General features: G+C 43.3%; 3 protein-coding genes across 7 annotated transcripts in view; all 3 read left to right on the forward strand.

The window, feature by feature from the left end:
• Positions 1 to 787, forward strand: part of LOC149768471 (uncharacterized) — a 980-nt gene extending 193 nt beyond the window's left edge. Inside the window, exons 2-3 of the mRNA XM_089929345.1 lie at positions 21 to 99; positions 169 to 787. Coding sequence (XP_089785471.1) covers positions 21 to 99; positions 169 to 614 — 525 coding nt within the window. The 3' untranslated portion in view covers positions 615 to 787. The remainder of the gene's footprint in view (positions 1 to 20; positions 100 to 168) is intronic.
• Positions 788 to 5452: 4665 nt separating this feature from the next.
• Positions 5453 to 18222, forward strand: LOC103695782 (flap endonuclease 1). Of its 4 annotated transcripts, XR_602293.6 has the most exons (18): positions 5453 to 5597; positions 5697 to 5813; positions 6043 to 6101; positions 6235 to 6294; positions 6406 to 6459; positions 6556 to 6604; positions 6720 to 6767; positions 7977 to 8042; positions 8659 to 8709; positions 8789 to 8908; positions 8982 to 9066; positions 9941 to 10022; positions 12250 to 12358; positions 12446 to 12502; positions 12596 to 12642; positions 12722 to 12776; positions 17833 to 18024; positions 18109 to 18222. XR_602293.6 is itself a non-coding variant. In XM_008777194.6 (17 exons), the coding sequence occupies exons 1-17, from the start codon at positions 5586 to 5588 to the stop codon at positions 17902 to 17904; spliced, it is 1143 nt and encodes a 380-aa protein (XP_008775416.3). In that variant the 5' UTR covers positions 5453 to 5585; the 3' UTR covers positions 17905 to 18080. The 4 variants fall into 4 exon arrangements, 3 of the variants coding, with proteins under 3 accessions (XP_008775416.3, XP_008775415.3, XP_008775414.4); XM_008777194.6 differs by lacking the exon at positions 18109 to 18222 and having other exon boundaries at positions 17833 to 18080; XM_008777193.6 differs by lacking the exons at positions 17833 to 18024; positions 18109 to 18222 and adding an exon at positions 15012 to 15522.
• Positions 18223 to 43612: 25390 nt separating this feature from the next.
• Positions 43613 to 46301, forward strand: LOC103695783 (suppressor of disruption of TFIIS-like). Of its 2 annotated transcripts, XM_008777195.4 has the most exons (8): positions 43613 to 43747; positions 44218 to 44278; positions 44471 to 44536; positions 44773 to 44870; positions 44960 to 45085; positions 45301 to 45651; positions 45735 to 45800; positions 46030 to 46301. In XM_008777195.4, the coding sequence occupies exons 2-8, from the start codon at positions 44233 to 44235 to the stop codon at positions 46177 to 46179; spliced, it is 903 nt and encodes a 300-aa protein (XP_008775417.3). In that variant the 5' UTR covers positions 43613 to 43747; positions 44218 to 44232; the 3' UTR covers positions 46180 to 46301. The 2 variants fall into 2 exon arrangements, with proteins under 2 accessions (XP_008775417.3, XP_008775418.3); XM_008777196.6 differs by lacking the exon at positions 44218 to 44278 and having other exon boundaries at positions 43716 to 43747.
• The last annotated feature ends 20598 nt before the right edge of the window (positions 46302 to 66899 follow it).

Genomic DNA, 66899 nt, shown 5'->3' on the forward strand with positions numbered 1-66899 from the left:
TGGTTTTGCATGAAACCAAGGGCAAGAAGACGATCGTGTTAAAGGTCACCATGACGTGCAAGACAAGCTTCATGCTGAGGGCTGTCGGCAAGCTTGAAGGTAGGAGCTCTACGAGTTGGATTATATTTGCTTTACTCTCGTCCATTAAGCGAGCAGTACTTTTGGCAGGCATCGACGAGATGACGGTGGATATGGAGAAAGGCACGCTGACGGTGATCGGAACTGTCGACCCGGTGTGCATAGTGAAGGCGTTGAGGAAGATCAAGGTGGCCGTCAGCATCGAATCCGTTAACCCTTACAAGCCCCCGGCTCCCCCAAAACCCCCGGAGAAACCCAAAGAGAAACCTAAGCCCTGCCCGCCGCCGTGCCCACCGCCATGTCCGCCGCCCTGCCCGCCGCCGTGCCGGTCGGTGCCATGCTGCTGTGGCACGTGCCCACCACCATGCGCACCGCCATGTCCGCCGCCCTGGTGCCGGTCGGTGCCATGCCGCTGTGGCACGTGCCCACCACCATTCCCGCTGCCGTGCGGGTTGGTGCCATGCCGCTGTGGCACGTGCCTTTCCGGCTACCATTCCATGGGCTACGAAGACCCCAGTTGGTGCACCATCGTCTAAAACAGCAGTTCCCGATTGCTGTTTTGCTTTCTTTAATTTGCTCCTACACGAAAAGGAGAAGAAACCAGCTAGCTGTATCACTTCCTTTTGATTATTGGTTTGTTTAATATGTTTTTTGTTTCGGTACATGTGTGTTATTATATGTCTTCAAGAATCGCAGAATAGTTTCTTTCTCTCTCTCTCTCTCTCTCTCTAGCCATCATTAACTATAGAGAGAAAGACTGGCATATACTTCGCACAAAATATATATATCCTTCCGGCATTATTAACGTTTCGGGAAAGGAACATCACCAGGACGAGCACGGGCAGTGGTGCTTCAGGGAGAGAGAGCCAAACTTGCGAACAGAACGAAGGAGAAAAAACAAGTCCCTTCTAACGTCCCTTCCACTTGCTAACAGAACGAAGGAGAAAAAACAAGTCCTCCATGAAAGTCCCCTCGAGTGTCTGCCCACTTGTACATGATATCTATAATATGTGCATGTCATATTCATGATTAAAATAAGAAAGGAATGGGATGAGATTAAGTAAATTAGAGAAGCAAATATAAACCAAATATAGAAAGGAATATGATATATGATGGCGATATTGACAGACGTGTCACTACAGACGAACTTATCTTTTCCGACGCTTTTTAGAGTCTTTAGCGACGCTTATAAGTGTCGGCTAAAGATTCGGCAACGCTAATCAAAGCGTCGCAGAAGCGTCGGCGATACCGGAGTGGGAAAACTTTTTGCCGACGCTAGATGAAAGCGTCGGCAAAAACTGTGATTTGCCGACGCTTAAAAGCGCCGGCAAATATGAAAAAACCATCGTGGCACGCGGGTTATGTCTAGGCCGACGGTTTTTACCGACGCTTTAAAGCGTCGGAAAATGTAATTATTTAAAAAAAATAAAAATATCAAACTTTATAAATTTACATATACCATAAAACACACATTATACAATATGAACCAAACATTCAGATCATTCGAAATATTTATATTATCATATCTGATTAAATTTACATAAAAAGTTATGAATTACAATGTACTTTTACATATCAAACTCCATAAAAAATAATCTAAAAAGTATCAGGGACGGAAATTACAATGCCATTTTAGACGAACTCCCCGCAGAGGAATACCAAGATGCTTGTCCGGGCCGCCACTGCAACGAACGCCAAGAACTGCACTGACTTGAGCTTGCTGCCTTTGTTTGTAGAGAAGCTTGAAGATTGAAAGTAACAGTAGACTTGGCCGAATCACTCGCTGACCAGATTACATGCAATAAGACTGGATGGCTTTGAAGGCTTTAGCATCCTGCACTCTGGCTTTGGATATTAAAAAAGTAATCATCTGCTAACTATATGTGACTAGTAATTCACTAGCCAATTTGGAACAGTTTTTCTTTAAGAGTAATTCACAAGTATTGTTGCTCTAACAGACTCTGATATCCAGTCAATTTGGAATGAAGAAGCACCTTCTTTAAGCTTTAGGTCGTTCACTGTTTTATCCAAACAGCTACCTTATCAAAAAATTTTTTTTTACCTCATTCCTATTTTGGCGTCTCAGTGCTAGTTTCGTAGCTTGCAACTTCTAGGTGACCCTAACAGCTGGAGAACCAGAACTATTTCCCCTCCGTGCATCAAATCCTACATCCATGAAGCTTCATGTTCCGTCCAAATCTTCTCAAAATGAAATGGTGTTTGACCTTTTTGTCTTACGAATCTGCGAAAATTGACAATGGACAATGATCTGAATTGGCTCTTCGTAGATTCTTCAACATAGTTTCAGGGTAGATATAAGAAATTATCTTCTACAGGCTGCAGAGGAGCTGGGAAACCAAGATGGGAGACTCGCTAATTAGACAACTGAAATTCATGTCTAGTTTTAATAAATAAAATATTGTCTAGAAATTCATGTGGTAATTCAAATTTGATATATTTCTTGAGAACATATTCGTTTGTTGCCCATATTCATTTGGCCCTTCTTAAACTAGAAGACTGTTAAGTGTTTTTCCCTACCTAAGCAATGTGGTAGCCCAATGTGTTTATAAACATTATACTCTTGATGTTTGCATTGATATGTATAGCAGGGAAACAAAAGTTGCCAATTATTCAAATCTGACCTACCTAATCACAAACAATTACATTTAAACATGATACATCCATAAGGTGTTCATGGGGCATCCAGGAGTTTCCACCTACCCTGGTATCCTAGCATCAAGTTGATAACTTGCTTTAAGCTGAACAACTAGAATTTTAATGAATGTGAATATCCCTACATCCTTATCCACTGAAGATCTGACCCCCCTCCTGTACCTAATAGCCCACCAACATGAGAGAGAATATAAAAAGCCCTATGTTTCTTACCTTTCCCACAAACCAAACAGGAGTAGCTCTTCCTGTTGCAAATTAATTCTTTATTCGCTGAATCCTAGTGAATCTTGACATAATTTGAGAGGGTAACCTGTGCTAATTACAAGCAGATTCTACCTGACCAAGAAGCCAGACCGCTAAGTCAGCACAAATGACAACCTAAAGTATGCCATGCCAACCTAGATCCTTGTAAAACATCTCAAGTTGCCAGAGTATCATTATCACAACAATCACAGTGATGCTGGTCTCCAATACTGATAACACATTCACATGCTTGTTTCCAATTCAATCATACTCAGAAGCTGTTATCTCTTTCATGCTTAATATGCGCTACGTTAAGTTCAACAAATCATATAAAAGAAATTATACGGCCATCAATTCTTGCACAGATATCGTAAATTGACTAAATAGAAGTATATTCAAATGACATGTTAGACAAATTAAGAAAAACACGAAAATTCAATTAAACTTACATCTTGTAAGGATCGGCACCAGTGAAACCAGTAGGTTTTGGTATCGGAATCAACACCTGTGCACAAAATCAAAAGAAAAACAAACAAATAAAGAACAAATCAGGAGGGCGGAAAACCCTAGAACAAAACCAAAGATCTTACCTCCCGGTTTAGCAGAGGATACGTCCTAGGAGACACAATTATCGAGAAAACCGAGATAAATTAAAGGCCCTCTCCCCTTCTTCTTGCAGCCATTATTGGAACATCGACGAACAAATAAGAAATCGAGTATTCAGGAAAAAGACATCTTATTGTTTTTCAATCATGCAGAAATATGTGAATATCCAGATAGATTGAAGGAAAGCAGGAGGAAGAAGGGTACAAGGGGACCTGCTGCTGGTGTCGAGCGAGCTTGCGGCGTTGGGTCTTGAGGGAGAGGATGGCGCGATCCACGTCCGTGATCTTGGGTTTCTTCACAAATATATTCCCCATCTCTGCACCTCTCCAGATAAGCCCCAAACCCTAATCCTTGCTCTCCTGTCACAAAAAGAGAGGGGTAAGGGAAATCCAAGGAAGGAAGGAGAGAAGACGAGCTTCCTTTTACGGCTCCTCTCTTGTCTTTTTTTTTCTTTTGGCTTCGCTGCCCGCCGCTTCTCTCCCTCTCCGTCGGGGTTCCGAAAACGAAGTGGATCACGAACGGATCCAGATAAAACGAGGGTTTCAGTTCGAGTTTTTACCCCGTGGTACTAGCCCGCCTTGCTCATTGGCATGATGTCTCCCGGCCTGTAAGCGAGCGAGATCGAGAGTAGAGACGAGATCCAGAAGAAGAAGAGGCAACGAACTGGAAAAGCTCTTCGATCGCCGGCCATGGCCAAGACTCCGACCCGAGCTTTTGGGGGGAGGAAAAGAAGGGAGGAGGAGAGGAGGTCGCTCGGCGCCGGAGAGGAGGGTGAAGGACGGGACAAGGGTCGGCGTCGGAGACGAGGGAGGAGGAGGGGACAAGGGTCGGCTAGCTCTATTAGGCCTTGATCGATCGAGGATAGAGGAAGAAGGGGGGCGGCTGCGGGTTTCGATGAGATTTGGTTTTCAACGATGCGCATAAGCGTCAGTCTTATTCCAACTCTACGACGACGCTAATAAGCATCGTAATTGGCCGATGCTTCTTACAAGCGTCGGCTATTTTTGGCAGTAGTTCGGAAATTGTTCCAAGCGTCGGCAAAAAAATGTCGTTAAAACCCATATTTCCTGTAGTGTGTGATCAAACTAGTTCCAAAATTTCATAATATTCCCGCACTAGAAGACCAATTAAAGGAACGATCTCCACACAATCATAGCTAGAATACATCTAGATATATGAAATTTATTTACGGCACCAAACCTTTCCACAATTCAGCTTTAGAATGGAACCACTTCAATTCTTAGACTGGTCTTATCAAACAAACAATGCTTGCCTATACTACTCTCTCTCTCTCTCTCTCTCTCTCTCTCTCTGACGCGCAGGAGAGGGGAGGAATTCTACGTTTAAGACGGCAACGAGTCTTGTTTAAACATTGATTAATTTGATGTTTTGACCGAAGAAAAACATTTCCTTCTTTTTTAAAAAAAATCAAATTTGAGGTAGAATGAATCAAAGTACATGCATTTTCTATGTATGTATGTATTCGGCTACTTTCATTGATGAGATATTTCTAATCAGACCCAACTAAAAACAGAAAGCAGCATACTATAATATATTGCATGCTCAGGAAATATTATTAAACTAAATAGTTGATAAATTTCTTATTGCATGGAAAGCCATGTGGCGACTCCGAGCACAAGCGAGAAAGTGAGAAGGCAGGGGGAAAAGGCAAAGACGCTGGCTACGTCATAAAAATAGCTCGCATGGTTTTGATCGAAAGTTGATGGGCGCTGCACGTCCAGCCTATACTTTTGGGCCGGCCAAGCATAGTGGGCCAAGGCTCCACATCGATAGCAACCAAGGCGGGCTGAACCCGTCCCTCATCTATGGTGATCGGATCTCACTCCGGAGGCGGGAAAAGCGGGGAAGCCCTCGCTCCCTTCTTGTCCTTTGCGTTGGAGACCCCTCTTTCTTTTCTTGCTACGAAATCCCCCCCCCCCCCCCCCCCCCCCCCAAATCTCTCCTCCGCCGTACTCCCCGCCGCCATGGGCATAAAGGTTAGGACCGTCGATCCATCGACCCCTCCTTCGAGGCTCAATGCCTCCTCCTCTCGCTCTGATGGTCTCTCTCTCTCTCTCTCCGCCGCACTCTGCTAGGGTTTAACGAAGCTTCTCGCCGACAACGCCCCCAAGGCCATGACGGAGCAAAAGTTCGAGAGCTATTTCGGGAGGAAGATCGCCATCGACGCCAGCATGAGCATCTACCAGTTCCTCGTCCGTCAACAAGCCTCCTCCTTCTCTCTATCTGATCGGCAATCGAGTTCGCGGATTCAATTCTTTCTTCCCCTCCTTCTTCCCACATGTTTTTTTCAGAGTTTTGAGTCAAAATTTCTTTGATTTCGACACTAGAAAAGAGTTGTCCCTTCGCTATATGAGTTGTAGGGTTTTGGGTTTCCGAAAAGGTTTCGATTTTTATGCTCCGTAACCTTTATCTTCTTGTTAGATTGTTGTGGGAAGGACAGGAATGGAAACCCTTACCAATGACGCTGGTGAAGTTACGAGGTGATTTTTCTTTTTCTTTTTTTTTTTTAAAAAATCCATACTGAATTTTGGCTAGCAGTCTCTACTGCATGTCTCAATCTGTAGGACCTCTCTCTCTCTATCTCACGACACTTGATGTATTGGTACTTGGTAGTCACTTGCAAGGGATGTTCAACCGGACGATAAGATTGCTTGAGGCCGGAATAAAGCCTGTGTAACTTCCTCCCCTCTTTCTTGAAGACCATGCATATCTCACAATTCCAATGGTTAATTTTTGTTATTCATAAAGGTAATTTCTTGCTGAAACTTGTAAACTATATGGCAGGTATGTTTTTGATGGTCATCCACCAGATTTGAAGAAACAAGAGCTTGCAAAGAGGTATAATTTGAGAAGTTTCCTTTGGATGACTTTGAAATATTTAAGTACACTTCGAGGTTGCATGTGTAACATTCGGTAAGCTATTGCATTCTACAGGTTCTCAAAAAGGGAGGACGCCACCAAGGATTTGAGTATAGCAATAGAGGTAAGTGCTTGTCTCTTATTGACTACCGATTTAGAATGCTGTGCTCTACCCGTTTGATACCTTTCTTTGTCCTATGTCAAGCAATTTCCATTTTATCCTTTTTATCCCTTTGCAGGCTGGAGATAAGGAGGGTATTGAAAAGTTTAGCAAAAGGACTGTAAAGGTAGTTTTCAGCGTCCTGCATTTACATCCCACATTCTGTTTTTCAAAGAAGACAGATCATGCATACTATTGCCTTATCCACGAGTGACCCAAAGATTCAAAATTCTGGAAGTATGGAAATTTTCCTCTATCCAAAAATCTAGTTCTTCCCTTGAATTTGCTTTTTGACTTTTGAACATTGACACTCAACATGACAAATGCAGAATATTTTACCACAATGGCATGATGTTGTCTTGTTGAATGATGGAAATTACTGTGAAGACAAAGCATCAAGAATTATTTATTTTCATGATTGTATTGAATGTAACAATAAAAACCACTCTGCCATCAGAGGCAATGAAGCGGGATCATTTTATTCCCTAGTAGCAAGAGATGAGAATATTTCAGACAAAAGTTTCAAATACCGGTGGGACGGCAGGGCATCCCATCATCCTGAGTGTTGGTATGGAGCGCCGTCTCAAGTGTTGGAGAGGAACACGTCAGGAAATGGATTGGCATGGGACAAATATCCACCATTCTGAGTGTCGGGATGTATGGTGTCTCATTCCATGGAAGAATTGGGACGATGCTTGTCCCACAGTATTTAAAACCTTCATCTAGACTTGATGTTTGGTGCTATGATAGAACTGAGGCCAAAGTTACATGTTTAATTGTTTCCAGCTCAACTGTATCCAACCTTACAAAACATCGTTACAAGTGAGGGTCTTTAGCTTAGAACAGGCACTTAGATTGTCTGCTACATACAAGTTTGATTCATGATCTATGTGCAGCTTAGAGCTGCCGATTCTACTGAGTTTAAGTGTTGGTATTGGAAAAAGCTACCAACTTTGAGTACTTTCAACTTATGACATCTCAAACCACATTCAATGGTTCACATAGTGTATCTATTGGACTTGCCACTGTCGTTGATGCTTGCTTCATAGTCAAAGTGTGGCTGAATATTCAGATTCTTAAGAAAATGCATGCCCTTGCCTTGAAGTTTGGTCCAAAGTAATATGCCATTTCATCCTGTGACTTTTCTTGTATATTATAGTGTCTCTCTTTGTGGGCCATGTCGGTGAATCTCCAGTTTGATACTATAATACATGTATTGACTACATTTTGGTGCTCAAAACTCCTCACGGTTAATTTGGTACATATGGGATACTTTTTTCCCTAAAGTTTAAATGATAAATTTCTGGGTTTTCCTGAAATTGTTTGTTTCTGGCAGGTTACAAAGCAACACAATCAAGACTGTCAACGACTTCTAAGATTGATGGGTGTGCCTGTCATTGAGGTGATATCAGAACTTGATCCATTTTGTTTATTTTTATTGAACTTGTTCATTCATGTATTTATCACTCAAAGAGCTACTTCAACATATTTTAGAAGACTTGAAGTTGGCATGACCAGACAGTAAATGTACTTGTCTTTTTCATGTAAGACTCATTTGAACAAAATAACCACACTTATGAAAGTGAAATCCATCATACAAGGATGACAGTGCTCACCTGTTGACTTGTGGCATAAACAGTGCATGACGAAAGACGTATGCTGCTCTTAGGGCATGTTTTGATATTCATATAGAATTGGCCTGAAAATTCTATAGGATTAGGCTCAAAATTCTGTAGGATTCATGGATTGGGCCGTCTATTTAAGCATGGCCCTGTATCAACCAAATACCACCTAGCTCAAATCTCGTGGGAAGAAATAAAAGATCTTTATTAGTCTTTTTTTCCTTCCTGTAGCCCAAAGGCTAGGATCTAGGCTGGGTTTGGACAGGCTCTCAGAAAATAAAAGATAGATGGGCCAACAAGCCTGATTTCTATAGGATTTTCAGCTCGATCCTATAGGAATTTTCAAGCAAGCCCTTAATCTAGAAATTTTCTTGACTTGCTTACTACATTCTACAGGCACCTTCTGAAGCAGAAGCGCAGTGTGCATCACTTTGCAAAAGTGATAAGGCATGAAAACGGTTTGATGGCTAGTGGTTACTATTTCAATATTTATAGTTTTTATTGTCATGATTATTTTAACCTCTAGGTACATGCTGTGGCATCCGAGGATATGGATTCACTAACTTTTGGGGCACCAAGGTTTCTTCGCCACTTAATGGATCCAACCTCCAAAAAAATCCCTGTGATGGAATTTGAAGTCTCAAAGGTGCCTTATATTGTAGACAGTGTTATGCTTGTTACTTCATCTTGAACTCTCTGATCTCATGTTTAAGTTTCAGGTACTGAAGGAGCTAGAACTCACCATGGACCAATTCATCGACTTGTGCATTCTTTGTGGATGTGACTACTGTGATAGTATCAAAGGTATGATGGCTTTGAGAATATAAGTAATTATGTATAAATACTAACCACAACTTGCAGGACATGATATGTTCAAATATTTAATCTGCTGCTCCATCCTTCTCAGCTTAACACCTCTTTTGTTTTTCAAATGAAAAATGAAGTTTTAGTAACGAGAAATTTACAACCAGTTGCCAATCTGGTGCAACCCACCAACTTATTTTGCCAATATCCCTAATCTAGGCCAACTAGAAGGCAAGTGTAATCACCCAAAAACACTTGTGGGGTTGGGGGGATGGGTTGTGTTTCTAAAAGTTGTCATATAAATATAAATATAAATATAAATGAATACATAGAGATAAAGGGAAAAATGTTGGAAATAGAATAAATGTTAATAGTGTTTGCTACTCAAACTTCAGCTGGAAACACTGCTTTTATCCTACTGATAACAGACTGTTACCCTCCTAAGTGATTTTTATAACTCTTTTAGCATTCAGTTATCCTTAACACATCAATTTCCATTATATTTTCTATAAATGACATTAAGATTACTAATGACAAGTGAAGCTACTGGCTGAGTGTTGATTCTTGGTGTATGCATGTCATTTGTGTAGAGTCTGCATGCACATCCATTGTATTAACCACACTCTTTAATCTCTTTCTCTTAAGCAATATTTTAGAAAATATTGTATAGTCCCATCTGTTGCTCTCTACCTTGCAGAGGAATTGCTTGTTAAAGGTGATTGATTCATTGGACTGTGAACAACCTGTTTTTGTTCTGTTGCTGTAAACTTATTATTATCATCATGCATTTATTTTTTTTAATATATCTTTTCACTTCACTTTGCATGCCGCAGAAACTGTATTATAATGCTGTTAATGCATGCCTTTGAAATAGGTATTGGGGGACAAACAGCGTTGAAGCTTATCTCTAAGCATGGTTGCATAGAAAACATATTGGAGAACATAAACAAAGAAAGGTGCATCTATCAACATGGTTACATTTTTTTTCTTTTATGTCTGAGATATATTTGCCTAATTCTTTTCTTTTTATTTTTTTCTGGTAAAAGTTTCTTCCTTTTTTTGGTCTGGTTTGTATAGAATTGTTGAGTAGAAACATGATGGGCCGCCAAGTTAGATAAACACGAGTTTGTTCAAGAGGCAATTGTCGTTATGAGTTCTTATTATCAATGATTACACAAATATATGTGCTACATAAGCTAATTTTTGATCTAATGGAATATAACTTCAATATAAGACAGTTGTGATCCAGTGATTACGCTGCAAAAGCATTATTTATGCATGTTAAATGTATATCATATATGTGTGTGTGGTTGTGTTACGTATGTTACTGTAGATGTATAAAGTATCAGTCTTCTCAGGAGAATATTCTTCCTCTATTTACTTTTCAATATGATGATCACTTGGCCGATTTGCTGGTGGCTGCGCATCTGAAAAATCTATCAGAAGGTCATCACCAATGAACATGACCAGATATTTAGTTGTTCTTTTCTTTGGTCCATTTCACTTTTTGTCAAGTTGTGTTTCCCTTTTAAGAAACTGCTGCTTAAAACAAAGAAGGGTAATGATCCCCATTGACTGATGGCTATTGAAGAGAATCATAAATATCCACTCAAAGTGGATATTTTGCTAGGATAAATTGGCTTCTGCTTATGACAGGTTTAGAAGTCACAAAACTTGCATAGACAATGGCTCCTTGTAATTCTTTTGTGGTCACTCCATGGCAGATGCCTACACAACTTCACATCACGACATCTTATTGAAGCCTCCATAAGTTGCCTTGGGTCTTCATTATATATCAAGTTGCTTCATAAGCAAACTTTTCTGAATTTCTACTGGTCTTTTTTTTTATAAAATACTGTATGCTAGCAATATGCTATTCATGGGCAATGTGTTGTAAAATTTGTGAAGCAAAAAGTTCAGTGATTTTTCTTTAGTACCTCAATCGAATTACTTATAATCAATTTTATCAAATTATGCTCTTGAATTGATTGCTAATCAAGGTTTTACAAACCTATACCAGCCTGGTACTGGTTTCTGGCTGAACTGGCACAGTGCCGGGCTATCCCATACCAACACGATATGGGTTATGGGTCATCATACCAGTACAATACCAGCATAGCTAGGAATCATTTTTTTTTTTTTGCCTAGGTTGTTGATAATTCATTACATAAACGGTTGAAAATGCTATGTGGTTTTCTTGTTGACACCATGTGGAACCAAATATCAATGAAATTGTGCCCATGTATATGGAAAATCTTTTTATTCTTACCATCTTTGTAGGTGATTTTAGAATAATATTCAGTCATTTTAGTTGATGCTGGGAAGTGATGACCTTAAAAAAGAATCTGGCATCTGGTGGCTTCAATTAAAGATTTATCTGCCTAGGTTGATGATATTTCATTCGGCACACACTTCATAATGCTCTATGACATTGCAGATTGACTTGTATGGTTGAGGTTGAGAAGGATGAAATGTTTGGTGGCACATATCTACCTTGCAATAACTCTCCTTTTCAATCCTCGTGGAAAAAGAATTACCTTTTGTAAAATTGTCATTTTTCTATCTTGTATGTCATCTCTTGCCATTTCATATTTAGAAGGAAAACAATGTCCCGGAGCAAAATACTTTGTCATTTATAGAGTGGTCAGATGACCAGAATATCATTTGACCTTTTCCATTCTATGTGAATGAAGACAAGGGTTGTATTGCGCTTTCACTTCTTTATAAAGACTCCAATAAACCTTATTTTTATCAACAACTCTTTTATAAATACTCAAATATACCTTTTGTTTATTGATAACTCTTTGTCTGAAGAGTGGACAAATGGGTAGATAGAGTAGCTTAAAGTGTTTTTATACTCGTTGCTTGACAGAATGAAATTGGAAGGCTAGGTTTTATTTGTTCATGTAGCCTGTTTAAATTGCCTGGGGTACATGCCTGGCACAGTCTTTCTGTCAATGGATTGAGGTTGCTTTCTGTAGAATCTCTGCCCCACATGCAAAAAAATGTGCGAGTGCATATGTGCACCTGTTGATGGCTCATGTAACATGGATTTCGTATTCGTTGGCTTTGTTGTTTGAGTTTCTGAAAATGCAGGACTTCCATTAGTCGTGTAGTGACATTACAGAAATTCTGTGTCTCTTCTATGTTATCAGAATTTTGTTTAAGGCATTTGTTTTGCAGGTATCAAATACCTGAGGACTGGCCATATCAAGAAGCTCGGCGCCTGTTTAAAGAGCCTACTGTGTCTCAAGAATTTGCAGAGCTCAAATGGACTGCTCCAGATGAGGAGGTATCTAGTGATATCCAAGTTAGCTCGTACAATACCTATTAGTTTGACTTCAAACAGATAACAAGATGCTTTCTTTTCCTCTTTTAGGGCATTGTGGACTTTCTGGTGAAAGACAATGGTTTCAACCATGACCGAGTAATAAAGGTATTCATTCATGCCATAAAGCAGTATTTCCTGTGAGCCTATTTCCCTCAAAATCCTTGATACCGACCAGTTTTTTTTGTAAATATTCAATAGGCAATAGAAAAGATTAAAGCAGCAAAGAATAAATCCTCCCAAGGGCGGTAAGCATTATAATGTCATTATTTATTTTTTCCCCCTTTTTTTCCGAGATAGTCTATGACTCCATTTAGGATTTTGTAGATTGGAATCCTTTTTTAAGCCAGTTGTGAGTGCATCCATGCCTCTTAAACGGAAGGTATGTTTTACAAGCCTATTGCACCTTTCCTTATTTCTTTTTTGGGTTTTTTGCATGAATTCCCTCCTAAATATTGAATTTTGCATGAATACTCTTCCAAAATTGATATACCCACGTCAAATGCTTGTTTTGCTATTTTACCCCTTTTTTTATCCTTGATTTTGCATATGTGCCCATGTCATCTAACGTTGTTAAAAAATTAACGGTTTCAAATTAAAATGACTAAAATATCCTGAATGGGTAGATGTGCAAAAAGAAATATTTATAAGGTGATTGCGATGGGGCACAAAAAATTAATTTCAAAATTTTATTTTATTTTTAATTAAAATAAATGTGGTTTTTATTAATAGTGTTAAAAGAACCGTTATATTTGGGGCATTTGTACAAAAACAGTGTTTTATGAGGATACAAAAATAAATATAAATTTGAAGAGGGTATTCACGCAAATTTGAATTTTTAGAAGGGTATTCATGCAAAAAAACCCTTCTTTTTTTTTTTTCCTATCCTTTTGTCACCATAGCAAATGTGTTCGAGGATTTGCACCTTCTCTGCATTTAAAAGTTCTGCTGGGGTGATGTTTAAGTTTGACTTGGACATCTTTGAGACATCTGGAGCGTTAAAATTCATCAGAACTATTTGTCTTTGACCATTGATTTTGAATAGTATTACATTGAACACAAATAATTACGATTTACGAGGGCCTTTTGTGACTACTGTCTCATGCATCATGTCAAAATGTATGAGGGTCTTTGGATGCTTGATTCACAGCATACTTTTTTCTTTTGTCAGAACTAAGACATGGTTGTTACAAGCAGTAAATATTTATTTTTATTTTCCACTAACTAGAAAGGATTGTCACATTAACATAAAAAAAGAATTTTAGGCGACAGGCATTGTGAGCTATCTTTTTTAAGGGTTTATTTTGAAAAGCATTAATGTCAATGCTTCTACATATGGAAAGGAAAATGAAAAACTATGATTCAGATCAGATGGCTGTCGTGATATTCAAGTTTTCATTTACATGTTTGTTCACTTTTTATTTTTTAAATTTAATTTAATTTTAGTAGTTGAATCCATTGCATCACAGTCCTTCTGCTGGATTTCTAGTACCATTTATTATCTGCAATTTCTTAATCACATATTACACTTCTGCATACATATGCAGCACATACAAATAAGTAATCATTATGTGCATCAATGATCATAGAAAAAAATTACCAGAATGAATTAGCTTTCTGAGAATTTATGTGTATAACTTGTTTGTAAACTAACTTCCAATTTCATGACGTTTTAGTTATATATAACTTTTCCATTAATACATCTCTTTTGATGCTGACAATTAACTAAATTTTAAAAATATGATTACTCATGGAAGTTGTCATATCAGCTTTATATAAGAACCTCATGTTTCAACAATACAAGTATCAGGGTTAGTTCAAAATCTGTATGTATTGGTGTATGTACAGTGCTAAAGTTTAGCAGTTCTTAGTTTTTATAGGAGTCCAGCATAAAGTTTCGTCTTTCTCATCTCTTTTTTCTTCCAAGCTGGCCACACCTACACGTGATCTATTACTTGAACCAGTGCCGCGAGGAGTGGGCTATCATTCGGTTAGTTGTTCTGGGCCTTCCAGCCCACGACATGGAGTCATCTGAAAGTAAAACATCAGTTTAGGGGATTTATGGGTTACCTCATCCAATGCACTTATAATGACAGCTTTTGACTTGTTAATCTATGAATATTTCCCTAGGCAATAAGGTTTTTGAATTATCTGACACTGAAGTTTGGTTCACATGACATGACCAAGCCCATTTGTGGATTGATTCAGCTTCAGGTTTTTTGAAGAACCACCATTTTGGTTTAATTGCTCCCTCTTGAACATTCTCTCATATCTTTCTATCTGCATCTATGGCTTGTTTTTCTTCTGAAACCGACTGCATATAAAGAGAACCTAAGACTCCATCCGCTCTAATTTTTTCCCCCCATTATCACCTAAGTGCAATATCCTTCTTCATGTCTCTTTGCTTTCTTGTAAATAATGTTCATTAATTTGCAATAAATCTTTTCTTCTGAAGATAGCTTTAGCGCGAAAGGGGTACAAAACTGTGACTAAAGGTTCATAAATTTATAACAATTTTCAAACTAAATCAATAGTGTTACTTTTCTTGAGGTAGCATTTTCTTATTTTTACTAGCCTGAATATGTGGCCTTAGAAAAGTGCTTCGTTGGCTTACTAGGGCATGTCTTATATCAAGTTAAAGCTTCTTTTACAAATGAGTACGCAAGCTAGAACTGACCACTCCATGCTCTCCGTGGTACCTGGGTAACAGAAAAACAAATGCACACTTGGCGCTCCCAGACCAGCACTCAAGTGTAGGATGTTCACTCTGCAAGTCTGTATGAGCTCGCGCACCAATATTGGCAGATTAAAACAGCCAATTTCAGGGATGCAATTCAGAAATTGTGAGCTGATATCGGGCGACAAAATTCTAGTGATCCTTAGAAGTAACTGATGAATTGTTGGATCTTATATGTTAAGACTAAAATTTGTAAAGAACATCCTTGCATGGGAAATTCCTATAGCATCTTCTGCAGTACAAACATATGTAGCTAGTTGGATTATGTAATTATAATCTTTGTCACTCAAAGTGTGAGGGCTCGGTCCACTTGATTGGCCCAGTCTTTTGACCCAAACAAAATAAAAAGAAAAAAAAATACAGAGAGGGAACGATGTTCCCTGTTTGAGTAGGACCGATTTCGGCTCCTCTTCTACTCCATCGGAGGCTAGGAAACTCTAGCTTTTATGTTTATTTAAGGGACCTCACTCCTTCGAGCCTCACCATTAATTACTGAGTTCGCCACCGATTTTGAGGAGAAATTTGAGTTTATTACCGTGGGATATACTTAGGAATTTTGCCGTTGATCTAGCCGGAAGACCTCGTTGGAGGTAAGTTCTTGTTGTTGACCCCTCTCCTCTTTCTTTTGGTTGTGGGGCCATCGTCTTTTCCTTGAATCTGGTCGGTGAATTGGTATTTTGATTGCAGACAAGCCTTCCATGATTTAGTATTTTTCTTTCTTCCATTTTGGTCGGCCGTCGTCGGACGTGGCACACCGCTGGCACCGCATGGGTCGTCGACCGTTGTGGGTTGCTGGCCACAAGCGGCCGCCGCCGTCGAGCACCTCCCACCGCTTGAGAAGAAAAGAGAGAGCCTACAATTCTCTTTCTATTGTTTTCTCTCTCCTCTTTAGTTCCTCCCCTCTAAGGCCCTCCAAGATGGTGATCGCATCTTCTTCACTCTTTTCTCTTGCTTCGAAATTGCAGCTGCCAGTCATTGTGCTTGCCGGAAATTGAGGTCATCGACGCCTTCAGAGCTGAGGAAACACTCCGATCTTTCTACCCTTTTCTTCTTCGGACGACTAAGATTCATGGCAATCGGCCAAGAAATCGGCCGAAAACCGCTTTGGGAAAAGGATCCTCTATTTTGCTCTGTTTTTGCCTCTTCTCCTTTTTCCAAGCACCGCCGCCGTCGGCGTTTGTCATCGAGGCCGCTCCAGACTCCCAGCCACCGACAAGCGGGCTGGGATTCGAGAACGATCGAGCCAATAAACCTCCTTCTCGGCCCTCCATTTAAGTTGAATTTGGCCAGTCGGCTGCCGCCGCCAACCCCCTTGTCGGCTGTCATTTTGCCGGACCACCACGATCACAGCCACCAGCTGCCTCCCTTCTTCCTCTGTTTTGCCAAGAAAGAAGAAAAAAGAAGAAAAAAAGGAAAAAGAGGAGAGAAAACTATCCCTCATTTTTTTCTCTCTTTCTCTCTCATCTCCATCTTTTTCTTTCTAAAAGGACTCATGGATTTATGAACCGAATTCCATCGACTTGATCTACAAACTCGAGACCCCTGAAAAGAGGCTTTGATTTGTCTTGGTGTCCGGGCTGCCTAATGGATCGATCACCTTGGCCTTATTGAATATCCCTGAAACCTCCATTAATGAACCATGTTGATTGATCTTGGCCCTGAATGAGTCCAATTCATTAAGCGAGTTGTCTAGACCCGACCTACACGAAACTACCGTATGCTCGATCTAGTCTTCTCGAATTTTTTTATTAAAGTTATCGAATGGGAATTAATGGATGATGAATTTGGATTTTTATTTATTATATTTTGTTCAAGAGGAATTTGGAAGTTGAATGAAACGTTTAGCTTCATATTATCGTGGGTTGTACTTTCGGTAGCATAACCATGTCATGCTTCGGATCGGGATGTGACACGAAGGGGCTTCATTGATTGGTCTACTGAGAAGGTGGAGAATCACTTTATCAATTGTATTGAAACTTCATGGGTTTGAACTTTGGAGGAGAAAGAAAACATACCTTTTTTGGTATTGTTATATTTGGGCAAGTACTTCCTTCACATATGAAAAAAAATAAAAGAGCGGCATCCTCTTGAACTTATCGGTGCATACAGATCTTGAAGAATGAGCTGATTCTCATCCTTTTAGCTGATGCATGACATAATTGTCATCATAATCTTCTTTTTCTCGAGAAGATTTGATATATATTATGACTTTTATTACTAGTGCGTAAGGGGATCCATGCTTATTTTCTCTCTCTTTCTCTCTCACTCGCTTGATTGCTCTCTTGCTCTCGTGCAGGCATGTAAGAATTATTGTTCTTATTATTAAACTGCTAGGTTGGATTGGAAATACCAAAATTGATAACATGTAAATGAGACATGGAATTCTGTAATCAGGAATAAAGAAATTAGATGGGCAGGCTTCTTGTCGTGAAATATAGGCTTCACCTTGGTTCCATATACATGTGATTTGCTTTGCTTTTGACTAAATATTATTTTTGCTTTTCTAAGATGATATGACAGCTCTCTGTCTTTTCGTTATTTTTTTTTGGTACGCTCTATAATGTCTTCAGTTGTTTGAAAGAGCAATAGCGCAATCTGTTGCTAAATTAGCTGCTTCAATTACTTGTATATTGAAATGGGATTTTGCATTGCTTTTGCCAATCCTTTATAATATTCGCTCTTCTGATTTGTTAAATACCAGGAAACAGCAGAGAAGGTAGCAAAAGAAACAAGAAACAAGAAGTCTAAGGCTAGAGGCGGGAAGAAATGGTAGTTTGAAGTGCAGTCAAGATATGAAAGTAGAATAGCAAGTTCCACTGGGCAGATCAGAAACACTAGTACTTGCCTGTGTTTCTTGTTTTTCTGAGTATAGCATCGCAATCATCATGCGACCGTATGTATAATTTGGCACTCTTGCTGTTCATATTTAAAAATTTTTCCTGTTAGTACCGCACTGATGTTAGGATTTGCAAATTAGAAATTCCGACAACAATTGAGATACCTGCGTAGCTGTAGGGATGGAACGTCTCATTATTCAAGGGCACCATTTGCTAACCTTGCCCTTCTAGGGGTTTAGGGTATGAGCTGCACCTATCTTTTGAGTTCTCTGATCGTCGTACTTTACCCAGTAACTTTTGTACTCTTATCATCTTCCTTCTATTGCCACTAATCAATATAATTTGTTAGGTAATATCTTGAATCACCATAGTTTTGCGCCTCTGGAGTAGTTCTGAGAAGCGAAAATGTTGCCTTTGCCGGAAGCTGCCCAACAACTGAAACACTAGCAGGGCTCTACAGGGATATGGCGACGTGGAATGCCATCCATGAAGTGGCGTGAAAGCTGGGTGGTAGTCCTTGTTAAGGAGGCCATATGTCTCTAAATGTAATAGCCCGGACTGAGGAGGTCAGGCCCATTTTTTTTGTGACTGCGGTCGACCATGGTCGTCCGATCGTGGGAGGTGGAGAAAAAACCTCCCCAATTGTGCCGAGCTTCGTGGTGGACGTCTGGAGCGCCCAGGTGGTGCTTTACATAATGCTGGCTGGGGCCCTGCCCTTTTAGGGAGACATAGCGGTCGAGATCTTGGAGGAATACGAGATCAGACGGGGGAGGTTTGGCATTGTGTATCAGTGCATCTTGACGGAGATCGGCAAGGCGTTCACCGTCAAGTCCATCGAGAAGGCCCTCCTCTCCGACGTTGTCGACCGTGAGTGCATCGAGTGGGAGGCTGATGAAAACCTTCCAAAACCACAGCCATGGCACTCAGTCAGGCGAGGTCTAAGCAACACTCAGGGACCAAATCGGACAACTAATGAGCCTAGAGGCTGACCAAGCCTTAGGCGGCCAAAATGGCGTAGGATCAGCAGTAGCGTGCACGACCAACCTGCGTGCCAGAATTTGCCCCATCAGCACAACGAGCGCCAACCGAGCAAGACAGAGGTCGAGTGCGCCACGTATCAGTGTCTGTGCGTCCGACCAGCCGAGTGCGCTATGCACCAGTGTATGCTGCCAGCCAAACGAAGCAACGGCCGCACGCACTACACACCAGTGCTTGCGCGCTTGGCCAGTCGTGCGCACTAACCAAACGAGGCAACGACCGAGTGCACAACTCACAAGCTTCTGTGCGTCCAACCAGCCGAGCGCACCCGCGCTCTTGCCCAAACACACAACCCACAAGCCTTGGCGCGCCCATCTAGCCGCGCGCGCTCTTGTCCGACCCCAACAGGCAATTCCTTGCTTACTACCCCAGCAGAGCATCCGGCTAAAGCTCACCCCGAGGGTTTCAAAGTTTGAGGAGCATTGCAAATGAATTTGGCCGAGCCGTGGTCTTGGCCGTGCGCGGGCGCCCGTGGCCGTGGCCTTGGCCATGTGCGGGCGCCAGTGGTCGTGGCCATGCGCGGGCGCGCCACAGCAGCGGCCCCCTACTATATCAGTAGGGTATCCACCCATATCCCACCCCAAGGGTCCAAAAGACCGAGGAGCATTGCTAAGAACCTCACTTCGGTGTGCGCCCAGTTTTCCAGAATGCGCGGCCCGGTCAGCCGGATTCTGCAAGCCAATCGCAGCCAACCCACGAACTGCAGCCAACCGCAGTTAAGGGCAACTGCATTCCAGCAACTGTATCCAACCTTGCAGTCTATAAATATTCTTGAATGACAGAAGTGCGGGGGATCCATCCAGATTATGAAGAAACTTGTGGAGAGTCCATTTGCATAATTCGGCCTTAGAGCTTGGGCTAGGAAGAACCACATCAAGTTCTCACTAGATTAGGCTAGCCAGAAGAATGTCTACCTCTGCTAGATTGGGCTATTAAGGATTCCTTCCGAGTCCTTAGTAGATTGGGCTAGTGACGGAACCTTGTATACCCCACTAGATTTATTTGTTTGCACTTGTACTTGTGTTCTTCATTTCAGTTCAAATGAATAGCCACTGTGCAATCAATTTCCATCCATCCGACTGTGTGTTCCAACCAATTTGGGCATAGGAATTTGCTGCCACTTCCAATTCCTATGAGCAAATCCTTGGCATTTACCTTCCAATCGGTCCAGGGCAGCATTGCAACTCGGCAAGAAGCCAAGAGGCAGGGAAAGATAATGGTGTGGGGCTTGGGGACCAAGAGCGCCCTCCATTATTGGTGCTTTCATTGAGATAATATATCTCAAGAGGTAACGCCATACTTGAACTTTATTTTCTTTGAATTTCAACCTTGTAAAAATGGGGTCCATAGGGAACTCAAATGACCACCAGTAAAGTCTTGGAAGGCCACTCAGTGCAACTTGGCAAGGCATTGGAATCCCTATCCAATACCTTGGCCAAGATAAGAAGAGAAGGAGTAGAGATGAGAAGAAAAACGAATGCTAACTTAGAAAGATTGAAGAGGAGAATAGAAGAGGGAGAAAGAAAGAAAAATCAGAGGGAGAGGCCTAGGTCGCATGCCTCAAGGTAGGGCCAGGCGAAAGAAGAGGGTGAGAGTGAAGGAGGCAGTTGGGGTTATGGCATGAGATAAAACAGGAGACTGGGGAGTAGAATAGAGGGACCCGAGATAGTATTGGAGAGATGGGTTGAAGAAAATAGAGCGGGTGTTAGGCAAGAAGACTACTATGGAGAGAAAATTATAGCGGAAGAGGAGTCATTCCCTGCTCAAAAGCCTCATGGCCGAAGAGAGCATAGGGATGAAGACTTTGGTGAGAGGGGTCCTCGGCCAAGGGAGCGAGGGCTTAAGCCATCCAAAATAAATTTTCCAAAGTTCAGCGGGGGAGATCTATATGAGTGGTTAGGCAAGGCAGATCAGTGCTTCGATGTGTATGAAGTGCCAAGAGCTGATTGAGTAACCCTTGCTAGTTTCCACCTAGAAGGCAGGGCAAACCGGTGGTAGAGGTGGATCCCGACCTTGTATGAGAAGGAAGGTAGGAGAATAGGTTGGTCAGCCTTTGTAGATGAATTCATGATGCAGTAGGGACCTTCTCCCATCATCAACCATCACAGCCAACTTGCCAAACTCAAACAAGAAGGCAAGGTCTGAGGCTACATCGATGAATTCCGGTAGCTCCAGACATTAGTCAGCGGATGGTCCGATGAAGCCTTGCTTGGGACTTTCATAGACAATCTCAAACCATGGCTAGCCAGGGAGATAAAGCTCAAGCAGCTGACTAGGCTGCAGGAGGCAATGCGCATGGCTGAGATCCTTGATCAAAGCTATCGGCCAAAGCGACAAATGGCCAAGGATGGGTCCGACAATAAGGTCACTGAATTCCTACCACCCAAGACAAATTTCAAAGGAAAAGAGGTCGTGACACCCAGCAGCAAGCCGCAGCCCGTCAAAAAACTCACCCAAGAAGAATTTCAAGACCGCATGAAGCGCGGTCTATGTTTCAAATGTTGCGACAAATGGAGCCGTGAGCATTACTGCGGTCTATGTTTCTTCCTCTCCTTCCCATGAGTTCTCTCCGGCCGTAAGGCCTTTGAGCATGAAAGGGACGTTCTTCGGGTTCACTATCGGCCTCATTATGACTTTTATGGCCATTGCTAATCCGCTCATCATCAAGCCACCTCTCAAACACTAAGCCCTTGGCTTCAACTCTTCCTCCCCTTCGTGAATGGTGCCTGACGCCATAATCTATATGATGTGTACCATGAACGCTAATGGCATCACTCTCATACCTTGCCCGGCCCTGTCGTGCGGCATGCGACCTAGGCACTTCTTCTTGTACCCTCTTATGTTCCCTCTTTAGTATCCTCCTTTCCAACCTCTCAATGGTGGTATTATTCTCCCTTCTTATTTCAGCCATGTTCATAGCTAAAGTATTGAACAAAGTTTCTAATGCCCGGTTAAGGTTGGCCGAACTAACTTGAAGGGCCTCTAACCTCCTATCCTGGTTGTTGTTTTGCGGGGACTCCATCTCCTTTTAATCCTCCATTTTAGGACTCTAAAATTCTGAGACAACAGCCCCTCAAACCTCCTACGGTTGTCACCCAAAGGATGAACCAACCTACCTGATTTGTACACTACTCAATCAGCCTTTAATATATCTCGTATGGGTAGAAAAGAATACAAGATAAATAATCTCAACCCAATAGGTCTTGATGATCTATTTGTTCCTTGAAATATTGTAGTTGGGGAAGGCGCACAAGGTACTACCAGTAGCCTCTTTTTATGCGGCCCCTAATATGCTCTACAATGAACAGTTGGGTCAAATAGCATTGGGTACTACCAGTAGCCTCTCTGTTGTGCTATCCCTAGTTTGAACAAAATATAAATCAAGAGAACTCTTTTCCCTTACAATAAAAAATTTTCACAATACATCAAGAGTTCAATATTTCCCAATGTAATCAGATCTCACCAATAAATACAAGAAAAATATAGATTTGATTTTTAACTTCAGATCTAATAAGAATATACAAGAAAAATTCAGATATGAAGGTTGAAATTTAGATGTTACCTCCTTGAGAGATTATCTCAATGAAAGCACCAATTGATGGGGGCTCACGGTCCAAAGTCCCTCACCAAACCCCTTTGCCATGCGCTCCTTGCGTGCGCCTTTGAAAATCGCTGACGGTGGACCGATTGTAGGTAACGTCGGTAGAATAACTCAATGCAAAGATCAACAATGGAAGTAAGCTGAATTTTATTCCACTCCAATTGAAAAACAAACAAACAAGAAAATCAAAGCAAAACAATCTAGTAGAGCAGTCAAGGATCTCTACTAGCCAAAATCTAGCAAAGGATCGAAAAGATCCCTTCCTAGCCCAATCTAGTGGAGATTGATGTATCGACCACTAGCCCAAGTCCTAGAACACGAGATTTAAGGACCGAAATCTATTGAAGGCTTAACCCCTCAATAGCCCAAGTCTAAAGCCTAACTCCTAGACCGAAATCGGCACAAACGCTGCCCAAGCCTTACGGCCGACTCTCTTACAAGAGAAAAACTCAACTCTGGATTACTCTGGGATTCTGGGATGCCTCACAATGGCCCTTTACAACTCTATTTATAGACCCAGGACCCTAGACAAAATTAAGCAACTCTTCCTAAGATAAACATGGTAAATAGTCTTCTCACGGATCTAAGGCTTCTCCACCGTTGATTGGCATGTGATCAATGGCTTGGAGAGACCCTAGAAGATCTTCAATCTTTATCTTTCGGATTTGCATGGATCCCGCGTCCCGGATAGTTTGACTCGGTCTTCCTTTGCTGAATGGACGACTGAGATGGTTGAGAGGCAAGGCTAGATGGGACACGCATCCCGGATGCACGAGACGCGTCCCGGGAGTCCCAGTCTGGCCGAGGTCGGCTCGGCCTTCGGCAGGGCCCGAGGTCAGCCTGGCTGAGGTCGGCTTGGCCTTTGGCAAGGCTCGAAGTTGGCCTGGTTGAGGTCGGCTCGGCTTTTGGCATGGCCCAAGGTCGGCCTAGCTTAGGTCAGCTTGACTGAGGGCGGCTCGGCCTTTGGCAGGGGCCGAGGTTGGCCTGGCTGAGGTCGGCTTGGCTTTTAGCAGGGCCCGAGGTTGGCCTGGCTGAGGTCGGCTCAGCCTTTGGTAGGGCCCAAGGTCGGCCTGGCTAAGGTTGGCTCGGCCCGTGGTGCAATTTGCGGGGGTCCTCAACACGTTGCTTGCGTGGGTCCTCAACACCATGGCCATGCGTGGGCGTGCTGCAGCAGCGGCCCCCTACTATACCAGCAGGGCATCCGCCCAAATCCCACCACAAGGGTCCAAAAGACCTAGGAGCATTGCAAAGAACCTCACCTGGGTGCGCGTCTAGTTTTTTAGGATGCGCGGCCCGGTCAACCGGATTCCGCGGGCCAACCGTAGCCAACCCACCAACTGTAGCCAACCGTAGCCAAGGGCAATTGCATTCCAGCAATTGTATCCAACCTTGCAGTCTATAAATATCCTTGAAGGGTATAAGTGTGGGGGATCCATCCAAATTGTGAAGAAACTTGTGGAGAGTCTACTTGTATAATTCAGCCTTAGGGCCTGGGCTAGGAAGAACTACATCAAGTTCTCACTAGATTAGGCTAGCCAGAGGAATGTCTACCTCTGCTAGATTGGGCTATTAAGGATTTCTTCCGAGTCCTTAATAGATTGGGCTAGTAAGGGAATCTTGTATACCCCACTAGATTTATTTGTTTGCACTTGTACTTGTATTCTTCATTTCAGTTCAAATGAATAGCCACTGTGCAATCAATTTCCATCCATCCGACTGTGTTCCAACCAATTTGGGCATAGGAATTTGCTGCCACTTCCAATTTCTACGAGCAAACCTTTGGCGTTTACCTTCTAATCGGTCCACGGCAGCATTGCAACTCGGCAAGAAGCCAAGAGGCAAGAGAAGGTAATGGTATGGGGCTTGGGGACCGAGAGCGCCCTCCATTAAAGGTCAAGATCGCCCAGCTCATCGCCGTCAGGAACCCAAACGCCGTCCAGGTGCACACAGTGTACGACCACGAGGCGTGGCTCCTATTTATGTTTTAATTAAAAAAAAGATTTAAATTTTCTTATTCCTTAAACTTTAGTTGTTTTAAATGTTTTAAAATATTTTTTTGTGAGCGTTTCTTTCAGAAGAGTGGTGACTCTTTGAGAGAGAACATTGATTTCCAAAACATTAGGTACCTTCAGAACATTGATTTCCAAAACATTAGGTACCTTCAGAACCATCACGCCTTCGATCTTTCGGATAGTCTATAAATAGACTCCTTCAAGATTAATCCAAAAAACAATTCAATCTCTCTCTCTTTCTCATTGGTATTATGTCTTCCAAGAATTTCTTCCACCGACAGTTTTTTCTACTCTTCAACTTTTTGCTTTTTATTTTTTCTTCTTTTCTAAAGGAGTTAGTTGGGTCAAGCCTCCCCAGCTATTGTGCTCGTTAGAAGACAATCGAGCTAAGCCGGATTGTTGTACCTTCGGGACGAGATCATCACAAACTTGTACGTAAGGGACAAATCATATTCTTACAGTAGTATATACCATATGCTTTGATCCAGACAAGCTTCTTTCAATTTTCTATTTTTTTAGTAAATTATTCTTTTATAATACTTTTTATAATATAAAGATATAGTAGTTTTTAGATAAAATATTCTAACAATTTCTTCTCATGATAATTCTTGGATGTAAATGACTTTTTCTTTTTAGAAAAAAAAAGGAATAGAAACGAATCCTACTTATATATAATTACCGGGAATGTTCCTTTATTAACATTATTAACATTACTTGGGTAGAATCATGAGTAATAACACTACTTTCAAGACTTGAATGCTGACCCACCCGTTTGTAAAGAGAGGCCTGTAATAAAAATGCAAAAAAAAAAAAGAAAAAAAAGAGCAACCGGCTCACCGATCCACGTAATATGTCATTAAATTAAACTTAGGGGTGTTTAGTAGATAATGATGGCAAAGTAATGAACAAACAGGCAAACGACTAACATGTTACTAGGTTCCATCCATGCTCTTATAGAATACACGCACAGAGGATCACCTTGCCATATGTTCTCATCAAAAAAATTGGGCCCACTTTCCAAAACGCCCACCTCACGCGCTGTTTACGTGTCGCCTTGCGGCATCGTTAAACCATTTCTGAAACATAGGCTCACGTAAACAACCTAAACTATTTGGAGATTTTTAATTTCTGCTTTTACTTTAATTTAGTGTAACCAGGTTATCGAACTTTTAAATTCGTTCAATTCGGAATCTAGCTATGATTTATTCTGGCTACTGTGATAGAATTATCACATAATGTCACATAAGACATCATCATCTTCTACTATATAAGCTAGTCACCTAACATCACATGACATTTCCATCATGACAAAATTTATAGTCAGGGTCCGAATTGAACGAATTTAAATGTTTGATGACCTGATTACACTAAATTAAAATTTAGAAAGAAATAAAAAATTTTTAAATAGTTCATGATTTTTTGCGTGATTATTCTTCTGTGAAACACGACCACGCCTTGACCTGAACCACCCCAATAACTGCACTTCCAAAAATAGTATGGCCCTTTTTTCTTTTCTTTTTATAATCTTATTGATTCGGCTACATTTATCCCTACAATGTCATCCAGAGTTTTCAATTAAGGGAAAAACATCCAAGGAAAATGTTTTATAGTTAGAGTGGCTGCCAATTTGGCAGGATCATGCATATGGTTTATGAAGATCGCTTTACAACATTACAATGTCTATGCATGGGATGGCTGGAAAGATGTGCATGGCAGTATATATCCATGTGCATATATACATACATACATACATACATATATATATATATATATATATATATATATATATATATATATATATATATATATATATATATATATATATATATATATATATATATATATATATATACACGATTCCACCATGACAACACTAACTCCTTATATTAAATTAGTTGAACTGAAGGGATATATTTTTCCAAGAAATACAAACAATGATAAGTAGTCCAGAAAATAAAATTTACGATCATCTCCCAAATAGAGAAAAATATAATAAGTCTGTTTATTTTCTATCTTTTTTTTTAAAAAAAGAGTTGTTATTGCATTAAAAGTAGGGGTGGCAGAATACAAGCAGGATCCACCAAATTGCATGAAACCAACTGACCTAAATAGATTTAGGTGTGTTTTTTCCTAATCAGGTCCCTTCTGAGTTGACCCAATATCAATCTGTTTATAAACAGATGGTGTGGAGTTTGGACCACTCAGGATGATCTGGTTGGGAACCAATTACCTCCTAGATTGAAAATAGTTCATATATATAGTAATCTCTTTATATAGTTCTTAATTCACTCAAAAAAAAGAGAGAAGGTTATAGTGAATGATGGACATGTTAACCGTATGACCAACTCCAACTCATCACACTCTCAGCAATATCTGGACTCAGTCAAAGGTCCAAAACTACTTGCTAATACATAGCTCTATTTGTTACAACGAATGTAATCTCCAGCTCTATGTTTATCTTATCACAAATGTAATCTCCAGCTGTACAGTTTTATTATAAATACAAAACTCATTCGTTGGTTTTGGCATTGAAGCCAACCCACTCAAATACTCTGTTTTCATGGTATCAGAGCACAACCAGCTAACGCTTTCGATCTCGATCAGTCCTCATGGCTTCATCAAGTTCCGCTGTCACCCTTTCTACTGTTCCCCAGCTTCTTTCCATCAAGCTGGACGATACCAATTACATGGTGTGGAGATCGCAGTTTCTGCCTATTCTTCGAAGTAATGACCTTATGGGCATCATTGATGGTTCAGAAGCATGTCCCCCTCTGTTTTTGTCAGATGCTGACAAAGCTTCGAACATAACAAATTCTGCCTATTCAGTGTGGCAGAAAAAGGATCAAACTTTACTTAGCTGGATCCTTTCCTCTCTTTCGGAGAAGATCATGTCTACTGTCTGTGGCTTAGACACTTCTTGCCAAGTATGGACTTCATTGGCGAGTCAATTTGCTTCACATTCAAAGTCCCGGATCTCTCATCTGAAGCGTCAGATTCAAACGCTTCATCAAAATTCCAAAAGTTGTTCGGAATATCTCAGCACTGCAAAATCCTATGCTGACCAGCTTGCAGTTGTTGGCAAGCCTATAGACAGCGAAGATCTAATTTCATTTGTTATTAGTGGTCTTAATCCTGCATATCATGGTTTTATTACTGCATTTAATCTTGCAGCTCGAGACAAGGTTTTCTCCTTTGAACATTTCAAGTCTGAATTACTTACTGAAGAATTGCTTCTTGAAAATAAACACTCTGCTACTACTTCTGAGAATGGTGCTTTTGCTATGTATGCTTCACGTAATGGACGACGAACTCAGCAAAAGAAGACACGTTCTCCATCTAATAAACGTGGTTCTTCATTCACTCCAAAGAAGCCAAATAATTATGTCTCTACACGCAACCATCTTCCTCGTGTTGCCAACAAACAAAATCATGAGGGCGAACTATGTCAGATCTGTGATAGCACCAGTCACACTGCACTTGACTGCTACAAGCGTATGGATTATGCTTACCAGGGGCGTCATCCCCCTAAGAAATTGGCTGCCATGGCTGCTGAATCCAATGCTGTCTATGATGATGAAGAATGGTATGCGGATAGCGGCGCCAATGCTCATGTAACACCAGATGCTGATAATATCTTAGATCCGCAGCCCTTCAATGGTAATGACTCTGTGCAAGTTGGAAATGGCTCAGGTTTGACCATAAAAAGCACAGGCTCTTCCTTTATTTGTTCATCTTCCTCAAATCTTAAATTATCAAATGTTCTCCATTGTCCTTCGGCCTCTGCCAACCTTATTTCTATAAATAAGTTTTGTAGAGATAGCAATTGCTATTTTATTCTAACGGGGTCTTCTTTTACTATTAAGGATCTACTGACTCGGCAAACCCTGTTCCAAGGGGCAAGTGAAAATGGACTCTATCCTCTTCACCTCCGTAAGCGTCGTCTCAACAACTACAAGGGTTTTACAGTCTTCGTAGGTGTCCGTACTTCACTTGCAACATGGCACTCCCGTCTAGGCCATCCAGCCAAACCGGTATTGCAACAAGTGATTAAGTGTCAAAATCTTCCGCATTTAGATGGTTTCAATAAAATCAGTGTTTGCACCTCATGTCAACTCGGCAAGGGAAAGCAGCTGCCTTACTCAGATTCAACTAGAAAATCTGAACATCCTTTAGAACTTATCCATACTGACGTGTGGACTTCTCCCATAAAATCACTTAGTGGTTGTCGATACTATGTGATTTTCATAGATGACTTTTCTAGGTTTTCTTGGTTGTATCCGATCTACCAAAAGTCTGATGTCTTTTCATGTTTTGTCAAGTTTAAAACCCTTGTAGAAAATCAATTCTCATGTTCAATAAAAAAGTTGCAATCTGATAATGGAGGTGAATACCTTTCCAAACAATTCTCCAATTTTCTAGACGAACATGGCATTTTTCATCGTCTTACTTGTCCTCACACCTCTCAGCAAAATGGTGCTGCCGAGAGGAAGCACAGACATGTAGTAGAGACCGGCTTAACATTACTTGCAGAATCACATCTTCCGCAAGCTTATTGGGTTGATGCTTTCTTAACGGCGAGGTATTTAATTAATCGTTTGCCTTCACGGGTCCTAGATAACAATAGTCTTTATTATAAGTTGTTTCACAAACATCCTGATTACTCTTGTTTACGTATATTTGGGTGTTATTGTTACCCTCTTATGCGACCTTATATGGAACATAAATTATCTTTTAGGAGCAAAAAATGTGTGTTCCTTGGTTACAGCTCAAATCAATATGGCTATAGGTGTCTAGACCTTTCTACTAAACGTGTCTTTGTATCACGCAATGTCATTTTTGATGAAAACTCTTTTCCTGCTGTTGACGAGTCCATTTTCACTACCTCGAAGACATCTTCTACGAGTTCAGCAACAACCCTTGATGTCCATACACTCCCGTCTCCGCCACATATTTTTGACAACACTCCTCCTAGAACTATCGTCACCCGATCACAAACTGGAATGTTGCGACCCCGTCAATTCCCAGACTATCAGTTATTTTACTCCACAAAACACCCATTTAAAGTGCTATCTTCTGTAGTCATTCCAACTGAGCCTACATCCTACTCTAAAGCAGCTTCACAACCTCAATGGCGGGCTGCAATGGTTCAAGAGTTTAATGCTCTGGTGCACAATGAGACTTGGACGTTGTGTCCGCGACCTCTTGCACATAAAGTGGTTCGCAACAAATGGGTTTTCAAGATTAAACAAAAACCAGACGGGACTATTGATCGTTATAAGGCGAGGCTTGTTGCTAAGGGATTTGATCAAACAAGTGGTGTCAACTATCATGAAACATTTAGTCCAGTCATTAAGCCGACTACTATCCGACTTATTCTTGCATTGGCTGTTCAATTTCGATGGCGAATTCATCAACTCGACATCTCTAATGCTTTCCTCTATGGGTACCTTGATGAGGTTGCATATATGGAACAACCCAGAGGATTTGTCGATTCTTCTCATCCGGATTATGTTTGCAAGTTGCAGAAGTCACTTTACGGACTCAAGCAAGCACCCAGGGCTTGGTTTAATCGCCTTGCTAATTCTCTTTTAACTCTTGGATTCACAGAATCTATGGTGGATTATTCTTTATTTACATATCATGCTCACAGTATTCATGTCTTTGTACTTATCTACGTCGATGATATTATTGTAACTGGAAACAACACTCAAGTCATGTCACAGCTCATATCTCGCCTAAAGACAGAATTTTCTATGCGTGATCTTGGCTCTTTGAGCTACTTCCTCGGCATTGAAGCTTATCGGGATGATGCTGGACTACACTTGCGCCAATCAAAGTACATTTCTGATTTACTTGATCGCACTAAAATGCTTGGCTCAAAGCCCTATGGTGCACCTTGTGTTTCAGGTCCAAAAATATCTATTCATACTGGTGATCCACTTCCGGACCCATCTGAGTACAGACGCATCGTTGGAGCCCTTCAATATTGCACTATTACGGGCCCCGACATTGCATACTCCGTCAATCAACTGTGCCAATTTATGCATTCTCCGACTACAGTCCATTGGATGGCCGTAAAGCGAGTGTTGCGCTATCTTAAAGGCACTGCTGAATATGGTCTTCACTATACACCTACAACTCTTCAGCTTAATGCGTATTGCGATGCCGATTGTGTTGACCCCCTAATGGATTTTGATGAATACAAAACACTAGAGTATAATTCCCTTTATATTGACAATTTACTTGAGCATTTCAGGTGTTCAACTAAGAATATTGTTAAGTATTGTCAAGGCATGTTCCCATATTTGTCGGTGGATTTATTGAAGATTTTTGAGATGAAGAAAACGGATCAGGGGCAGCCGAGACGTCTCCGGCTTGTTCCAGAGACGTCTCTGGCACGCAGAGAAGAAGCTGGGACGTCTGGAGACGTCCCCAGCACCTGCCGAGACGTCTCGCAGGGTCGGAGTCGACTCCCGGCTTTCCAGAGTCGACTCTCTTAGAGACGGCAGACAGGCCGATTTCAAGGGATGCGCGCGAGTCGTCTCCGAAGGACGCGGAGCCGACTCTCTCAGGGATTCCAGAGGACCCGCTTTTTCGTTGAAAAAACGTCGGAGTCATCTCCGACGTCGCGGAGTCGTCCCCACGCATAAAGCACAAAAATTCCGAGACGTCCCCCGAGGCATGCGAGCCGGCTCTCTCAGAAAAAAACAGAAAAACAAGAAATCGGGCTGTTCTTCTTCGGAGTCGTCCCCAGAAAGCGCCGAGTCGACTCCAACATTGTCAAAAGATTTTTTATACAGCCGAGACATCTCTCGGTCAAGCGGAGACGTCTCCGAAATGCCTGGGACGCGACTGACATATTTTTGCAGGTTTTGTTTGAAATCCTAACGGCTCTATTTTTGTTTCTAACGGATCTATTGCTTGCAGAAGTATAAAAAGGAGTTTTTAGGTGCATGAAAAAGTCTTCTCACCAACCTAACACTAAAGCATTCAAGAGAGAAGAAAGAGAGAGAGTCTCAAGGGAGTTGGTGCTTTCAAGAGGAGAAATCAAGTGCATTCAAGCCTTCTTCATCTAATTTCGTGCTCATCTACTCACTCCCACTCGGCAATTAAAGCTCGCATTCAAGCCGACGTGATCCACATCGGAAGAACCACCATCATCCAAGCTTTCAACGGCAAAGAGGGTTCTTCCGGTTTTGTTGTTCTTTATCGATTTATTTGCTTTCATAGAAGCTTTTAAATTCTTGTAAAACTCTTGAACATTGTGCTTGTTCCAGTCAAGGGACTTGGAACAAGGGTTAGGCGTCCCAAGCCTAGTTTAAATTGGGAGATTGTAGGGTTCATTGTTAGCCCGGGTTAAAACAACGAGTTGGGTAGTTCCCTCGAAAAACTACCGGACTGTAATCGCCGATTATAGTGGAAAATTTTCAAAGGTGTTTGGGGAGTGGATGTAGGAGCAGTGGAAGCTTCGAACCACTATAAACCTCTGTGTTTGCGATTGATTGTGCTTACCACTTTAATTTTATTTTTGCACCTACACTTGTGTGTATTGTTTAATTAGACTAAAAAAATTTTAAAACACCCAATTCACCCCCCTCTTGGGTGACCATCTCTGGGCAATAAGTGGTATCAGAGCAGGTGCTCTGTGTATTCTTGAAGACCTAACCGTCTTTGCCAAAGATCAAGATGGCAACACCCTTCAACAATGTTCCTGCTGAGGGGCAGGCTACCAATAGACCTCCACTTTTCAATGGGACAAATTATTCCTATTGGAAAACTAGAATGAGAATTTTTGTTCAAGCACAAGATTATGCCTTGTGGAGGGCTATAATCAAAGGACCACACGAACCATCTCACACAGTTAATGGGGTTCAGGTTTTCAAACCTGAGGAAGATTGGGATGAGAATGATAGCAAGATGGTTCAACTCAATGCTAGAGCCATGAATACATTGTTTTGTGCTCTAGATGTAAATGAGTTTAATAGAGTCTCCACCTGTAGTTCCGCCAAGGAAATATGGGATAGGCTTGAAGTTACCCACGAGGGTACTAATCAAGTCAAGGAGTCTAAAATGAACATTCTAGTTCACAAATATGAATTATTTAAGATGGAACCCAACGAAACTATTTCATGCATGTTCACACGCTTCACTGATATAATTAATGGTCTAAAGAATTTGGGTAAATCTTACACTAATTCAGAGCTTGTGAGGAAAATTCTCAGGTCCTTGCCAAAAATTTGGGAAGCGAAGGTCACGGCGATTGTAGAAGCCAAAGACCTCAACACCTTGGCACTTGAAGAACTATTGGGCTCATTGATGACACATGAGCTCACAATGAAGCAACATGAAGAAGATGTGCCAAAGAAGAAGACCATCGCCCTCAAGGCCATTTCAAGTAATTGTGAAGAAGAAAGCAGTGAAAGTGAAGATGAAGACTTGGCCTTAATAGTAAGGAAGTTCAAAAAATTCATAAGAAGAAAGAAGGCCTTCCCAAGAAAGAAGTTTGGAGGGAGAAATGATTGGGAAAAGAAAAAAGAAAAAGAAAGAGACCCAATCATATATTATGATTGCAAGAGACCGGGACACATCCGCTCCGAATGCCCTCAACAGAAGAAGCATTATAGAAAGAAGAAGAAGAAGGCGTTGAAAGCGACTTGGGATGATAATGACGCATCCTCCTCCGAGGAAGAGAAGGAAGAGACCGCCAATTTATGTTTCATGGCATTCGACGACGATGAGGTATGTCAAAGCTCAACTACAGATTTTACTTTAGAAGAATTATATGAAGCCTTCCAAGAACTCATGAATGATTGTAGTATGTTAGGAGTAAAAAATAAAGAACTAAAGGCCTCCAATCAAAAACTGAAGGATGACATTAAAAACCTATTGATTGAAAAGGAAAAGTATGAAAATGATAGCATCATTGACCTAAAGGATAAAATTTCAGAACTTAGCATTGAGTATGAAACTGCAAATACACTCATTAGGGAATTAAATCTAAGAGTCAAATTCCTACTCAATAGTAATACTTCACTTGCACAAAATGTCGAATCCCTTAAAAATGATAAGGAAGTATTAGCTAAAGAAAATTTGGACCTTAAGGATGAGCTACACAAGTATAAACCAATTGTGCAAAAATTTATACATAGCTCGGAAAAATTGAATCTTATTCTATCCAATCAAAGAGCTGTTTTTAATAAAGCCGGATTAGGATACAAAACTAGCAAACAACAAAAATATCTAAAGAACTTTTTTGTAAAAGCAAAAGATGTTAAAACTGAAAAACCTACATGCTTTTGTTGCGAGAAAAGTGGACATAAAGCTTATTCTTGCATTCAAAGAAAGATTCAAACTAATAAGAACACATTTGTAAAGGGTAAAAACACAACCAAAATGTGGGTTCCTAAGGAAACCAACTACACTAACCAAGAAGGACCCAAGAAAACTTGGGTACCTAAGAGCTTTACATGATTATTTTGCAGGTATGCCTTGCAGCCGGGAGCAAAAAGAGAATGTGGTATCTTGATAGCGGTTGCTCAAGGCATATGACCGATGACAAGAGCCTCTTCGTCACCTTGAAATCAAAAGAAGGAGGAGTAGTCACATTTGGAGACAATACTAAAGGTCAAATCATTGGCGTTGGTAAAATCTCTATATCACCCTCCTCATTTATTGACAATGTATTGTTAGTTAATGGATTAAAACATAATTTATTAAGTATAAGTCAATTTTGTGACAAGGGCTTTAAAGTGTTATTTGAATCTTCCCTATGCATAATTAGTAGTCCAATTGACAATGGGATCATACTTATGGGATATAGGCTTGGAAATGTTTACATGGTAGATCTTGATGATCTCACCATGAAAGATGGCCAATGTCTTGTAGCCATGGATGCCAAGGTCAATGAGACTAGCTGGTTATGGCATCGTAGGTTAGGACATGCTAGCATGGATTTAATTTCTAAATTGATTACAAAAGATCTAGTCAAAGGACTACCAAAAATAGATTTTGAAAAGAACAAAATTTGTGCTGCATGTCAACTAGGGAAACAAACAAGAAGCTCTTTCAAACCTAAGAACATAGTCCCAACATCAAAACCCTTAGAACTAATTCACATGGATTTATTTGTACCCACTAGAACTGCTAGTCTAGGGGGTAAGAAGTTTGGTCTTGTAATTGTTGATGACTTTTCACGTTTTACATGGGTTTCATTTCTTGTCCACAAAGATGAGTCCTTTCCCGCTTTTATCAAGTTTCATAATAGGATTTCAAATGAACTTAACCTTAAACTAAAAGCAATTAGGAGTGATCATGGTACCGAGTTTGAAAATCAGCATTTTGAAAAGTTTTGTGAAGAAAACGGTATCAATCACAATTTTTCGGCCCCTAGGACACCCCAACAAAATGGGGTGGTAGAAAGGAAGAATCGCACACTAGCAGATATGGCTCGTACCATGTTGTGCGAATCGGATCTACCAAAGTATTTTTGGGCTGAAGCAATCAATACTGCCTGCCATATTTTAAACCGTGCTTTAGTTAGATCTATTTTAAAGAAAACACCATATGAGTTGTTGAAAAATAAGAAGCCCAATATAAGTTATTTTCATGTTTTCGGTTGTCACCCTTTATTTTAAACAATGGAAAGGACAATCTAAGTAAGTTCAGTGCTAAATCAGATGAGGAGATCTTTTTAGGTTATTCCTCATCTAGTAGAGCATACAAGGTCTTCAACAAGAGAACTCTCGTTGTTGAAGAATCCATTCATGTTGTTTTTGATGAAGCTAATGGAGATTCTTCTAGAAAAGAAGAAGATGGTGATGCAGGTATACTTGAAGACAGAATGAAGGAGTTCTCCATATAAGACAAACAGCATGAGGATGAAATCAAAGAAGATACAATTCAGCAAGATGAAGAAGATCAACCCCCAGCAAGAAATCAAGATCTTCCGAGGGAATGGAGGTTCGCACATGGTCATCCAAGGGATCTAATCCTTGGTGACCCTTCACAAGAGGTAAGGACAAGATCCTCTTTAAGAAACACTAGTAATTATCTTGCATTCGTTTCACAGATAGAGCCTAAATCACTAGAAGAAGCCGAAAAAGATGAAAATTGGATAAATGCTATGCAAGAGGAATTAAACCAATTTGAAAGAAATCAAGTTTGGACTCTAATGAAAAGACCACCAAATGTTTCAATTATAGGCACCAAGTGGGCATATAGAAATAAACTAGATGAAGATGGAATAGTAATAAGAAACAAAGCTAGGTTGGTAGTCAAAGGCTACAATCAGGAAGAAGGCATAGATTTTGATGAAACCTTCGCTTCTGTTGCCAGGTTAGAGGCTATTAGACTACTTTTGGCATATGCATGCTTCATGGATTTCAAACTCTATCAAATGGATGTAAAAAGTGCATTTTTAAATGGTTATATAATAGAGGAAGTTTATGTAGAACAACCTCCAGGTTTTGAAAACCACTTACATCCAGATTATGTTTTTAAATTGCATAAAGCATTGTATGGACTTAAGCAAGCCCCTAGGGCGTGGTATGAAAGATTAAGTAATTTTCTAATTGAAAATGAGTTTAAAAGAGGAAATGTAGATAAAACACTCTTCATTAAAAGAAAAGGGAATGACTTATTGCTTGTGCAAATTTATGTGGACGATATAATTTTTGGTGCTACTAATGATAGTCTTTGTCAAGAGTTTGCTAAGCTTATGCAGGGAGAATTCGAAATGAGCATGATGGGTGAGCTCAACTTCTTCCTTGGGCTACAAATAAAACAATCAGAGGAAGGCATCTTCATCAGTCAGTCCAAGTACATCAAGGAAATGTTGGAGAAGTTCAAGATGAAGGATGCAAAGGAAATCAGCACACCCATGGGCTCAAGTTGCAAGCTAGACAAAGATGAAAAAGGTAAATATGTAGACTGCAAATTGTACAGAGGTATGATAGGGTCTTTACCCTACGTTACTGCTAGTAGACCAGACATATTATTCAGTGTTTGCATGTGTGCTAGATACCAAGCATGTCCTAAGAAATCACACTTACAAGCTGTTAAAAGAATATTCAAATACCTAGTAGGGACATCTAATGCAGGTTTATGGTATTCTAAACAATCTGATTTAAATTTAATTGCTTATTCCGATGCTGATTTTGCCGGATGCAAACTCGACAGAAAAAGCACAAGTGGCACCTGTCAATTCTTGGGTGCTAACTTGGTTTCTTGGTTTAGCAGGAAACAGAATTCAGTTGCCTTGTCCACAGCTGAGGCTGAGTACATTGCAGCCGGAAGCTGTTGTGCCCAAGTTCTTTGGATTAAGCAACAACTTGAAGATTTTGGTATCAAAATGGACAATATTCCAATTAGATGTGATAATATAAGTGCAATCAATTTAACAAAAAATCCTGTCCAACACTCTAAATCAAAACACATAGAGATTAGGCATCACTTTATAAGAGATCATGTGTTGAAAAATGATGTATTGATTGAGTATGTATGCACTGAAAATCAATTGGCCGATATCTTTACAAAGCCCCTTTGTAAAGATAGGTTCAATTTTTTAAGGAATGCCTTGTGCTTGTATGATCCTAGCAAGTAGATTGAATTTGTAATGCAAGCATTATTTGACTTCAATACTATAGCTTAAATGATTTAACTACTCAAACATATGCAATGCTTTGTATGCTCTAGAGGTACATATGAATGCTACTCAAACTAATAATACACTTCAAGGTCACATATAGCAAACCTAGTGCCTAATAAGTGAAAATATGAATCTATCCAATTAGATGACGAATTGTTTGACTTTCCGGAGGATAGTTATCCCCCTTGGACCCTTCATAGAGATATTTTCAGAGCTTATTCCATAGGCATTCGAAATTTGATCAAACATTCCTCATTTCAATATTGATAATTCAAAAATCATTGTCAAGCTTTTATAGGAGGTATTATTAAGGGGAAGGATCACAAGCAAGCTCACTTAATATTCGCCAAAAGAAATTAAACTGATCATTGAGGTTGAATAAAACGAATTGGGAAAAGATTGGAAACATTTTGAAATTTTTTTTTGGTGCCGGAGACGTCTCTGGCAAATCGTAGAGACGTCCCCCCGGCGAGACGTCTCGCATTAGTCGCGGAGACGTCTCGGGGACAGAATGAATTTTTTTTAAATAGGCCGAAACAGCTCGAGCCGTCCCGAGCTGTTTTCCATCGTCCCCAACAAAATCTTAAACCCTAGCATCCATCTTCTCTCCACCACTAATCGAACCAAAATCACTGCCCATTTTCCTAGATTTCCGGTCGATGGCACCTAAGAAAGCTAGGCGTAGTGGTGGGAGGCGTCCTAGGGTGGCGAACGACGAGGAACGGAGGGAAGAGCCCTCCGCGCCGTCTCCTCCGGTTGCTCCGCCAACCGTGACTCCCTCCTGTGCGAATCACACAGTAACAACAGGTAGGCACATAGATTTTCAATTCTTAGCGAGTGAGGGGTTCTCTATTGGAGAGAGACTCCGTGCCCAAGGTTGGGAACACCTATGTTCCCTAAACGTGTCTACCTATCCTGGCCTAATGAGAGAAGTTTTTAGTAATTTGGCCTTAGGGAGCTCGGGGTACACCGGGTATGTCCGAGGCACATTTGTAGAAGTCAATGAGGATATTTTATCTAGTTTATTGCAAATACCTAAGTACGGTGAGGCTCCGACCTCACATCCCCAAAGAGAGATTGCTTTAAACCTAATTCTAGGTAGAGAGAACTGCGGTCCTCTTGACATTGTTAAGTCCCAAGACCTCAATGCTGAAATGAGATTGCTTTTGAGCATAATCAACAGGGTCTTGTTCCCAAAAATCGGTCGCTTCGACTTTGTTTCGGAGCGAGATTTGGCCATTATGCACCACATCCTGTTAGGGATTCTCCTAAATCTTCCTAGGCTCATGTTAAACTACATTTCAATTTGTCATAGGTACTCCAGATTCAGCATACCGTATGGGATGGTCTTTATCCTACTTTTCAAGCATTTTAAGGTTCCTATCCCTGAAAATGAGCCAGAGAAACCCTTGAGAAACACTGACTTCTATAACGAGAGCACACTACATAGGATGGAATTTCACAAGAAAGACAGGTCTTGGGTTAAGGTTTGTAAAAGAAAATCCCAAACTGTAGAGCCTGAGATCCATCATCAGGAGCCTATCCACCTCTCTCCTCCACATAGCCCTATACCCTCTACTGATCATATGGAGAGCTTTCCTTTTCCTGATTTACTTTCCAGCTCGGCTGGACCATCTACTTCCATGCCTCCTCCTCCAGTTGTTGGATCGACTCCCTTGTCGGATGAGCAGATGCACACCTTAGCATCCATGGTGTGCCAGCAAATGAGGGAAGAAATTAGGTCAGTGGTTTCTGCTGAGATAGCTCCTATCCGCACTTCACATGAAGCACTTTTAGAAGAGTTGAAAGCAATTAGAACTCAAATGGAAGCTATAGGGTCAGAGTTGGTTTGTGTGGCATCAAACCAAACTAGAAGATCATGTGAGATACAAGCTGAATTGAAGATCATATCGGATAGTCTTCAAGAGTTGACGAGCCCTGAATGCAATTTGAGCAGTGTGGCTGCCCAGCTTAGAGGGAGGATTGATAGGGCATCCCATGAAATTGAAGCATTAATGAGAGCACTCAATCAGTCTCAGGGAGATGACTTTAGAAGATTAATGGAAGCAATTAATAGGTTTGTGGAGGCTGCTGCTGCGGCTCTTGAGGGTGCTGGCCGGTGAGGCACATTTTGTGGACATCTAGGGTTCATCTTTTTGTAAAGCCCTAGGCTTATATAAAACTCTTTCTTTTGTGTTTGCAATCAATCCTTGTAATGGCATCAAATGTTGTAATGCTATATGAATACCATATCCTTTCTTTTTGAATCTTGGAGTATGTTTTTAATATTGTGATGTGCTATGGATGTTAAAATGTCGTAATATACCTTGAATGTTCAAACTTGACAATGTGCAACCATTTCACTATTTTGCCAACTTGACAATGCATATGAAACAGGGGGAGCACAACTTGTAATAATTAAGTTTAAATGGTCTGAAATGAATTCCAAAACAAAGGGGGAGTAAAATTCACCTTTCCAAATCATTGAATGTTTCACGTTAATTTGATATAGATGCTGAAATCATATGTGCAAATCTGAAAAAGGAAGTAGAATCATTCAAATAGGCATCGCATTTTGGGGGAATAGGCAAAATTTGTCCCCTTCATTGTTGATGACAAAAAGGGGGAGTAGAACACCAATGCAAAATGCAAAATTTTTATCACACTCATACTTGAAAGTTTAATTAAAATCAACAAAATGAAAAGGAAGAATATTGGCTTAAAGACAATTGTCCCTCTGGAAAAGAAAGGGGGAGTCAAAAGTATTTGGCTTTTGATTGTCTTTAGCATCAATATTTCATCAATTTACACTTTAACTTGATTCAAATCTAAAAGTGATAGATGATATGCCAAAATTGCTCAAAGAGCTACTAAGATCAATGCTTATGCATAAGTATAGAACTGACAATTAACTATACTGAATTATGCATACTGTATCTAGCTCTAACCAAAACACAATACTTGTACATCTGATCAAATACTGTGTATATGTCTAATTTTAAATTTTGCATATACTCAGTGTTTTGTCATCATCAAAAAGGGGGAGATTGTTGACCCCCTAATGGATTTTGATGAATACAAAACACTAGAGTATAATTCTCTTTATATTGACAATTTACTTGAGCATTTTAGGTGTTCAACTAAGAATATTGTTAAGTATTGTCAAGGCATGTTTCCATATTTTTTGGTGGATTTATTGAAGATTTTTGAGATGAAGAAAACGGATCAGGGGCAGCCGAGACGTCTCCGGCTTGTTCCAGAGACGTCTCTGGCACACAGAGAAGAAGCTGGGATGTCTGGAGACGTCCCCAGCACCTGCCGAGGCGTCTCGCAGGGTCGGAGTCGACTCCCGGCTTTCCAGAGTCGACTCTCTCAGAGACGGCAGAAAGGCCGATTTCAAGGGATGCGCGCGAGTCGTCTCCGAAGGACGCGGAGCCGACTCTCTCAGGGATTCCAGAGGACCCGCTTTTTCGTTGAGAAAACATCGGAGCCGTCTCCGACGTCGCGGAGTCGTCCCCACGCATAAAGCACAAAAATCCCGAGACGTCTCCCGAGGCATGCGAGCCGGCTCTCTCAGAAAAAAACAGAAAAACAAGAAATCGGGCTGTTCTTCTTCGGAATCGTCCCCAGAAAGTGCCGAGTCGATTCCAACATTGTCAAAAGATTTTTTATATAGCCGAGACGTCTCTCGGTCAAGCGGAGACGTCTCCGGAATGCCTGGGACGCGACTGACACATTTTTGCAGGTTCTGTTTGAAATCCTAACGGCTCTATTTTTGTTTCTAACGGATCTATTGCTTGCAGAAGTATAAAAAGGAGTTTTTAGGTGCATGAAAAAGTCTTCTCACCAACCTAACACTAAAGCATTCAAGAGAGAAGAAAGAGAGAGAGTCTCAAGGGAGTTGGTGCTTTCAAGAGGAGAAATCAAGTGCATTCAAGCCTTCTTCATCTAATTTCGTGCTCATCTACTCACTCCCACTCGGCAATCAAAGCTCGCATTCAAGCCGACATGATCCACATCGGAAGAACCACCATCATCCAAGCTTTCAACGGCAAAGAGGGTTCTTCCGATTTTGTTGTTCTTTATCGATTTATTTGCTTTCATAGAAGCTTTTAAATTCTTGTAAAACTCTTGAACATTGTGCTTGTTCCAGTCAAGGGACTTGGAACAAGGGTTAGGCGTCCCAAGCCTAGTTTAAATTGGGGGATTGTAGGGTTCGTTGTTAGCCCGGGTTAAAACAATGAGTTGGGTAGTTCACTCGAAAAACTACCGGACTGTAATCGCCAATTATAGTGGAAAATTCCCAAAGGTGTTTGGGGAGTGGATGTAGGAGCAGTGGAAGCTCCGAACCACTATAAACCTCTGTGTTTGCGATTGATTGTGCTTACCACTTTAATTTTATTTTTGCACCTACACTTGTGTGTATTGTTTAATTAGACTAAAAAAATTTTAAAACACCCAATTCACCCCCCTCTTGGGTGACCATCTCTGGGCAACAGATTGGGCAGGCAATCTAGATGACAGAAGGTCTACCACCGGCTATGGAGTTTTTCTTGGGTCTTGTCTCATTTCATGGACTGCTAAGAAGCAACATGTGGTATCCCGTTCAAGTACGGAAGCTGAGTACCGGTCCCTTGCTATTACAGCGGCTGAATTATACTGGCTTCGAATGCTCCTTCGGAATTTGTGAGTTCCTCTGATGTCTCGTCCTCGGATTTATTGCGATAATATTGGCTCACTTGCACTTGCATCGAATCCTGTATTTCATGCATGGACGAAACATGTTGAGGTCGACTACCACTTCATCCGTGAAAAAGTTGTCAATAAGGACATCCAGCTCAATTATATTTGTACTTTGGACCAGGTTGCAGATATATTTACTAAAGGTCATACTGTGAAAAGGTTTAAGTATTTGCGTGACAAACTCACAGTTCGTCCACTTCCCATGAGTTTGCAAGGGGGTGTTAGCCGTATGACCAACTCCAACTCATCACACTCTCAGCAATATCTGGACTCAGTCAAAGGTCCAAAACTACTTGCTAATACGTAGCTCTATTTGTTACAACGAATGTAATCTCCAGCTGTATGTTTATCTTATCACAAATGTAATCTCCAGCTGTACAGTTTTATTATAAATACAAAACTCATTCGTTGGTTTTGGCATTGAAGCCAACCCACTCAAATACTCTGTTTTCAGGACAGGGTGGCTCTTTAGGATATATTGTTGTATTTTAGCTAGTTTTAGCCCTAATTACTTCATCACTATCATGTATCCTAAATTTCTAAGTTAGTTATGATTATGATAATATATTTTAAATTGTATAAGTTTTGTTGATTGTGATCTTGATTTCTATTAAGTTTTTTCACTTTTGAGTTGTACATGAATTTAGGGAGAAACCTTGGATGGGTTTATATAAAATAAATAGGTTGAGTATGTGTTTACAATTTCTAACCGGACTGTAAATTGCTTGTGCATAGGTTGAGAATTTTTTGACCCAAACTTGATTCGAGTTGACCCAAAGCCGACCAACCCGGCCTATTGCCACCTTAGCTAAATAACTCGATTGATTAATTCTAAAGTACATTGAAAAGTGGAGTATTCCAATTCACATGGACATCTCCGTCTTCAATAATTCAAGGATCGCTCACACAACAGTCCACCATCCATGTCGATTTGTTCTACCAGGAATGGATCCAATGGAAAAGAATATGTTAAAAGATATACCTTTTTTTGGTATATAAAAGATATACCGAGTCGATCCATCTCCTGATGCCTATCAACCAGCTCATGCTCTCTCTCTAATCCAAGGAATAATTCTCATCTTCCACCAACTTTCACATTTGCTGCTACGTCGGCAACTCTCCACTGTCATATACTTTTATGACATGCTATCTTAATGGAATCTAAACACGTGGAAATCAAAGCAGTAGCCAGAAACATAACTTGTTCAAAATTCAAACATGGTATCTTGTGTGTGAGAGAGAGAGGAATTGGATAGATAGTGGAAGGCTTAGGTAAGCATATTGATCATGACATGCATTTGGAATCTAAATACAAGAGAATATAAGCCAGTGGCCATCTGTCACTCATGCAATCTACAAAGAAAGCAAAAGAGATCGGAGTAAATATTATGGTATCTTGCTTGTGAGTCTGGGAGGGGGAAGAGAGGATAAAATCCATGCTCTTTTTGCCTGGGAATTATGAATCTATTCTATTCTTGGTTTCGGTCTTTATGACAGAGATTCTAATTTGTAATGAAAGAGAGAAGACACGGAAAAGGGGAATGAATGGATTGTTCGGACTAATGGAAGATATTCTCCTCCATCACCCACTGAGAAAATTGGATGCGCAACATGTGTTGCTTCTCCAATACGACCTTTCGGTTCTTTTAAATAGACCTCTTAATGGATCAGCTTAAATCATCAATCCATCACGAGTACTTAGCCATTGTTCTTTCAAACTCGAGTGCTTTTCTTCAGAGGTAACCTTATTCTCATATTCTGTCCAAATTCATATTTTTGAGACACTGGACTGATTGTAGACCCTTGCTGTGCTCCCTCTTCTCCTCTTGTTGTGGTCATAATAGTTCTTACTTTGTTCTGATTGTCTATGAACTGTTCAGGTGACTTGCTTATTGGAATTTTATAAGTTGTTTTATGCTGATCTCCATTTTTAATTGTTCATGAGTTGTTGAACCTTGGACTAATTTAATACCGTTCTGGCATTCCGAGGGCATCGGTTACATCCGTATATACCCGTTGCCATAAAAAATTACAAATTATTTAGTACTAAGATGTTTAAATTTGGAAGCACTATCTGAAAAATTTATGACTTCACAGGTGCTTTACATCTCCTGTTCATGGAATTGCTTGCTTAAATGTCATTTCCCTTTCTGATGGAATATGAAAACTGACCATAATTCTTCATTATTTCACTTATGGACTCTTTCAGGTTTGATTTTTACAAATGGATTCTATTTCAGGCGAAGTAAAATATGAGTGCTTGCTCTTTGGTAGGTGTAATGTCTACCCTTTTTTCAAATAAAAGATTATCTGATAATTTAGTTTACGTTTCACCAAGATTGCAAGCAGTATTTTATTTCTTACATAATAAACAGAGCAAATTATCTTTTTTTTGATAGTTAATCTTTATATGACTGGTTATGTGATGCATTTGCCATCTTTCGGTGTACTATGTATCTCAGACATGGATGATACCTTGTATCCGTCGAGCTCAGGCATCAACTTAGCCTGCAGGAAGAATATACAAGGTAAGCTTAACAGTTCCAAAATGGTTAATTAATTCATGATGTCTTCCAAGTTCAGGCCTTTGTTATGTTAATGAAGATAGAAAGCATAATCGCTCCTAAATTTTAACTGGGGCATCTAAAATAGGAGCACCATGGTTAATGCACACCATTGTTTGGCCATTTGTTATTAAATTCAATAGACTTAAATATGCATCTGTACATAGACAGAAAGGTTACTGATTTTTGTCAAATTTTAGACTACATGTTGCATCATCTTCGAATCGAAGAAAGCCAAGTTCCACGCATGTGCTTGGATTTGTATAAAGAGTATGGAACAACGATGGCCGGTCTAAAGGTAGAGGCACTAGTTTTCTGAAGAGCTTTTGAGAGATTAGTTTGTTAATAAAGTTTTGGCTTTTCTAATCTACTGTGATTCCTATGCAGGCACTCGGTTTTGAGTTTGACAATGATGAATTCCATGCTTATGTTCATGGAAAACTGCCATATGGAATTTTAAAACCTGATCCATTTTTAAGGGGGCTACTCCTTTCAATGCCACAAAGAAAAATAGTATGTTGATCTTAGAAGTCCCCAGAAATAATAGTTTCATTTTTTATCATGTAGATAAGTGCAACCAACCAAATATGAGGATATATTATTGCTCACGCTCATCAGAAAAATGCTAAACTATTCGATCTCATAATCAAACCTAATTTATTTGTTGCTAGTTTCTCAAGAGAATTATTTTCTCATCACAAGTTTTAAATTTACGTCACTCTCTACAGATATTCACAAATGCTGATAAAGCCCATGCAGCAGAAGTCCTCAAAAGACTGGGCTTGGAAGGTTGTTTTGAGGGTGTCATATGCTTCGAAACACTGAATCCACCAGTTCTACCCAGCGATAGCGATGAAAAGATCGATATCAATCGCTCAGATGAGTTTGAAGATCAGATACTGATTCAAGCAAAACAATCCAAAGGTGAATCAGATACTGATTCAAGCAAAAGTGAATCGGATACTGGTTCAAGCAAAGCAGATGGCTCAAAAGCCGGGTCACCACGTATTCTTTGTAAACCTTCCATTGAAGCCATCAAAACAGCTATTCAGATTGCAAATATTGATCCTCAGAAAACAGTAAGACACATACTGATTTTTAGAACTTTCAGTATTTCATTATTTTAAGCAAGAGTTGGAAGCTAAAACTTTTCTATTTTCAGATCTTTTTTGATGATAGTGCTCGAAATATAGCAGCGGGAAAGGCAGCAGGCCTTACCACCGTCATCGTAAGCCAAAACCTGCTCTGTATTAATTCAACTATGCCATAGTTTCTCTATATTAAGACAAATTCTTACCTATAGAAATGAAGAAACTATGATTATCTTAATTGGAAAACATGCAATTGGCTAACTGAAGTGCTTGGACCAAAATACATAAAGAAATCAATGCTATCCATAGCTCTTAAATTAGTCTCTGCTGTCACTTCTGTCTAAAGCTTGGAAGAATGGAATGCAGGTTGGGAGCTCGGAGCTGGTTTCAGGGGCAGACCATGCCCTCAATAGCATCCACAACATCAAGGAAGCACTTCCTGAGATATGGAAAGGCTGGGATCCGTTGGAACCGGTCCTTCCATCCACTGCAGTTGAAACAGTAGTCCTCGCTTAGCACTTCATTATGAGAAGACCTACCTACAAAGATATCAACCTAAAGGGATTGTAATATGTATCAGTTAAGGAAATGAAGAGAAAACATGCTGCTATAGAACTTCATGACTAATATTTCTTCGATGTTTCCAAGTTCTCTCTATTTTCTTAAACATTTGCACTGTCTTGCAATCTAAGAGAGGAGCTTCGGTACTAGCTATATTTTAATTTGGAGAAGAAAAAGCTTCTTAATTGCTCGAACTGCTTCATAGATTCTATCTAGATTGGTCAAGGATGCAATGAAGCATGCAGTATTAATAAAGAGAATTTATCAAAAATATTAATAAAGAGATGAGACGCCAGGTCATCAAATAAGGGAATCTACTGTAATTCTTCAATTTTAATAAAGGACAATAACTTTTTTGTAATTTTGGCCGCTGAAGTAGGACTATATAAAATCGAGTCTTCTAATCACTCCAACCTTATAAACATTTCAGTGTAGTACCTGTTTGCAGACTAAAAATAAAAATAAAATAAAGAGATAGTCAAAATAAATTTCAGCTTAATTGCCACTCGCAGATTGAAAATAAAAAAAATATAATCAAGGAGCTCTACTATAATGCTCCAATGAAGATAGAGGACAAGGACATTTTTTTTATGTCACTGGGGAGTAGAATATAAAATTTTTCTTTTTGTGGAAAACAGAGGAATAACCACCTAGGAGAAGTTGAGATTTTTCTTAATCATTCTAATGTGAACAAAATTGCATTGCAATACCTGTTTGCAGATTTGAAATAATAAAATAAATGAACAATAAAATAAAATTCAGCCTGGTGGTCATTTGCAGATTGAAAATGAAAATAAAATTTAGGAGCTCTATTGTAATGCTTTAATGTTAATAAAGGACAAAGATTTTCTTTTCTTTGTCTCCCAAGAGTATTATATAAAGTTGAGTTTCTTCTAAATCAGTCCAACCTAAAAAACATTTCAATGTATCACCTATTTGCAGACCAAAAATAAAAATACAATAAAGGAACAATAAAATAATTTTTCGGCCTAAAAGTAGAAAAACAAACAATTAAATATATTTCAGCCTTATAAGCATTTTTTTTGGGTACATCGGCGACTCACACATAACGGGTACGAGTATATCCCACAAAATCACAAAAAAAAAGAGATAGTGCAAAGAAGAAGAAGGGACAGACACATGGTTCTCTCAAATAAATCCTCCAGAGTGATGAGCCGCATAGGAGGCCACCTAGTCCGCAGTACTGTTCATCTTTCTGTAGACATGTGTAGCTTGATGAGAGACACACTTACCCAAAAGTCTGCGGATGTCGTGGAGCAACTGCATCTCGCCGGCGGCGTATCCCCGACTCTGAACCCACTCGATTACCGTGGCTAAGTTTTCTTCAAGAAGAATACGGTCCGCACCCAAAATACGCCTCGCATAGGTGATGCCCTCCCATGCGGCTCTAAGCTCGGCACTGACGATAGACGAATCAAAGGTCTGCCGGCCTCCGGCCGGCACCAATTTGGCATCGTGGTCTTTGATAACAAGCCCCGCACCACTACTGATCCTCATAGGCATTTGTAGACGGAAAATGAAAGTAACATTTGGACTGCAGCTAAAATTAAGTAGATTTCAGTACCTTTTGATTTCCAATCAGATGCTCCACCATTGAGCCATGGAACCCTACAATCTTAAAGAAAATAAGTTTTCTAAAAACATAAATAAGTTTATATAATGCAGCATCCAAGTTTCCAAAGGGGGCAGTAAGTCTAAGATTACCACTTGTTGGGGGAAAAACCCCAAGTCATACCGCCACGGAGGCGCTCGGCCAAAAAGCGCCGACCGGAAAGGCGCTCGGCCGAAGAGTGCCGACCAAAGAACACCAACCAGAGGGGTGCTCGGCTAGAGAGCGCCGATCTGAAAAGATGCTCGGCCCAAGAGTGCCGACCGGAGCGCCAAGAGGCGCTCGGACCAACCAACGACCAAGTAGGGATGCTCGGCTAGAAAGAGCCGACCAGAGGACGCCGACCAGAAAAGCGCTCGATTAGAAGGCGCTGACCAGAGAGAAAAGCACGCGGAATAAAGGCGCTCGGCTAGAAAGAGCCGACCAAAGGGCGTCGACCAGGAGCATTAGAAACGACCCCGCCACAAGGCGCCCCATTGGGCGACCAGCTCGGCTCGGCACCCCTGCCAAGCCGATTGCCTTGACCAGATGTTCAACTCCTACCTAACCCCCTGAGGGACTTGACAACTCCACTACAACCTGCCGCTATCTCCAAGCCGTCAAGGCATAAGATCTCCGCAGGTATTTGGCACGACCTGCCATTAATGCATGAGACCTCCTCAAGTCTCCGATGCGCTCAGTCATTTAATGAACACGGCTCAAGACGATCTCCGGATCACTGAACCATCAAAGCATATGGCTCTCCCTGACCGCCGGTTCATTCGGTAATAAATGCGCTTACCATCCATGGACCCCGGGCCTACCACGGCCGGCGGTTCAACCACTCCAACAGGTCCGATCGACCGTGACAACTCCCTGGTTCCGGTCTGAGTCGGCCTTATTTTCCACTATGCCATTAATGGGCCAAATCATGCCCAATTATTACAAAAGAGGACAAACTCCCTGTCACCTCCCGGGCAACATAAAATCCCTCTATAAAAGGGAGCCTGGGAGGAAAGAGGAGAGGGAGGGACCGAAACACAACAGCACAGATAATTAAGCACCAATATCCTCTTATTCTTCTTCACCCTCTGGCTTGCTCTCTCCACATATTTGCCCCCTCTGACTTAAGCATCGGAGGGCCGGCGCCGGGGAGCCCGGCCACCGGCTTCTTTTTTGCAGGACGGGACAGGACAGGACGCACTCTCCTCTCCGCTCTCTCACACATCCCAGGAGGGCACAGGAGGACGCAGCCGGCCGGCGCACCGCCGTCCGCCCTCCCCGCGGCGGAGCTCCTCCTTCCCCAGCTTCGCGGCGGCCCCCGGGTCCAATTTCCAGCAACAGTTGGCGCTAGAGGAAGGGCCCGAGTTCGCTGCCATGAAGCTAAGAAGCAAAGGGGCTTCCAATGCCTCTCGACGTCCTCCACCCAGTCCTGAGCATTCAGTCCGGAACTCACCACCTCCGGCCGAGTCAACCCCTCAAGTTCGGCCGGAGCAATTTGATGCCCTGGTGCAACAAGTGCAAGCCTTGGCTACCGCTGTCCAAAGCTTGTAACCCAGGGGCGTCCCAACGGCACCGCCTCCTCCGGCTCCAGCTCAACCGGAGCCTCCTACAAGCGGACTTCCCCTTCGAGGTCAGGACTCTCAAGTCCAGGCCTCCCTCTGGAGAGAGCGCCCAGCCAGAGGCTACGGAGGCTAGCCACAGCCTTCAGAAGCTGAGTCGGTTCCAGGGCAACCTGCGCTCGAACGAACCGCTGCAGCGATCCTCCAGAATGATGAACTCGACAAGAAGGTCGAGAAGCTGGAGCGCCAAATCCAGGCACTCCACGGGAGAAAATCAGGACGTGATAACGACTTCGAGTTCACTACGAAGTCACCCTTCTCTCCGGAGATCGAAGATGAACCGGTCCCACTACGGTTCAAGATGCCCCAGGTGGAGCCCTACAACGGCAAGGCTGATCCCCTTGACCACCTGGAGAGTTACCGGGTCTTAATGGCCCTACAAGGAGCCTCGGAGGCCATGATGTGCAAAGCTTTTTCGGCGACACTCCGAGGGCCAGCCCGGCTTTGGTTCACCGGGCTGAAGCCGAGTACTGTCTCTTCCTTTGAGCAGCTCGGCAGACAATTTATTGGCAACTTTGCCGCCTGCCAGCCCCAGCGGCGGACATCCGACTCCCTCCTTGATATCAAACAAAAGGAGGGAGAATCCTTCAAGGAGTACTTGGACCGGTTCACCGCCGCAACATGGGAGGTCCGGGAGCTTGACCAGTCAATCGCCATGTCGGCGTTGAAGACTGGAGCCCGGTCCTACAGATTTCTCTTCTCAATCGAGAAGAATTTCCCCACGGACCTCACCGAAATGTTCGCTCGGGCGCGGAAGTATGCCAAGGCAGAAGAAGCCGTGGCGGTTAGGCGGGGCGGGACCGAGCAGAACCCCAAGAAGAGACGTCGCGAGGAGCGCGGCCAGCCCAGAAGCCCGTCTCCGCGACGAGCTAAAAATCCGCCCCGCTCGTCCACCCCGGTTGAGAGGACCGCCACAGCAGAGGTCACCACTCCGTCCGAGGTTCCCACTGCAGGCCCGTGCACCCGAAGGGAGGTATGAAAAGTATACTCCCCTCAATGCTCCTCGGGCTGAAATCCTCATGGAGATTGAGAGTCGGGATTGCATCCGGCTCCCACCTCCGAAGCCAGACACCAGAATCCGGCGTGATCTCCGGAAGTATTGCCGTTTCCACCGGAATCACGGCCATGATACCGAGGATTGTTATCAGCTCCGAAATGAGATCGAAGCACTCATTCGCCGAGGGGTGCTCGATCGGTTTGTGCAAGGCCGGCATGAAGGGAAGAAGCTAGCCGAAGGAGCAGCACAGCCTGAAGGTTCAAATGCCAACAGGCCCATCGCCGGCGTCATCAACACTATCCGAGGCGGGACCTCGGCTGGGGAAGCCTCAGGGGAAGAAGCCTCCTCGAAGCGCCCGCGCACCTCTGAAGCCATCTCCTTCTCAGATGATGATCTAGAGGGAGTCGAAACTCCCCATGATGATGCCGTGGTCAACTCCATGATCATAAATAAATTTGATGTAAAACGCATCCTGGTTGATAATGGAAGCTCGGCGAATGTTTTGTATTTTGGTGCTTATTGTAAAATGGGGATGACAAAAGAACAGCTACGGAGGATGAATGCTCCGCTAGTTAGATTCACTGGGGATTCAGTCCCAGTAGAGGGCGAGATCGACCTTCTGGTCACAGCCGGGCTCGCCCCTCGTGAAAGTACCGTGGGTATGAGCTTCCTTGTAATACGCCTGCCCTCGGTTTACAACGCCATCCTCGGAAGGCCAGGACTCAACGCCCTCCGAGCAGTGGTCTCAACTCACCACCTGCTGATGCGATTCCCTACCAGCCAGGGAGTCGGTGAAGTTCGAGGGGACCAAATGGTGGCAAGACGATGCTACCTAGCGACCCACGAAGCAAGACAACCAGCCGAGGTGCCCGCCCCAACGACTGACCAGCCCTCAACCGAAGTTATGGAGGCGCGGGTCAACCCCCAGAAAGAGCGGGTAGAGCCTGGTGAGTTGTTAATTCAAGTTCCCTTACGAGAGAACTTTCCCGAGCTAACCGTGCAGGTCGGCTCTGGCCTTGGCGAACACGAGAGGAGTCGCCTCGTCAACTTCCTACGGGACAATATGGATGTCTTCGTATGGTCGCCTGCAGACATGCCAGGGATAGATCCGGAGGTCATGGTCCACCGGCTTCAGGTGAAGCCGACCTGCAAGCCCGTGCGACAAAAGAAGCGAGGCGCCGCCCCTGAATGACAACGAGCAGCAGCCGAGGAGGTCGGCAAGCTCCTTGAAGCCGGCTTCATCCGGGAGATATCCTACCCGGAATGGCTCGCTAATGTGGTCCTCGTCAAGAAAGCCAGCGGGAAGTGGCGTATGTGCGTGGACTACACCGACCTGAATAAAGCCTGCCCGAAGGACAGCTTTCCACTTCCTAGCATCGACCAGCTCGTGGACTCCACCTCGGGTCACGAGCTGCTGGCATTCATGGACGCCTTTTCTGGATACAACCAGATCCGCATGGCGCCAGAAGATGAGGAAAAGACAGCCTTCATCACCGACGGGGGAACCTACTGCTACAAAGTGATGCCATTCGGCTTGAAAAATGCCGGGGCAACTTATCAAAGGCTGGTCAGCCGGATCTTCAGAGACCAAATAGGCCGAAACATGGAGGTCTACGTGGATGACATGCTGGTAAAAAGCAAGGTGGCGCAAGACCACATAGCCGACCTCAATGAAGCATTCTCCACACTCCGGAAGTACCAGATGAAGCTCAACCCAGCCAAATGTGCATTCGAGGTCACCTCCGGCAAATTCCTCGGCTTCATCATTACACAACGAGGAATTGAGGCCAATCCAGAGAAGATCCGAGCCCTCCAAGAGATGACGCCTCTCAGGACAGTCAAAGAGGTACAGCGGCTCACGGGCCGAGTGGCAGCCCTCGGGAGATTCATCTCCCGCTCGGCCGAGTGCTGCCTTCCATTCTTTGCAGCCCTCAAGAAGCCGAAGAACTTTTTGTGGTCGGACGAGTGCCAGCAATCTTTTGAAGAGCTCAAGCACCTACTGGCTTCCCCTCCCCTGCTCATGAAGCCTCAACAGGGTGAGCTCCTCTACTTGTATCTGGCTGTCTCCCCTGTAGCAGTAAGCTCGGTCCTGGTCTGAGAGCAGGGCAAACTCCAGAAGCCAGTATATTATACCAGTCGGGTCTTAAGGGACGCCGAGACCCGATACTCCAAGCTTGAGAAGACCGCCTATGCTTTGGTCATCTCGGCTCGGAGGCTCCGACCCTACTTCCAAGCTCATACAGTGGCTGTGCTGACTGACCAGCCGGTCAAGCAGATCCTGCAGAGATCAGATCGTGTGGGTCGGATCACTAAATGGGCCATTGAGCTCGGAAAATTCGACATCGAGTACCGGCCCAGACCGGCGATCAAAGCACAAGCGCTCGCAGACTTTATAGTCGAGTGCACCATACCGGATGAGGTCGAGCCTGAACCTGAGCCACCGGTGGAGCAGACCCCGAGTTTGACATGGACTTTGCATGTCGATGGCTCTTCAAACTCGGGGGGTAGCGGAGCGGGACTTATCCTCACCAGCCCAGAGGGGGTGGTTGCCGAGCAAGCCTTGCGCCTCGAATTTCCTGCTTCAAATAACATGGCGGAGTATGAGGCACTTGTCGCCGGGCTTAAGCTAGCCAAAGAGCTAGGAGTGAAGGACTTGAAGGCCTTCAGTGATTCTCAGCTCGTCGTCAACCAAATTGTGGGCGGCTTCGAAGCCAGAGACCCGACCATGCAGAAGTATCTTCAGAAGGTACGGGATCTCGTCTCGACCTTGGAATCCTTTCATATTCAACATGTTGCCAGGTCGGAGAACCTAAGGGCCGACCAGCTATCAAAGCTGGCGTCCTCTCGCATGAGCGAGCTTCCCAAAGAGGCAGTACTGGAATATCTCCAAAAGCCCAGCACAGACGAGCCCGAGCAGACCCTCTGCACTGAGTTCGAGCCAAGCTGGATGGATAAGCTCACCAGCTACCTGCAAGACGAAGTCCTCCCCACCGATGAACGAGAGGCTCGCCGAATCAAGCGCTCCGCCACCCGATACATACTATATGAGGGAAGGCTCTATCGGAGATCTTTCACGTCTCCCCTCCTCAGATGCCTCCGCCCAACGGAGGCTGATTACGCCATGCGCGAAGTCCATGAAGGAATCTGTGGAAATCATCTGGGAGGGCGAGCATTGGCCCACAAAATTCTACGCCAAGGATACTATTGGCCGACACTCCAGAAGGATGCTATGGGCTTCGTCCAAAGATGTGACCGGTGCCAAAGGAACGCCAATGTTCAGCGCCGGCCCTCGGCTCCTTTGACTTCTATCAGCTCCCCTTGGCCCTTTGCCCAGTGGGGAATTGACATTCTAGGGCCATTTTCACTGGCCACCGGGCAAAGGAAGTTCCTGGTCGTCTCCATCGACTATTTCATAAAGTGGGTGGAAGCTGAGCCCCTCGCCCAGATCACCGAGCAGAAGATGCGGAATTTCGTCTGGAAGTCCATTATCTGCAGATTCGGGCTTCCCCGCATCCTTATCTCTGACCACGGTCGCCAGTTCGACAACATTCACTTCAGAGAGTTCTGCTCCGAGCTTGGCATTGACCATCGCTTCACCTTGGTCGCGCACCCTCAGACGAACGGAGAAACCGAGGTAACTAACCGTACTATTTTGCAGGGTCTCAAACCCAGGCTCGACAAATCCAAAGGACAATGGGTCGAAGACCTATACAATGTCCTGTGGGCTTACCGGACCACGTTCCGCGTCCCCACCGGCGAGACTCCCTTCAACCTGACATACGGGACGGAGGCTGTCATCCCACTGGAGATTGGGATTCCTTCTCCAAGAGTCGAGCATCACGACGCCAGCTCCAACTCTTTGCAGCTCAGAAGCAACCTTGACCTAGTCGAGGAAACAAGGGAGGCCGCCCGAGTTCGTATGGCGAGGTACCAGCAAAAGACAGCTCAGTACTACAACGCCAGGGTCAAAGCCAAATCTTTCAGACCAGGGGACCTTGTCCTCAGAAGAGCTGAGGCCTTCCGACCAACTGAGCAAGGAAAGCTGGCCCCAAACTGGGAAGGACCATACCGAGTCACGCGCATCCGCCGACCCGGAACTTACAAATTGGAGTCTCTAGATGAGACTCCCATTCCGCGGAGTTGGAACTCTAAAAATCTCCGCGTGTACCACCAGTAGAACCCTAAGGGGTTCCCCATTATTCAACCATTGAATTTTATTCTATGAATTTCATTTCACAATAAACTGATGGTTTGCGTGCTTATTCCGAGCTCACCAATTCTCCCAATTATCTCATGCCATCAGGTTTATTCTTCTTCCCTGACCACGGTTGGGATGCCCCGGTGCCTCGGGATGATGGAGTACCTATGCGGGCTCCCTGAAGATGTTCGTGAGTTCGTGGCGCGCTTTCCACCGGCAACGAGCTCGGCTCGTTCTCCTACCCTGACCACGGTCAGGATGCCCCGCCACAACGAGATGCCCCGATTCGTCGGGATGGCCCGAGACGTCGGGGTGCGGTCTTAAGTGACCGGACGAGCTCGGCTCGTGCTCCATCGACTATTGAGTAGCGGTCCTCTCTGACCGGACGAGCTCGGCTCGTGCTCCATCGACCATTGAGTAGCGGTCCTCTCTGACCGGACGAGCTCGGCTCGTGCTCCATCGACTATTGAGTAGCGGTCCTCTCTGATCGGACGAGCTCGGCTCGTGCTCCATCGACCATTGAGTAGCGGTCCTCTCTGACCGGACGAGCTCGGCTCGTGCTCCATAGACTATTGAGTAGCGGTCCTCTCTGACCGGACGAGCTCGGCTCGTGCTCCATCGACCATTGAGTAGCGGTTCTCTGACCGGACGAGCTCGGCTCGTGCTCCATCGACTATTGAGTAGCGGTCCTCTCTGACCGGACGAGCTCGGCTCGTGCTCCATCGACGATTGAGTAGCGGTCCTCTCTGACCGGACGAGCTCGGCTCGTGCTCCATCGACCATTGAGTAGCGGTTCTCTGACCGGACGAGCTCGGCTCGTGCTCCACCGACTATTGAGTAGCGGTCCTCTCTGACCGGACGAGCTCGGCTCGTGCTCCATCGACTATTGAGTAGCGGTCCTCTCTGACCGGACGAGCTCGGCTCGTGCTCCATCGACTAGAGTAGCGGTCCTCTCTGACCGGACGAGCTCGGCTCGTGCTCCATCGACTATTGAGTAGCGGTCCTCTCTGACCGGACGAGCTCGGCTCGTGCTCCATCGACTAGAGTAGCGGTCCTCTCTGACCGGACGAGCTCGGCTCGTGCTCCATCGACTATTGAGTAGCGGTCCTCTCCGACCGGACGAGCTCGGCTCGTGCTCCATCGACTATTGAGTAGCGGTCCTCTCTGACCGGACGAGCTCGGCTCGTGCTCCATCGACTATTGAGTAGCGGTCCTCTCTGACCTGACGAGCTCGGCTCGTGCTCCTACCCCGACCTCGGCCGGGATGCCTCGAGACGTCGAGATGCCCCGGTTTATCGGGATGCCCCGATGCATTGGGATGCGGTCTTCATTGACCAAGACGAGCTCGGCTCGCTGTCCGTCGGCTTCAGCCGACGAGCTTGGCTCGTTCTCCATCGCCGGATTTCTCTGCCGACGTCCCCAAAGAATGGAGTCCGAGCAGAGAAGCGTCTCCAGTTGCCTCGGCGCAAGGACGCACACGGTACAAGGTACCCATTTAATTAATGCTTCCACATTAATGTCTCTATATTGTCTATTCTATTCTTGGATTTCTCTGCCGACGTCCCCAAAGAATGGAGTCCGAGCAGAGAAGCGTCTCCAGTCGCCTCGGCGCAAGGACGTACACGGTACAAGGTACCCATTTAATTAATGCTTCCACATTAATGTCTCTATATTGTCTATTCTATTCTTGGATTTCTCTGCCGACGTCCCCAAAGAATGGAGTCCGAGCAGAGAAGCATCTCCAGTCGCCTCGGCGCAAGGACGCACACGGTACAAGGTACCCATTTAATTAATGCTTCCACATTAATGTCTCTATATTGTCTATTCTATTCTTGGATTTCTCTGCCGACGTCCCCAAAGAATGGAGTCCGAGCAGAGAAGCGTCTCCAGTCGCCTCGGCGCAAGGACGCACACGGTACAAGGTACCCATTTAATTAATGCTTCCACATTAATGTCTCTATATTGTCTATTCTATTCTTGGATTTCTCTACCGACGTCTCCAAAGAATGGAGTCCGAGCAGAGAAGCGTCTCCAGTCGCCTCGGCGCAAGGACGCACACGGTACAAGGTACCCATTTAATTAATGCTTCCACATTAATGTCTCTATATTGTCTATTCTATTCTTGGATTTCTCTGCCGACGTCCCCAAAGAATGGAGTCCGAGCAGAGAAGCGCCTCCAGTCGCCTCGGCGCAAGGACGCACACGGTACAAGGTACCCATTTATTTAATGTTTTTACGTTATCTATTCTGCTTTTAGATTTCTCTCTGCCGACGTCCTCAAAGAACGGACACCGAGCAGAGGAGCATTTTCAATCGCCTCGGCGTGAAACACTCACGATACCAACAAACTTGGTATAAACGTGTTGAATCCCCATCACGAGCTGACGAGCATTCGACCCATTCGCTGGAAAAGAATCCGACCCGCCCCGGCAATGTGGGGCTCGGACCCAAAGTTTACTAACTTTGCTAAAAAGTTGTCCCAGTGACTGCTTTAGGGCTTGGTCGAAATCTGGGCTAGGCTCGGAAAGACTCTCCGAGCCCAAATCCCTTAAGCACAAGCGTTGCTATACCACTGGTCGAAGGGCCGAGCAATGGAGCTCGGCTAGCCAAACCTAAAACCAAACCCTGTGGCGGGTAAAGCTGAGGCCCTAGGGCCCATGTCCTCGGAACCTAAAATGGATCCAAGCAGAGAAACTTGGACTACAACAGACGAGTTTCCAAAAAAGTATATTCATTTCAAAAAGCCCGTAGGCTGAGTACAAAAATTCGGGTTCGGCCCTTACAAGTATGGGGGACCATCCCGACTTTACAAAAATGACAAAATTACACTCTAAGGCTCGAGCTCGACCACTTCGGCTTCGGCAGTGCCGGGGGCGGCGGGCTCAACAGTCGGGACCTCCTCGGCCTCGACAGCGATAGGAATAGCCACGGAGGCGACCTCGGCAACTTCGGGGACGGCTCCGGCCGCCTCGGCCAGACCTCCCTGGTCGGCCCCCGGAGTTTCTGCCTCCGCCTCCGCCTCCGGCCTTTCGACTCCTGCTCCCGGTCGGAGCAGGTTTACATCAAAATCCGGGAGGAGCCGCCGCAGCTGGTTGCGGAAGTCCCGGAAGCCCTGGATTAGCCCATTCACGCCCTCCTCTGCTAAAAGGTCGCGGAACTCCTCCGACTCGCGAAAAAGCGCCACCGCGCTCTGGGCTTGCTCCCGCCTCGAGCTCCCGAGCCTCATGATAGGTGGCCTTCCGCTCGAGGTCCCTTAGCTCCCGCTCGAGCTCTAAGTGGCGAACGCGGGCATTCCCCACCTCCTGCTCACGGGAGGCCAGCGCTTCCTCGGCTTTGGCCAACCGAGCCTCTGCGGCGCGCAGCTCGGACCTCGCCAGTGCATGCGCGCCCTTCTCCTCATCGAGCTCTGCGGTAAGAGCTCGAACCCCCTCCTCGGATGCTCCAACTTTTTCCTGGAGCACCTGACGTTCGGCCTCGACGGCTTGGTACTTCGCCTCGGCGGCTAGGTACCTCGCCTGGGCCTCGTCATAACCGCGCTGGCACCTCCGGGCTTTCTCCCGGTATTCTTGGACTAGGTGCATCAGCATCTCCGTCTCGTGCAAATGCTGTAAAAGAGACGAAAAGAAAAACATAAGGCGCCACTAGTAGAAAACCTATACAGATTACACAGGTGAAAAATTTTACTTACCCGGACGGCGTTACAGCGGGTCATGTCCATGAAAGCATTGAAGCTCATGGACTGCATCGCGGCCCGGTCGGCTGGGAGCAGCGCGACCCGGAATATCTCACGCGCTACTCGAGGATTTTCGAGGGCTGAATCACCCTCGAATACCGACCAGGTGAGTGCGAGGGGCACCCGTTCTTCCAAGCCCGATGGGCCCGGAAGGCCAGCATCGGCTGGCCTAGGCGGAGCCGACCCCAAGGCTCCCTGATTGCTCCCCAGCTCGGAGCTAGGGGGTTGGGGTCGAACGAGCGGCTGATTTGACCGCCGCACAACTATAGCGGGGCGTGCAAGCACGGGACCCGCGGAACTCCTCCCCTGGTCGGCAACTGAAGCGTCCTGCCGACCAGGAATCTGCGCTAAAGGCGCTGGGCATGGGGGCGCCACCGAGGCTTCTCTGGAGCCCGAGCCCCCGGAATCCGCGCCCTCTCTCCGACCAGCTTCGGGGCGCACGGGCTGAGAAGGGCCCGCCTCGGAGTGAGCGGGGCGAGAAGGACCCGCCTCGGCCACCGCTGCCGCCGGGGGCGCCGGGGGCGCTGGGGTCGCCGAGACCTTCTGTTTCTTCCTCGGCTCGGTGGGCTCGCCCGAGAGCTCGGCTACCCTCTTCTAGAAACGGGCGTAGAGGACTTCGCTTTTTGTCACCATCTTTGCGATATCTGCAAAGGCAAAAAGGATTAGAACATTAAAACAGTAAGGAAATAAAAAGACATCTTGTAACTACTTACCGTGGGGACGCCCCGAGCTCAAGCCCACGTTCACCAAAGCGTCCTCACATATGAGGCCGTTCAGTAAGATGCCGTCCCCGAGACTGCGGATGGCGTCGAGGATCCCCTGCTCACGCGGAGAAAGCTGGGGGGGCCTGTTGATAGACTTAAGCTGGGCCGGTCCCCACCTGGGGTCAAACCCCCCGGACCGTTCAGAGCCAAGGAAGAAGAATTTCTCCTTCCAGCCATGAATGGACGAGGGGGCACCATGAAAGAGTGGCCGACCCGCCCGAAGGGCGATGTAAAGCCACTCCCCGTCTCCCGGATTCGACTTAAAGATAAAAAGTCGCCGGAAAACGTTGACAGAGGTCGGAATCCCCTGCAGTAAACACAGTGACAGGAAGCCCATCACTGTCCTCCAGGCATTCGGAGTGAGTTGCGCCGGAACCAACTGGCATACCGTCAGCAACTCATTCACGAAGCCGTGAAGAGGAAATCGGAGGCCGGCCCAGAGTGATTCCAGGTGCACTCCAATCCGGCCTACCGGAGGATCGGTTATCCGATCCCTTCGCCTGGCGGGCTCCAAACGGAACCCCTGAAGAGGGAAAAACCACTCTTCGGTCATTTCGACCTCCAGGACGCTCATGGTAGATGCAACCTTACTGGGAAGAGAACCCATTGAGAAAAAGAGATTAAAAAGAAAAAGGGGGACCTGGGGAAGACGCCGGAGAAAAGAACTTCGGACTGTGAAAAGCTGGGAGAAGAAAAGCTAGAAGCAGAAGGCAATAGGAAGGGGACGGAGGGCCGGGGGGGAGTTTATATAAACCTCCCCAACGGCCCCGATCGGCAAAAGAAAAGCCGCACCCCGTTGAGATGACCACATGTGTCGGTCCAAAAGACAGAACGACGCATTTAATTAGGGCTAACGTTTCGAACGCCGAAGCGCCCCATCGGATCGTGCGGCCCCATCATGAGCCCACGGCGCGAGGACGCCTCGCAAAAGGTGTCCCAATAATGAGGATTTTCGGGAAAGAAGAGACGCCGCCTATTAAAGGCATTTCGAAGCGTCCGATAATTCAAAATGCGCAATAAATTAAAATTTTCGGAATTCGTAACGGCCCAACTAAAGCTACTTCCCGCGTTCCAGCCGGTAGCCAACTGGAACTCGGAAGTCGAAGGGTAGTGTTGGAGGAAAAACCCCAAGTCATACCGCCACGGAGGCGCTCGGCCAAAAAGCGCCGACCGGAAAGGCGCTCGGCCGAAGAGTGCCGACCAAAGAACACCAACCAGAGGGATGCTCGGCTAGAGAGCGCCGATCTGAAAAGATGCTCGGCCCAAGAGTGCCGACCGGAGTGCCAAGAGGCGCTCGGACCAACCAACGACCAAGTAGGGATGCTCGGCTAGAAAGAGCCGACCAGAGGACGCCGACCAGAAAAGCGCTCGATTAGAAGGCGCTGACCAGAGAGGAAAGCGCGCGGAATAAAGGCGCTCGGCTAGAAAGAGCCGACCAAAGGGCGTCGACCAGGAGCATTAGAAGCGACCCCGCCACAGGGCGCCCCATTGGGCGACCAGCTCGGCTCGGCACCCCTGCCGAGCCGATTGCCTTGACCAGATGTTCAACTCCTACCTAACCCCCTGAGGGACTTGACAACTCCACTACAACCTGCCGCTATCTCCAAGCCGTCAAGGCATAAGATCTCCGCAGGTATTTGGCACGACCTGCCATTAATGCATGAGACCTCCTCAAGTCTCCGATGCGCTCAGTCATTTAATGAACACGGCTCAAGACGATCTCCGGATCACTGAACCATCAAAGCGTATGGCTCTCCCTGACCGCCGGTTCATTCGGTAATAAATGCGCTTACCATCCATGGACCCCGGGCCTACCACGGCCGGCGGTTCAACCACTCCAACAGGTCCGATCGACCGTGACAACTCCCTGGTTCCGGTCTGAGTCGGCCTTATTTTCCACTATGCCATTAATGGGCCAAATCGTGCCCAATTATTACAAAAGAGGACAAACTCCCTGTCACCTCCCGGACAACATAAAATCCCTCTATAAAAGGGAGCCTGGGAGGAAAGAGGAGAGGGAGGGACCGAAACACAACAGCACAGATAATTAAGCACCAATATCCTCTTATTCTTCTTCACCCTCTGGCTTGCTCTCTCCACATATTTGCCCCCTCTGACTTAAGCATCGGAGGGCCGGCGCCGGGGAGCCCGGCCACCGGCTTCTTTTTTGCAGGACGGGACAGGACATGACGCACTCTCCTCTCCGCTCTCTCACACATCCCAGGAGGGCACAGGAGGACGCAGCCGGCCGGCGCACCGCCGTCCGCCCTCCTCGCGGCGGAGCTCCTCCTTCCCCAGCTTCGCGGCGGCCCCCGGGTCCAATTTCCAGCAACACCACTAATCAAAGGTCTCATCCATATATCAAGGCACGTGATAACTAGTTTTAAAATATTTGATTTTTGGTTGTAGCATAGGTTTTACAGCGGACATCCCTTGTGCTGCTTAATATATAGGTCAGAGTAAAATCAAAGGAAAAATTCAAAAGAATAGTCTTCGAGTCGACTCCTGAGGATTTCGAGTCGACTCCAATGTTTACCGAGTCGACTCCGGAGAAGTTTGAGTCGACTCCTAGGAGTCACAGGCAGAAAAGTCAGAGAGCAGTTTTCGGGTCTGAGATTCGAGTCGACTCCAGTGGAACGCGAGTCGACTCCGATGGTTGGTAGGTCGACTCCAAAGAAAGCAAGAGTCGACTCTCAGCGGAACACAAAGAAAAAGTCAGAGAGCATTTTTGGGACTCTGAGATTCGAGTCGACTCCCGCATTGCACGAGTCGACTCCGAGACTCCGCGACCATCAACAGACAGAAAACCAAGTTACTGCCTCTGAGATTCGAGTCGACTCCCAGACAGCTCGAGTCGACTCCAAGACAGCTTCACATCAAAAAGGCAGAAGACCAAGTTTCGCAAACTGAGAGCCGAGTCGACTCCAAGGAAGTTCGAGTCGACTCCAAGACTGGACGAGCAAAAAGACAGAGGATCGGGAGTTCGGGCTCTGAGATTCGAGTCGACTCCCAGGACAGTCGAGTCGACTCGAGAGGACAAAATTCAAAATTGGATCCACGGACTTCAGTGGATGAGCCGACTCCGAAATTGCCAAGTCAGCTCCAGAAGTTGGCGAGTCGACTCCAGGTTAAGACGAGTCGACTCCCAGTCGAGGATGCACCATAATTCAAATTTGGAACAGTGGCCGAGTCGTCTCCAGTAAAGCACGAGTCGACTCCTGCAATAGGCGAGTCGACTCCTGATCGCGCGAGTCGACTCCGATCCCAACGGTAATATTGTCAGGAAGTGCAGACTGTGTCCAACGGCTCTATTTTTGTCTCTAACGGCTAGATTCTTGTTTCCACGCCATCAAAAGCTATAAAAACAAGAGGAGAGCTAGGGGAGAAGGTATGGAAGTGGGAGAGATCATTTAGGAAAGAGATTCCAAAGAGATTACAAGGGAAATCTCCCATAAGCACAAAAGGGCCATTCAAAGTAAAATAGAGAGAAGAAGAGCATCCAAGTGAATCCCAAAGCTTCCTCTCCATCCGTGTGCTGCCTCGGTGATCCTCTACTTCGTGCCAAATCAGAAGAGGGTCAAGTAAAGAAGAAGCCGAGCTCCTTCATCTTCAAAACTCGTTTGAGGGCTTCTCTTTACTCTATTTGTTTATATTGTCATATTTGCTTGTTTAAGAAGCTTTGTTTTGTTTTATACTTTGTTTTAATATCTTGTAACTTGATTCAATCAAGGGATTGAATCAAGGGGTTAAGGTTTGTTGGTGAGCCAAAGGGAAAACCAACTGTGTAAGGTTTGTTGGTGAGCCAAAGGGAAAACCAACTGTGTTAGGTTTGTTGGTGAGCCGAGGGTAAAACCAACGAGTAGGGTTCGATTGTGATCCCGGAAAAACAATCGGAGTGGTTCTAGTCGGTGAGCCTGGGAAAACCGACCGAGTTCGTTGTGCGCTCGTAAAACAACAAGTTGGGTTATGAGCTTGTAAAACAACCGGCTGTAATCGGTAGGATTATAGTGAAATTCCCAAGAGGTCTTGGGGAGTGGATGTAGGTGCTGGGGTGCACCGAACCACTATATGTCCTTTGTGTTTGTAATGCCTCTCGTTATTGTCTAACTAACACACTTACTTACTTAGATAAATTGCTTGCTTAATTCTTATCCGCACATCCTTTAGTTGCAAGCATATTTAATCAAGTCGAAGTCTATACATCAAACCCTTGCTAAGTTTAACTTTCACTGTGCATCTATACAACTTAGCATAGTTAATCAAAAAGTTTTAGAAGTAGCATAAAAGTTTTGAAAGACCCAATTCACCCCCCCCTCTTGGGTTGTATCTACTGGGCAACAAGTGGTATCAGAGCAGGTGCTCTACAGTTTCTTGCCTTGTGTTTGACTAACCGTCAAAGAGCCAAAGATCATGACAACCCCACATAACGTATTACCTGCTGAGGGACTGTCCACAAACAGACCTCCACTGTTTGATGGATCTAACTATATTCAATGGAAAGCTAAAATGAAAATCTTTACTCAATCACAAAACTATGAGCTATGGAATGTCATAACAAATGGCCTACACACACCCACGAAATTAATTGAAAGTATGTTTGATAAAAATTTGGCTGAACTGAATGCTAAGGCTATGAACCTATTATATTGTGCATTAGATAGGAATGAGTTTAATTACATATCTTCTTGCATAACTGCTAAAGATATATGGAATATGCTTGAAGTTAAATATGAATGCCCTAACAAATCTGAAACATCATGTGTAGAAGAAGAGCAGTATCATATTGCAAATTCATGTTTCATGGCACATGAGGTACATGCTGAAACTGAAAGCAATTTTACATTTGATGAACTTCACGATGCCTTTTCTGATTTATATTTAGAATATAAGAAACTTGTTTGTAAGAACAAGAACTTGAGGAAAGAAAATCAAGAACTAAATCAGAAAAACCAACTTCTCACTGAAAGCCATGATAAACTTAAGAAAAATAATGAATTGCTTTCAGAAGATAACAAAAGATTAACTAAAGAAGTTGACACATTAAAACCCGTTGTTGAAAGATTTACTTTGAGCTCTGAAAAGTTGAATCTAATGATAAATAATCAAAGAGCTGAATTTGATAATATTGGATTGGGATGTCAACCTTGGTACACCCAAAAATCTTTCAAGAATATGTTTGTTAAAACAGTTTCTAATCATTTTAAAATAGATTCTTATAATGCTGATAAACAGAAACAAAGGTTATGCAAAATCTCTTCTGTTCCTAAATCTGTACATTACAAATTTGATAAACCTAAAAGGCAAAAACAGAAAACTGAAGGGTTATCTACCACTCATGTTAAATCCATGTTTGTTAAATTTAATAAGAAGATGCAGAAATACACTTCTTGTAGCCCTAAAATCTGCAAGCCGATGGACAAAATAGCTATTAAGAAAATATGGGTTCCAAAAGGAACAATAATAGCTAACCTGCACGGACCCAAAAGAGCTTGGGTTCCTAAGTTGAAAATCTAAATATTTTCTGCAGGTGTGTCTAGCACTCAAGGCTCCAACAAAAGATGTTAAATTGGACATTGGGTGCTCTAGACATATATTAAAGAATGAAACTTAAAATATACTTAAGAAAAGTGACTAAAATGGAAGAAATAATGAAATTAGTAATTCTTGCATCCTCTCATACTGAAATTGTTTTATTAGTTGATTAAAACACATCTTGCAAGTATTAATCATTCTTTTCTTGTGATATAAGTGATATTTCTGATATGAAAAGAAAATATATCCAAATCACTCCATCTTTCTAGATTATGCTTTACTTATAGATGGATAATTTGGTAAATCAATTCTCCTAAGAATAACTCTATGAATTCTCTATATGCTTGACTAAGAGTTTTTATCCATGGCATTATTGTTCATTGATCATAGATATGAAAATGTGTACTTGGTATATCTTTGAATATATGCATTATAAATACTATGATCAAAGAATTCTTTTTGGCATATAAAATTAACTTATGCTAGTATGGACCTAATCTCAAAAGATCTTGTCATTGGTTTACTTAGAATATCTTCTGCAAGGTCAAAGTTTACTATGCATGTTAACTAAGGAAACAAACAAGAATCAATTTCTAAATCTAAAGATGTTGTTTCCATCACTAAGTTTTCACAAGCTTACATTGGATTTGTTTTTGGCAAGTAAAATTAAAGTATTTTCTGCATTTGCTAAATCTTGTGAAAGGGATCAAATGAAAAAGGTTTGCAGACTATGAAAGTAAAAGAAGTATCATGGCATAGTGTTGAAAACCAATTTTGTATTAAGTTGTGCACAGAAAATAATATTGAATACAATTATTTCTGCACCAAAGAACACCATAAGTAAAATAGGGTTAATAGAATCCTTGAAGAAATGAAAAAGGCAATGTTGTACGATAGTCATTTAAAAGCTATCATCATTGCTTGTCATATATATGGTTTCTATTAGGTCTATTTTTGATGAAAACTCCATTTGATCTTCTGAAAAATAGAAAATGAACTACTGCATATCTTTCATATTTTTCAGTCGTACACGTTATACTTGATATATTCTTATGAAAATAATGCCAAATCTGATAAAGATATTTCTATCCTTGGATATCATTCATCAAGCAATGCATATAGAATATTCAATGAAAAGATTCTAGTTAAAGAAATATCAATTCAGTTTATTCTTTATGAGACTAATGATTCATTATCAAGATACTAAAATCAAATTATATATGGATATGTTTAATCTTTTACATATGACAATCTGAAAACTTGTTAATAATTAGAACCAAATTGAGTTTTCAGAAATGCACTTAATGAAGAAAAATTGGTGACTACTAAAAGATTCAATCAAGAAAAGGTGAATTAGATGTTGATAAAATTCTTGCATGATTAGAAGTAAAGATCACCATTATCATTTGCTTGCTTTATGAGCTTTATATTCTGTCAAATGAATGTGTAGAATATACGTCTATGTGGTTATTTCATTAAAAAAATCTATGTAAAATAACCACCTTATTTGAAAACACTCATTACCAATATGATAAAGCAATATGTGATTTGGAACAAGCATCAAAAGCATGATAGAATAATTATTTCATCATACACCTAATAAACCAGATTGTGTGATCATTATGTGCCCTTATGCAAGACTTCAATCTAACTCTAATGAATCATAATTTATTGATAACAAATGAATCATAATCTGAATTTTGATAGAAACAATTGTTTAAGGCAATTTGATCAAAACTTAGCTAGCATGCCTTATTGATAATTATCTTAAGCAAATAGAATCTAAGCTAAATTGATGTTGAAAATAAGAAATTAATTTGACCTTGATGAATCTTCCTATTGCTTTACATGCTTGTCCTTGAACAGTCTTGGTTAATGAAACTATCTCTTTAGTTCAAGTGACATATGTTTGCTTATGTTTAGGCAATCTCTTGAGTAAAGTGACTCAACATTCAATTATTATCATATCTTAGGTTGAGTTACCTAGTTAAGAAATATGCTATATGAATGTTTTGTATCTTGAAGAAACTAATAACTTTCTTTCAAGAAAGAAAAGAATTTTGTTAATAATGCAGGATCCTTGAGCAAGAAAATGAGAGATTTCAACTTGAAGGACACCTCCACATAAGATACAACAAACATTCAAATGCAAACAAGAGAAAGGATCTTCTTCAGCCAAAAGTTCACACGTAAGAAATCTAGTTTGGCTTGAAGAATATA

This window comes from Phoenix dactylifera, chromosome 2 (genome assembly GCF_051530095.1).
Source record: "Phoenix dactylifera cultivar Ajwa chromosome 2, Ajwa_hap1_PhDact_Kaust_v1.1, whole genome shotgun sequence".
In the NCBI taxonomy this organism is placed as follows: domain Eukaryota; kingdom Viridiplantae; phylum Streptophyta; class Magnoliopsida; order Arecales; family Arecaceae; genus Phoenix; species Phoenix dactylifera.

Bases quoted from the DNA above. Each gene is read 5' to 3' on its own strand.
- LOC103695782 (XM_008777192.6), top strand. The intron at 6,605-6,719 runs GTAAGTGCTTGT...ATCCCTTTGCAG, and splicing joins ATTTGAGTATAGCAATAGAG to GCTGGAGATAAGGAGGGTAT. The intron at 6,768-7,976 runs GTAGTTTTCAGC...TGTTTCTGGCAG, and splicing joins TTAGCAAAAGGACTGTAAAG to GTTACAAAGCAACACAATCA.
- LOC103695783 (XM_008777195.4), top strand. From the start codon at position 44,233: ATGGATTCTATTTCAGGCGAAGTAAAATATGAGTGCTTGCTCTTTG. The intron at 44,871-44,959 runs GTAGAGGCACTA...ATTCCTATGCAG, and splicing joins CAACGATGGCCGGTCTAAAG to GCACTCGGTTTTGAGTTTGA. The intron at 45,086-45,300 runs GTATGTTGATCT...CACTCTCTACAG, and splicing joins CAATGCCACAAAGAAAAATA to ATATTCACAAATGCTGATAA.